The 72,089-nt window shown below is 36.4% G+C and overlaps 2 protein-coding genes across 2 annotated transcripts; both read left to right on the forward strand.

The window, feature by feature from the left end:
- Positions 1–7,303: 7,303 nt before the first annotated feature.
- Positions 7,304–8,477, forward strand: LOC108985243 (myb-related protein 308-like). The gene is made up of 3 exons (XM_018957456.2): positions 7,304–7,546; positions 7,857–7,986; positions 8,183–8,477. Exons 1-3 carry the CDS (start codon positions 7,417–7,419, stop codon positions 8,457–8,459), a joined length of 537 nt encoding a protein of 178 aa, XP_018813001.1. The 5' UTR covers positions 7,304–7,416; the 3' UTR covers positions 8,460–8,477.
- A 39,820-nt stretch (positions 8,478–48,297) lies between these two features.
- LOC108985242 (transcription repressor MYB6-like) lies at positions 48,298–49,620 on the forward strand. Its single transcript, XM_018957455.2, has 3 exons — positions 48,298–48,559; positions 48,717–48,846; positions 49,035–49,620. The coding sequence occupies exons 1-3, from the start codon at positions 48,424–48,426 to the stop codon at positions 49,423–49,425; spliced, it is 657 nt and encodes a 218-aa protein (XP_018813000.1). The 5' UTR covers positions 48,298–48,423; the 3' UTR covers positions 49,426–49,620.
- The last annotated feature ends 22,469 nt before the right edge of the window (positions 49,621–72,089 follow it).

The raw sequence follows: 72,089 nt of genomic DNA on the forward strand, positions 1-72,089 counted from the left end.
GCATGAATCAAACTCATGCCCTTGTCACCGAGAGTAGAGAAAGACCTCAAGGTAATGATAGAGGGAGAAGTGGAGGCAGAAACAGAGGGAAGCCTCAACCACGTGGAAGGTCCAGCAGTAGCAGGAACCAGCAGACGGGTAACATGAAATGTTACCACTGTGGCAAAGAAGGCCACATGAGGAAACACTGCCGCAAGTTTTTAAGGGAGCAAGGTCAAAGCAGTAAGCTGAAGAAAGAAGATGGTGAAACCCTTGTCACTCTTTCTGGAGATGTGGCAATACTCTCCACCAGTGACGAGACGTGTCTGCACGTTGCAAGCCATGATGTTGAGTGGGTGGTAGACACAGCAGCATCATACCACGCCACTTCCCACAGTGAATTTTTCACTACGTACAAAGCAGGAGACTTTGGTACGGTAAGGATGGGGAATGCCAGTTCCTCGAAGATCGTGGGAGTTGGCGAAGTGCAGATAAAAACCAACGTTGGTTGCACCATGGTGTTGAAAGATGTTCGACACATTCCTGACCTTCGGCTCAACCTGATTTCCGGGACAGCCCTTGATCGACAGGGCTATGACAGCTACTTCAGCAAAGGCACTTGGAAGCTGTCACAAGGTGCCATGGTTGTCGCCCGAGGACATATTTGCGGTACGTTGTACAAGACCCATGTGAAGATCGGTTCTGATAGCCTCAATGCAGTGGAAGACGAGGCATCACCGAATCTGTGGCACAAGAGACTCGGACACATGGGTGAGAAAGGGTTGGATACGCTTGCGAAGAAGGCACTCATCAAAGTTGCCAAAGGAACAGCGTTAAACCCTTGTGAGTACTGTTTGTTTGGCAAACAATGCAGAGTCTCGTTTAAATCCTCTACGAAGAGAAGATCAGAGTTGTTGAGTCTGGTACACTCTGATGTATGTGGTCCCATGGAAGAAGAGTCATTGGGAGGTAACAGATATTTCGTGACATTCATTGATGATGCTTCACGAAAGGTCTGGGTATATGTTTTGAAGTCAAAGGATCAGGTCTTCGAGCACTTCAAGAATTTCCACACCCTAGTGGAAAGAGAGACGGGAAAGAAGTTGAAGTGCCTGCGAACGGACAACGGAGGAGAATATGTCTCCAAAAGGTTCGCTGCATACTGCGCTGATCGCGGTATTCGACATGAGAAGACGGTCCCATATACCCCTCAGCACAATGGTGTAGCCGAAAGAATGAACCGGACCATCATTGAAAGAACAAGATGCATGCTCAGTATGGCCAAGTTACCAAAGCCATTCTGGGGTGAAGCTGTTCTAGCTGCCTGTTACCTGATCAACAGATCACCTTCTGCACCACTGGAATTTGAAATTCCTGAGAAGGTTTGGTCTGGAAAAGATGTCTCTTACTCTCACCTGAGAGTGTTTGGGTGCAAAGCCTTTGCACACGTATCCAAGGAGCTGAGACAGAAGCTCGATGTCAAGTCAACTCCATGTATCTTTGTTGGATATGGAGATGAAGAATTCGGATACAAGTTATGGGATCCAGTGACAAAGAAAATTGTCAGAAGTAGGGACGTTGTGTTCCATGAAAACCAGAACATAGGAACTGAAGCTTCATCAAGAGAGCTTAGTTTCGATACTCCAAATCCTGCACCATTACAGTCCGCCACAGATAATGAGGATATGCAGGATCGAAATCCAGAAGCAGAAGAAGAAGCTCAGGGTGTCGAGCAGGGGGAGCAAGAATCCTCTCCACCAGCAGCTGGTGTACCACCACAAGGGTTAGATGGTGATGAACCTCCTTTGGTTGATGAACCAAGAAGATCGGCAAGAGGCCGCCTACTGATTCCGTCGAGGAGATATCCGGAATCAGACTATATTCTGCTTACTGATGAGGGGGAGCTAGAGAGCTTCCAGGAAGTTCAAACTCATGCTGATAGAAGCCTATGGGTGCAGGCAATGCAAGAAGAGATGAGTTCTTTGCAGAAAAATCAAACCTATGAGTTGGTGAAACTTCCTGAAGGAAAGAAAGCCCTAAAGAACAAATGGGTGTTCAAGCTGAAGAAAGATGGCCAAGGAAAGCTGATGAAGCACAAGGCCAGATTGGTTGTCAAAGGATTCCAGCAGAAGAAGGGAATCGATTTTGACGAGATATTTTCTCCAGTGGTGAAAATGATGTCGATCCGAGTCATACTCGGATTGGTAGCCAGCTTGAATTTGGAACTCGAACAGATGGATTTGAAGACAGCCTTTCTCCATGGAGATTTGGAGGAGGAGATCTATATGGAGCAACCAGAAGGGTTTGCAGCTCCAGGGAAAGATCACTTAGTCTGCAGGCTGAAGAAGAGTCTCTATGGCCTCAAGCAAGCGCCGAGGCAATAGTACAAGAAGTTCGACTCATTCATGATGAGTCATGGTTACAAGAGACTTGTTGCAGATCAGTGTGTCTATGTTCGAAGGTTCCAGAATGACAAGTTTGTCATACTCCTTCTTTACGTTGATGATATGTTAATCGTTGGTGAGGATAGGTCCATGATTAACAAACTAAAGAAGGAACTATCTAAGTCCTTTGACATGAAGGACTTAGGCCCAGCACAACAAATTTTGGGCATGAAGATTGTTCGTGATAGGAAAGTCAAAAGGGTGTGGCTATCACAACAAAAATATGTTGAACAGGTCATTAGACGTTTCAACATGGGAGATGCTAAGCCAGTCAATACTCCACTTGCTAACCACTTCAAATTGAGCAAGAGCTCGTGTCCTTCTTCAAAGAAAGAGATTGAAGAAATGGAAGCAATCCCCTACTCTTCAGCAGTAGGAAGCCTGATGTATGCAATGGTTTGTACCAGACCAGATATTGCTCATGCTGTAGGCATGGTGAGCAGATTCCTTTCAAATCCAGGAAAGGATCATTGGGAAGCAGTCAAGTGGATTCTCAGGTACCTGAAAGGTACATCGAATATGTGCTTGTGTTTTGGGGGAGCTAAACCAGTTTTGGAAGGCTATACAGATTCAGATATGGCAGGAGATCTGGATAGCAGGAAATCTACTTCAGGATTTCTCTTCACCTTTGCAGGAGGAGCTGTCTCTTGGCAGTCCAAGCTGCAGAAGTGTGTTGCTTTATCCACAACAGAGGCAGAGTACATTGCCGCAGCGGAAGCTGGGAAAGAGATGTTGTGGATGAAGCGTTTTCTCCAAGAACTAGGAGTTAGTCAAGAAGACTACAAGGTACATTGTGATAGTCAAAGCGCTCTAGACTTGAGCAAGAATTCAATGTACCACTCCCGCACCAAGCATATTGACATCCGCTATCATTGGATACGCGAAGCGATGGAACAACAGCTGTTGAAACTTGTGAAGATCCATACGAAAGAGAATCCAGCGGACATGCTGACGAAGGTGGTTACAAGTGAGAAGCTTGAGCTATGCAGAGACATAGTTGGGATGGAGAGCATCTAGGTAAATGGGCATGGAGGGGGAGAATTGTTGAAATTCCTGCCCAAGCAAGCAGTCAACAATGACTGCTTGCTGCTTAACCCCTAACGCCCAACTCTCAACTGTCCATTGAATGCAACAATAAATGCATTCATACGTAAAACAATGCATCTATAAATTGAGGCTTCTGGCGAGAGTCTCATACACCCAAAGAAGAAAAGAAAAGAGAGAGAGCTGAGAGAGCTCTGAGAGAAAAGAAGAGAGTTGAGTTGAGTGGAGTGTGATCCTCCTCCTCTGTAATATTTTCTTGTGTTCCACTATTTATTAGTGAAGCTATTTTCTGTGGATGTAGGCAGTTGCCGAACCACGTTAAATTTTTGGTGTCACTGAGTGCATGAGTGTACTCTTTTATTACCACTTTTATCCCTTCCGCTGTGTTGATTTCCCCAACACCTAGTTCCTCAGATTCTTTGATTAAACTTTGATGGAGACCCTTCCTTCTTTTTTTTTTAATCAGACTGGCAATTTAGCCCTATTATCCAGGCCATCCACTTGCTCCCAAAAGTCATCCCAATTGGAACATCTCTTTTATATATATATATATATATATATATATATATGTTCCTCGTAGTGCAAGATCCAATGATAATGATCATGATCTGATAAAAAGTGATGATGCATGCATACTCCCTTCATATGGGAAGCTTTAATTTCCGTTTCTTCTCCCCTTTCATTCTCTCCTTGTTTCTACAGTGGAAAGGATCCCCCATTAATGTACCATCCTTTGATCCAAGCACTATTTGACTAGTTATTGTAATATTTATTTGTTTATATATATATATATATATATATAAGAGTAATGCTAATAGTTTTTTTTTTTTTTACACTTTTTAAAATGGGGTCTACTTTTTTACAAGGGCTTGCATGTGACTTGTCTATTTGGATTGGCTTGTACAAATCATTTCTTTATAAAAAAAAATAGTTTTCAATAAAAACATACATATATAATACTACAGCCATGACCAACATATATCCCATTTCAACTCAAATAAAAATATATCATTAAGGAAAAGCTCTGGTTCTTTGATATATAAATGATTAATTTTCTAATGATACAACTAGAAATTATTTTCATTTTCTAAAATTTGTTTGAGAACCCAAGCTATGAGATGCCAAAAAAATCTTCACTAGTACGTACTGGATCGAGTTGGTCATGAGGCCGCTAGGAGTACCACCTCCAAAATCTCACATAGCCAAACCCAAAAAATCATTGGCTGGCTAGCTACCATGCACCCAATTCAAATACTCGGCCCATATATGCATATACAATACCCATGCACAGTGCATCATGAAAAGCCATCCTCCTCGTCGGCCAGAGATGATATTTTTAAGGCTGGCATGATATGCATGGCTGATCATCTCTAATTGGAGTACCTCTATTTATATGCATGGCATGGCTTGGCCTGCGACTCGACTCATGTGTTCGAACTGATCATGATACCCGCACAATTCAATTGATGATCAGAAGAAGAACAAGTGTTTGGTGTAGACCTTCTTGGATCGATATTTGACCTAAGCGTAGCTAGCTTGCTTGTTGTGACAACGCTTATAAGCTTGCTTGCTATTTATCATGTGTCCTTATCAGGTTGTTCTAAGAGAAAGTACTAGTAATAGTACTAGATCAGTGAGTTTCCTAATTTTCTCCCTTTAATTTTTTTTTTTTAAATTATATATAGTGTAAGGCACTAAGGGGTAGAGAGTAGCCAGGGGTGTAACGGGTCCGGTTTTGAACAAATTTTGAAACCGAACCGATATACACCGGTTTTGAGTTTTGAAAAACTGATACGGTTATACCCTTAAACCAGTACTTTCAATTTTACCGATTCCGGTTCGGTTTGGTCCGGTTTTGATCATCTACCATAAAAAAATTAAAAAAATAAAATAAAACTGCCATAAAGAAACTGCATGCTGCCATATAAAAAATATGGTGCCATAAAAAATCTGCTATAAAAATATAAAATCCGCTATAACAAAAAATCTGATATAGAAAAATCTGTTATAAAAATATAAAATCTGTTATAACAAAAATCTGCTACAAATACTATACTATAATATTATACTAATACTAATATTATATACTATACTAATACTAATACTAATAATAATATAGTTATCTCCATTTATATAGTTATTTATATATAGTGGATTACTAATAGTGATCTACTAATACTAATAGATATTTAACTATTAATACGTTAGTGTCAAACTTATTTATAATTTATATATGTTAGTGATAATAACTAATATGCTAGTGGTTGGGTATATGCTAGTGATAATATATTATACGTTGGTTACATATACTTTTTATATGAGTGTATATGATAAAATGTTTAGAAATGTATTTATGAAAAATAATATATATTATAATTTATTATGCCATAAATTGTATTTATCCTTGAGATATATATAGTTTATATTAAGAATATGTGATCAAACAAATGTTCATGTTTAAGTTTAAAATTTTATGTTATATTAATTTGATGTTATAAAATTAAATTTTTTAATGTTATATCAAATATTATATTAAGGTTTATAACATTAATTTTATGTTATATCAAATGTTATATTAATTTTATGTTATTTGATTATTATGAGTAATAGGATTTTAGAACTTAGTCTTATATTAACTAGCAATTTAACATATAATATAAAATTATTTTATATAAAATATATATATATATATATATATGAACCGGTCTGGTTTAATTTGGTCCGATGCTAGAAGAGCAAAAATCATAATCAGACCAACTCTGACCGATTTTTCAAAAGATGAAACCGGTATTAGACCGAATCGATCTGATTCAGACTGGTTCACTGGTTTACGGGTTTTTATTTACTAGGGAGTTGTTTCTGCTTTTGGAAAGCATACAGATTTTTATAGGAAATTATATTATTAGGAATCATTTCCTTAATAGTTTTTTTTTTTTTCAGTTTTTGAGATATCAAGTTACAAAAAGAAAACACCTTACTTTCTTTTCTCCCAAAATTTCTTTGGGGGCCCACCTAACTATATTGGTTCTTGAATTTGATGATCATCTGACCTTCAATCGTTTTCAACTTTTGAAAATAGTTCTTCGCTCAGGTTGATTTTATTCCAAAACCCTATGAATATAGCTATGTAATTTGGTGGTAAATATGTTATGACCAAATCAGTGACATCATGTGACAGTACTGTTTACGAATTGAAGGAAAACAAGAGAATTAAACCCAAGCAAAAAGAAATATTATTTACAAAAAACTAGAAAAACTTTCTCCATTAATAATCAGTATTTTTTTTAAAATATGGTCCAAATTAAATCGGAAACTATATATAATATACATATATATATGGAAAGTAAATATATTTTTGACAATAAATATGGAAAATAGCTAAAATCAAAATTATATATTCTCTGAAAACTGTGCGCATGGAATTTTCTCAAGATCATCACGCAATTATATATATATATAGCTATACCCTAAAAAGTGAAGAAATGACAACGAGTAGATCAATTTGGAATATTATGTATTCCAGCTATATATATAAGAAGATATATATATATATATATATATTTATATATATGTATATCCAAAAAACAGAAAAAGAAAATTAGAGGAAGAAGATGAAGAAGAAGAAGGTATAAAAGGGTGGGTACGAGGGAGCTGGGAGCAACCAACGACACTCGCTTACCGCACATATATATATATATACACACCTAATACTTTACTCACTCACTCACCGGTACCAATCGAGCACAGGGAAAACCACCAGTCCAAGTCAAAAGTTAAAGTTGCACTTTACATATATCTAACCCTCAGGGGTAGTACTCAGGAGTAACCCCCGCCACTATTCGATTCTCCTCCTCGATCTTGGCTCCTTCTAATTTAGGGTTCTTCTCTTTCCGTGCACGCTTTCATCGTCTATGATTTTCTAGCTGTAGGGTACTCGACATAAATATCAATGAGGAAACCTTGCTGTGACAAGGGAGAGACTAACAAAGGAGCATGGTCCCGGGAGGAAGACCAGAAACTCATTGATTACATCCTAAAACATGGTGAAGGTTGCTGGCGTTCAATTCCTAAGGCTGCTGGTACCTCTCTCTCTCTCTCTCCTTTGAATTATCTTTTGGTAAATTTTCGAGCTATGCATTAATCCATGTGACAGCATGCTTTAAAGCTGGTCTTCTCTTCCGACGTTCTTATTATTGCTGTTATTAATGCTTTTCTCCTCCTCCTTTTGCTTCTGTTCTTGCTTTTGACAAATAAAATTATGGTTATCCCGTACGTACGTAGACGATGATGATGATCATACAAAGCCATAAGGATTTAAGCTAAAAAAAGGGGGGAAAAAGGAGCCTTTGGCTAATTGGTCTGATATTTTGTTTTTCTGTTGATCATTAGGGTTGCCTCGTTGTGGTAAGAGTTGCAGACTGAGATATATAAATTATCTAAAGCCAGGTCTTAAACGCGGCAACTTTGGTGAAGATGAGGAGGACTTGATCATCAGGCTTCATACACTTCTAGGGAACAGGTGGGATATATATATAGCATATTTTTTCTCCAAATCATTTCTAAAACTTGGATAATTTGTTCAAAATAAACCAGAAAAGATTGGGGGATTTCCTCTCGGTGATATTAATTACCGTTCAAACTTCTTATTCTGAAAAGATTATTGATAGTTTTCAAAACAAGTTATTTAAGAATAAGTAGATTGATAATTGATACAGATGGTCACTGATAGCCGGAAGATTGCCGGGAAGGACAGACAACGAGGTAAAGAACTACTGGAATTCTCATATAAGGAAAAAGTTAATACAAAAGGGAATTGATCCCAATAAACCACATAATTATCAGCTGGCAAGGATAGAAATTTCTTCTTGTAGTAGTACTACTGCAAAATCGAAGTTCCTGTCCTCCAAGAATCAGGCATCTAAGCTGCCAGACTTGAATCTTGATCTTACCCTAAGCACTCCAAGCACTCGTGTGGAAGAGAGCAAAGCATAGAAAACTTGAAAAAAAAAATTAACTGCAGTTCCTGGCCTCCATGGCCTTTTCTATCAAAACATTATATATATATATATATATATATATATATATATATGTATATTTTATATATGTGTGTATATATATGATCACTTGGTGCTAGACGTGATCAGGAGACTAGCTAGAAATAACATCCAGTTGCTTATCTCACGTATTTTGACAGTGGAGTTATAGCATCATGAGAAAGAACCTATATATGGCGAGAGATTGCATGTATTTTCTTAGTCTCTCTCTCTATATGTATTATACGTATTACCTACTAGTACTTAGTTTAAATATATGCAGCTTTGAACTGGAAAATATGTATTTGACTGCAGTTTCAAATGACTCGGCTTGTAAAGTAAAGTTTTCTTTGTTTCGATTATTACTTGCTCCAAAAGTGCAGTTCACTGTAATATTTTCTGTGAAGCGTATTTGACTAAAACGGTAAGTCGTTGACAATTGAGGACGTTCTTATTAGTTGATTTATTTATCTATTATGTCTGTCTTTTCAACTACCAACGATATCTATTACCGTACAATATTTAAGGTCCATTAATGGCTGCAAGCTTTTATCTAGGGTTTTGCGCGCAGTTAGAGATCAAACTCGCATGGGGATTCCAATTTGAAAGAAAGATCGATATTTAATATTGAAAAATTCTAAACATAACTCTCAATTTATTGATATTTATTTAAAATTATATTATTTTATTTTTTAATTAAGTAATAAATTATAAAAATATAGAATCATTCATTACTTAATTAAAAAAATAAAATAATATATTTTTAAGTGGATGTACAAGATTTGAAACATATGGATAACACTATTTTTATATATATATATATATATGAGCAGTTCTATTTATAAACTTCACACTCTGTAGATCTATTTAAAAATATATCATTTTATTTTTTTTATCCTATTTTAATTACAAATATATCTAAAATTATTTTTATTACGTGGTTAAAAAAATAAAATAAAATATTTTTAAGTGAGTGTACAAAATATAAAGTTTATGTCTAAAATTTATATATATATATATATATCTGTTAATTAAAATAGGAAGCACAACACAGAGAGAGCAGTAGTACGCACTCGATCTGCTGATCACTCCATATATAAATCTTTTCACAGTTCATGGATATTGTGACACGACATGGCATTTCTTTTGTGTGTTTGACTAAAATGCACATTATACTATACTCTGTCACGCACGGACCGGATTCCACATACATGCATGCATGGTGCATATATATTTGGCCATCCAAAAGTCACGTTTGGTGCTCATTTGATCAATGAGCGAAACTTGGCATGCATATTCCCCAAGCATGCGTGCATGCAGTAAAGGTGTAAAATCACCACTAGTCGAAGAAAAAGTTAACTGATGAGAAAAAATATATTTAATTATTTATATTATATTCTTAACACAGAATCTATCTAGCTGATCAACCACACATTCGTAAGCAACCACACGAAGGCACGCATGCTGGCAAGATTATCTTATCTCAAAAGGAATATTTGTATTGAGCTAAGTAGCAAATACAAATTAAAGGAAATTTATCAGTATAGTAACGGAAAAAAAGATGTGAATTAACATATAACCATTTCCTTGGTTCATAGTAGTAATTACATGGGGATATATATATATATATATATATTGATTTGAAACGAAAAAGCATTCATATTTGTTAAAAACTGATGAAGGAAGTATTGTGTGAATTAGCCTATCAAATTGACATCAACTTGGTGTGTTTTAACCGCGAGATGATGGCTATTTTATATGGTGTATACGTGTCTAGCTTGCCAATCAACATTCTGCATATCCTGGATTGGAATTCCCAATTAAATGGGAGATCAATTTTTTTCACCAAAATAATGACATATATATTATTTGGTCCCTTACCCTAGATTAATATCATGATATGACTCACAATAGATAGATGGCTTGTGAGATTAAAGCCATGCATGTTTGGAAAATGAGATGAAATGAAAATTCTGTAACTGGTAATGAAATGATTTGAGTTAAGATATTTTATTAGGTTTTGTGAAAGAAGTGAGGAAGATTTGAATAGAAATATTAAAAATTGCTTGAATGTATAATTTTTTTAATATTATTTTTACTTTGAAATTTTAAAAAAGTTGTATTGTTTTCTGTATTTTGTTTAGAAGTACTTTGGGAAATTGTAATTGACTAGGTTATGATTAGATAAAAAAAGTTAAAGATTTGAAATTGAAAAGTGTTTTATATTTGAGTGATATTTGGGAATGAAATTATAAAAAATTTTGAGATAAGATAAGACGATCTCAACTCCTACCTAAGTGTTTTCTACAATATTGTTGTGTCGGATTGGGTTTTTAGCACATGGAATTGGGATATATGTAGCCATCAATTATAATATATTAAATAAGTTGGGGTTTCTATAATATTTTTGACTAATATTTTTTGGCATAAAGTAGATATATATTGTGGTTAGCACTTAATTAATTAGGTCATAATAAGTGGTATTAGAGCTGATCATCTTAATTGGTAATGCTACGTAGTATATATTCAGTATGCATATACCAAAGAAAAATTATATTCATAAGCCTCACACACCACACACCATCATTTTTGTTATTTTTTTAATTTTTTCTCTTACCAAATGTGTGATATATGGATGATGAGTAGAATAATTCTATTATTTTAAGAAGAATAAAACCAAAAAAAAAAAAATTAAAAAAAATTTTAAAATAAAAAAATAAAAGAAATTGTGGTGTGTGGAGCTTATGAATAACAAAGCTCTGTGTAACATAATTAATCATAGGGCTAATTAGATTCTCTTTTTTCTCTTCTTTCCTTTTTGGAGGGGAGAATATTACACTTTTTTTTTTTTTAAAGGAAGAATATTACACTTTTCACCCAATCTATAAAAATTGACAACTTATACCTCAAAAGATAAAAAAAAAAAAAAATAATACTAGGTATAAACTCTAATTAAATAGATAAGTTTTGTGCAAGTATTTTATAAAAAAATGAGTCCGCGCACTAATAAAGAATAGTTTTTCTTACAATTCTTGAAGTAGCAGTGGCAGAACCACCAATTGTGTCAAGGGGGGCTAACTTTTCTACTATATGACACATTTATGGAAAGAATAATGCTAAATACTGTTTTAGGGTGTGCAAGCTCTATGCACTCCCTTTGAAACCAAAAGTGAGAGTCCACCATTAAAAAATATATTTTTTTTCATGTGGGTCATAGATTTACCTACATTTTTCAAATGAGAGGACAAAGTTTGCACATCCTAGGATTGCAAATATCATTTCTCTTATGTAAATTAAAAAGAGATTGAAAAATCATAAACACATAACTACAAACTATTTTTCATATAGATCATTGAATTTAACTAATTTTTCATGTATTTTCACTTTGGATTCCATATTAAGAAACTCAATATTATATAACAAAAAAATTTGGGATCCATATTGAAAAGTCTATTATTTCTCCTAGACTTAAGTTAGGTTTGGATAGTGAGTTGATATAAAAGTTGAAAGTTGAATAAAATATTGTTAAAATATTATTTTTTAATATTATTATTATTTTGAGATTTGAAAATTTTGAATTCTTTATTATATTTTATGTGGAAATTTACGACGATAATGACTATTTGCCACAAAAACAGACTCAGTTTGGCAAGAAATAATCATTTTCGCAAGAAATAACTGGTCACAAATAAGCAGTTCTTTTATAGTTTGGGTTGAGAGCCCCTTTCAATCCAAACCGAGCCTTAGTTTTATTTTTAATTTTGGAGAAGCCACATCGACCTTGAAAATAGATAATATATAGGAATTAAACAAAATTTTGGGACTATAAAAAAAAATTGGAGGGAGACATTATAGAGCATATAGAGCATATAGAGATTATTAATTTTTTTAGGGGGCAATTTTCTATATTTGTAGAATTATGTATAAAATATAGGGGGTATTTTATGATTTCAAAATGTTATTTTTTTTTGGGTGGGGGGGCATGGGTCTGCCACTGAAGTTAGGGTCTATATTTTTATAAAAATTTATGGGAGACTTGTCTATTTGAGATTTGTACAAATCATTTCTCTTTTCACATATTTTTTTCTATCTATATATTGTAATAATAGGATGTTATTGGTCAGTTTTTTGTAGATTGAGGCTGCACAAATCGTAGACTAAATTAAGATGACATACTATATATGTTTTGTATCTTATTTTAAACACTGAAAAACAGATGAACTTTTTGTGAGATATCGTTGGAATGGACAAAACTATACAAACATGTACGAGGAAATGTTATATTTTACTTATAGAAAGAACATCATGAGGCGGGATCAGGAAATTAAACCCAATTCTGAATGTTATGCAAAAGTAAATAAATAATTAATTAATTATATCCGGAGTAGTACTAGCTAGTACTCCAAACTTGTAATACTATTTTTTTTAAATGATCACCAAGTATATTAATTAAATAAGAAGAATTATATATAGAAGCCTTACATGATATATTCGTGTTGGGTTTACGGATAGTGTCACATATTGTCATACCTTACGCCATATATATACCTCTACTTAACTAACATGTGATTTGTTATTTTTATTCGATCTTCGACCTTAATGCTTAAATATGTGTGCATGCGTTTAAATAAAATGATAAAAATAAAAAATCACATGTTGGTTAAATAGATGTGTGTGGTGTAAGACTTCCAGCTTATAGCATTTATCATTAAACAAATTAATTAGCTAATTAATTTACGATCTCAAAAGTATTCGTATATTTAAGTATAAATTGGTGTGCTGTGACATCCAGTAGTCGTTTAATTGTGATCACAAAAATATTAGTGGCCGGATAACGTAATTCAAAAGTTTGTTGACTCTTAATGCTTGTGACGATCGACCAAACATTCAAAGGAAACTCACGTACTTCCATATAAAACGGTGCATCTAATTCCAATGTTTCGTCTGGAAAAGAGTTAGTTGCATGCAGCACATGTTCCGAGCTTTATAACTAACGCTCTGTCCGGACCAGTTAACTGTCAAGATCATCAATTTTACCTAGAAAACAAATTAAAAACTGACAACAAGTTTATATATTTATATATATATTTCAACAAAGATTCCAGGCATCAGCTAGCAACCTAATGTTCAAGATCATGACTGTTTTGAAATCCTAGTATGTAATAATGCCTTTCAATGAGGCCCACCTATATTCTAATATGGTACAGTTTGGATTTAGAGATAGTTTCATCTCATCATTATAATTTTTTTAAATTTTAACACAAAATATAATAAACAATTCAACTTTTTCAAATTCCAAAACAATAATAATATTAAAAAATAATATTCTAACAATATTTTATTCAATTCATATAAAACCATCTCATCTCATTTGACTATTCAAACCAACACTAAAAGGACTAGTCAATGATACAATTGAAATTTTATTAGAACATTATAAAGAGTAAAAACTTCTCATTCCCAAATAATGTGGGATCGATCCCATACACCATCTACATTTACACATCATATGGAAGGCTCAATCAGCCACAATATACTACATTCTAAAAAGACTAGTTAATGATATAAGTGGAGACTTATTAAGACATTATAAAGAATAAGAACTTTTTAATTCTTATTTTCAAACAATATGAAATTTCATACGACATAACTACCTACCCTTACACATTATATGAGATATCACATCGTACGTACTACCATCGATCGATGTTAGAAAATAATCCCAATATTGTTTGCTCGATCATCAATCAACTTGTTTTTTCTGAATCGTCCAAATTTTGGCATTTAGTGTACATGAATGAATGTTGGGGGGCAGCATGATTTTGAGGAAGCAACTGTTGGAAATATGAGTTGGCCCATAAAAGGGGAGGAAAACAATATTAATGTTGGACTGATTTGCTAGCTCCAAAGATCAATGGCTTGAAATTGAGTAACATATAAAAGATGGGGATGAAATTAAGGTCACGCAAGGCGAAATCTTCCATCCAGGACATGATCAAGTACTGATCATACGTACATTGGAGACTTTTTCTGATCGAAAGTGGGTGAAGATCAAATTTTACAGCCGCCCCACTAGAGGAGAAAGTAGAGAAAAGGAGCCTCACGTACAAATTAATTAAGGACCCGTGGTTTGGATACAAAAGTCTTCTAAATTCATTTCAATTCATTTTATCTAATCATTATAAATTTTTTAAATTTTCATATAAAATATAATAAATAATTCAACATTTTCAAATCTCGAAATAATAATAATATTAAAAAATAATATTCTAACAACATTTTATTCAATTTTCAACTTTAATCTCAATTTACTATCCAAATCTCCCCTAAAGGTTACTCTAATTAGAAGAGGGTCAGAGAAAAAAAATTCACTTTCTATATATATATATATATATATATATATATATATATATGTAATTTTTTAAGCAAGATTGGAATCAATGAAAATCAAAGAGAGACAAAATTAGAGAAATATTTTATTTATATAATGAATTACAAAAACCTACATTTACATTCAAGTATGATTTTGTTTATTAGATTGTAAAACTCTTTTTATTATAAAGAAATGCTTAATATAGTTTTCAGATGTGTAAGTCTTGCGTATACTATCTAAAAAATGGGAATCACAACATAAAAAAGTGATTTTTTTTTTTTTTAATGTGGGTCTTAGACTTATCCACTAATATTTTTAAAGTGAGTGCGCAATAGTTGCACACTTTAGGAGTGTATAAGTCATTTTTTATTAAATAATGGATAATTTGACGTATCACATCAAGTTATATAAGTTTATAGGTTTTCTTCCTCTTTGTTAAGATAAATATAAAATGATTAAATATACTCCTTTCCATCAGTTTAATCTTTTAAGACAAGTGGTGATTTTATATATTATCAAAGCAGAGGTCCTTAGTTCGAACACTGACTCCACACTTTACTCCATTTACTTAAATATTATACATGTTGGACCCACTCATTAAGAGAGAATCTGATCAACACGAGGGAGAGTGTTAACACAAAAGCTAAAACTTAAATTGATGATATGAGGTAGATTTAATCATTTAATAACTCTAGTGGCTAAACTTGTCTTAATCACATCAATTACTGTGATGCCCTTGGGCTTGCTAGTGATTTGGCAAAAGTCGTGACGTCAAGATATTGGCCGCACGGGTCATACACCCCTTTCATATTGTGATAACAAGGTGTGTGCTCACATACTCAAATGAAATTGTACAATTTAATTGTAGTGGAAAAATAAAAAAAAGGGTTGTAAATAATTCTAAATAACAATATCAAATAAATTTAATAACATCACAACTACAATATCAGTAAGCCACATGTCTCCAAACTATAAGCTAAATAAATTTTTTTACAGTCAACCAGTTGATCAAGAAATTTAAACGCAAAGACATAACAAGCGGGGAAAGGACCCGATCCTCAATCTTCATATTGTGCTGGATCATCATGTCCATAACTACCACCAAAATCTCCACCATCATCAAATTTACAGTTCCAAAGAGCGGGACCATTGTGGAACTACCAATGTGAGATTTCAAAAGATCGCAATAAACGAAACTAAGACCAACACTCAAATATGCATGCAATAGAAAAGATAATATGCAAGTAGTTAATGCAAGGAAAGATTGTATCTAACTTACAAACTTAACCAAATCAAGATATCTGAGCAACAATCAACTTCACACAAAGGTTTACTGCATAATAAAACTCAAAACACTTGACACTTTTTCGATGCCGGGATGTTGGCCACTCGGGTCATATACCCTTAGTGCATTGTGAAAGCAAATGTGTGTATACATGGAATATAATAGAGTGCATTTAATTTGCAATGAAAAAATAAAAAGGACAATCAATAATTCTAATAGTACCAGAATTAAAGCTACATCACCAAGGGATTACCCATAAGCCACAAATCCTCAAAACTCCCATGAAAGACTATTACAACCATCAAACAAAATTAAAAAAATTCAAATATTAATAACTCTTATCACAAAAGGCTAGGGGAGAACCCCAATCCTCACTCTCTGGACGGAGCCGGACCTCCCTGCTTGTAATCTCCTTTTGCATCAAAGTCTACAATTTTGCAGCTAGGGACTTCTCAGTGATATTTCACAAAATCTCAATAAGTAAAACTAAAACTAACAATCAACATACAATCAGGTGGAGAAATATGAAAATCATACCAAGTAGATATTTAAGAGGATGATAACATTGTAATTTTCCAAATACTAGTATATACACATTTCTCACACAAGACCTCACACACTCGAAAATCACGTTTTAGTTTTGAAAGTATTGATTTGATTAAGGTATGTACCATGGTCTCCCTTATGGACCATCTGCACATTCTGGCTCCCATTATCACACAACGGGTAACGACCGTGCATGTGACTTCGTAACGAGCGATACCTATCTCCTGCCTTGCGTATATGTGACCAGACATCCTCTAGCCTCTGCTAGCAAGAGGCAACGAAGTTGACTCAAGAGCATTACTACCTTGCCCGAGCCCGTTGTCACCTGACGACAACAGAGGGGACGCCACTCAGTTTTATACACTTCCAAGTGACCTGAGGAACTCCATCGAGATAATGCCTCATCTCAGCTTGGGGTTGTGGTACGCATGCACTCAAAAAGTTCCCATTTGACAGGAAAAATCACAAACTTTCATATTTCAGCATATACAACAATAGAGCACAATTATGAAAATATTAATGGCAGGGAACAGTTATAATGTAGACAAGCAACGATTAATAAATGAATGATATAATAACATCATTAATTATGAATTTAAACAAAAAAAAAATTTAATAACAAGTCAAACAACAACATCACAGCAGCTTCAAGTTTTGTTCCCAACGCTTCATAGGGCCCTTGGCCGCAGATTCACAATCACTACAATTTATTCCCAACGCTTCACTGCCCACGACTACATATCAACAATTTCCAACCAAACTGCACAACACAAATTCACAAATTTTCCAACTACGAGTAATTTGAAATTTAGTTTGAGAACCACTTACAATGCAAAAGGGAAATTTTCTGGATTATCACAGGGTTGAGTCCCAAACCATGGGTTATGGTGGTTACTCTCAAATTTAGAGAGCATCTGTGCATGTGTGTGTACGTGTCAATGCACAGATTGACAAAGTAAAAACATCAAATTTTGAACAGGTGATAGGAAAAAAAAGGCAACTCGAGAGGTGGAGGAGATTACTGTATTAGCGTCTGGAGGGGAGGAGCATGACTAAGGAGGCAGCGGCTAGCACCGTGTATAATGGCGGTCTGGGCTGAGGTAGAGAGGTGTTACAGTAAGGAACAAGGCGAAGATAAATCTAGTGAAAATAGAGGATCAGGAAAGATAGGAGCCCATGGTGGTTGGTGGTAGCGAAAACCCTAAGAGAGAGAAAATCTAAATGAAAGAGAGCGAGAATCTGAGAGGGAGAGAGAGCTAGATCTCGGTGTGGAGGTTGAGATCGAGAAGGAGATGAGAGGTTGAGGTTGTGCTGGAGGTGGTAGAGGCTCGACCTATTTATAGGCTGTGAGGCTCGATCTCGACAAAAGCAGCCCTCACCCTGGTTGGGGAAACCAAAACGGTGCACATGCCATGGTGGAGGGGCTAGTGGTCGATCTACGTGTGTGCGAGTGAGATTGGTGTGTAGAATGGTGGTTGCAAGGTCGAGAGAGGTCATTCTTGCTCATGTTCGGCTTCAACTGGGGGACACGGACAGTGGTCAGGTGGTAGGAAATGAGAAGGGAGTAGCATCGACACGTGGAGGTGAGATGGTGGCGGGTGAGGATGGCGCTACAGTGTGATGCCCCCAAACCTCTACTTGGGATGTAACGAAGACTTAGAGCATTGGGACATGCAATACAAGATTACATACCCCCGTACCTAATAGTTAATATGCAATGCATCATAAAAATGCAAATAACAACATGTAATAATCGCAATGGAAAATAAGGGTGATAATGAACTTATACCAGAATAATTAAATCATCCCAATAATATAGAATGAACTATAAGTTTCAAGACATCAGGTAGCTTAATCTTAATACAAAATATCTAGTTCCCCAAAACGATCTAAACCAGTTGATTCATGCATTCTATAGCACGAAAGGTTAGGCCTAGAAATATCATAATAAGATCAAGTCACCTATCAACGTTTGGTTTCTCCTCAATCCTCTTGATCCACTGGTCCATTGAGTCCATCTGCATCTACAACTTCTATCATTTCGAATGAAATGATAGTGGGTCCACAAGAGATGAGATTCACTTGAAATCTTAGTAAGTTAAACAACCAACTTGCACAAAGATAGACTATGCATGAAGAATGATAAACATAAAATCTATGCAAAAGCTATAAAAAAGTGTATTTGTCTCCCATTCAAATTTTTCAAGGAAATAGATTTTTTATGCACGTTTCTTACAGAGAACATAATTTCATTTTCATCATAAAACTTGACCTTTCATTATAAAATTGTGGAATTAACGTAACATGTGGTATCGTCATAGTTCCCCATATGCACTATGAGTACCTGCCGGTGACCGTAGTACAACTCATGTTGAAATTACGTTGTCTATAGATTCGTTTTCAATGCATTGGTAATAGAACAAAACATCGTAAAAATCAAAACATGTACACCCACCAGCATTAGGTGCCGTAATGTATGATTTCGCTTTGGCGTTCTTTAAAAAAGAACTCATTCAAAGTCTATTGACTGTTCTTCGTCAACCCAGGGGCTACCACTCCATATTTAATCATTCATGAGTGGACAGAGGATTTCTACTAGGATACTTCCCCATCCTAGCCTTTGGGGTTGTGACAAAATAGTTTCCATGCAAAGGTTTTCGAAAAAGAATGATTTTCATGAAATGCATATGAGTGGCACAAAATGATGTTCGAATGCAAACAAATTATATGACAGTTCATGATAAAATGACAGTTATAAAAATGACAGTTAAAAAAATGACATTTATTAATAATTCATAAATAATCGATCAAGGTCTAAGTTAGAGGCGAACTTACAGACTACTGGAGCTGTAAGCGAAGTACTGGCTGTGAAATAAATTATGCTAAGTTAGAATCTAACTAAGTTAAGGGAAAATAAATAGTGACATGAAAAGAGAAATTACGAAAAAGCCCTTAGATGTCTAAATGATGCATGCTATCTAAACTTTTGAAACTTCGATAACCTATCTCAAGAAATGCATGGTATGCACTCTAGTCGTTGCCTAAATAAACTCACTAATGATCCCTATGAATGCATGTGAAGCAAAAATCCTTAAAGGAACATGCTCACTAAAATCCTCCCGGACATACTTTAATCCTAAGTTTGAGCAAGTTGATCCAAACACTTAATCATGCCTAAATGAAATCCTCAAATGCTTACTAAACCTAAATATTGATGCATGATATGATCCTATCTCCAATGACATGCTAAATTATGCATTCTTCTTATCACAATCAGAAGGCTTTCTAATTGGTCACATTTCAACCCTAGGTAAAATAAACTAATTTCCTCAAATTAAGCATGATAAAAGTTGAACCATTCATGCTTTGGTGATCAAAACAAGATAGAACTTAAAACTAGTCATGACATGTTTTTCATCTTAATCTAAGCCTCCGTAAATAATCCTATGATCAAACTATACCATAATTAATCATGCCATAGCTAATTTCCTAAAAAATGCATTTAATCTTAACCCTATCCTAAATATGCAACTCGACTACTAAGGGTCCTCATGCTTAAAAATAACTACTAACACCTTAAACATAAAAATAATAAGGAAACTCACAAAGATTGGAGCCCTTGAAGCTTCCCACTCAAACTCTAAGAACACTTAAGAACACTCAAGAACACTTAGAGATAAGAGAGGAAGTGAAGTGAAGTGAGGTGAAGAGGGCTTTATATAGCCCAAGAAGTGAAGGTGGCACTGGGCATGGGTGCTTCCTCATTGGGTAGTTTGGGTGGTGGCTCATGATGCCTCTCAAGCTTAGCTTCTCCATGTAGGTTAGCATAATGGTGTCTAGGTTGTAAGAGAATCAACCAAAGGGGAAGAGAGAGAGAGAGAGTTGCCATGTGGGTGGTGGAGAGAGAAAATGTGGTGTAATTAATACTAGGGCTTAAGCCCTTAATGACCGGTGGTTAGGGTTTGGGCAAGGGTTAGCAATTTTGTCTTATTCTAGTCTTTCTCCCTTGGTTTCTAGTGCCTAGGCAAAGTGTAATCAAGTGCCCTTTATGGTGGCTCAAACGGTGGTAATTGGGCAGTTGAGAGGTGGCCTAAATAGAAATAAAATAAAATAAACTAAATAAGGGTTGGCTGAAATTCCCAAGGGCAAAATTGACATTTTGAAAATATTTAGGGTTTCGGCTAGGGTTTTCCAAAATCAACTTTAAGGATTTTTCACAGAAATATTCATAGAACTAAAGACAAAATCATCATTGAAAATAGTATGGGCTAAGGGTTTTTTGGTCCATTGTACAGAAAGTACACATGGTTGCCAAATGAAACTGTTTTAAGGTTTGACTTGTCATCACACAAAATGACATGTACTAAGGCTCAATAAAAATGCAAGTATGGCTAATGAATACTAGAAATGAATGATCAAAGAAGGAAAATTTGAATCAAAGTTCGAAGAAAGAATTTGAACTATGCTTGCCTAACGAAAGTCAGCATCCGTCTAAGTAAGCGAGCTATCCTTCAAAGATCTAGGATTAACCTAAGAGTTAACCTAATGGGGTAAGAAAGTGGGGGTGTTACACATGGTCACAGGTGCAGAGGAGAAAAGAGAAAGAGAGGGAGGTTGGGGTGGTGCGGCGCACGGGAGAGATGGGTTGAAGAAGAGAAGAAAGCATTTGGGGTTTTTGACCCCCTTAGTGCATAAAATGGTGTCGCATAGAACATTGTGGCTGGGCCTTATATTATTTTCTCTGTTGTTTCAGAAATAGAGCTCCACATGGGCAGCCCATAGTAAGAAAAGGTTAAAACCGGACTCTACACGGGCCAAAACACAACTAAAGAACAAAATAAAGAAGGAAAATGGGCTTCTACAAAACAAACTTAAAACCCTTGACTCTCTTTGCTACAAAAAACATATTTAAAACATATAGTTTATTAATGTGTGGACCACGGTCTTATCTAGATGAACCATCCACACACCTTGACTCTCTTTGCTACACTATGGGTAATGACTGTGCTTTTGACTTGTTCTAAGAGATGACTGGTTTTGCGTCCCCATCTTAGACCACAACGTCCTCTGGCATTCTCCATCAGAAAGACCACAACTTTGACCCGAGAGTGTTACCGTCTCACTCGAGACCATTGTCTCCCAACTACAACTCAGGAGACATCAATTAGTAGTATGCGCTCTCAACTGATTATAAGAGCTCCACCAAGATAATGCCCAATCTTGGCTTGGGATCATGATACTCACACACACACACGTTAAACTTATTTGTTTGCAACATTTACATGCACACTGCTTGGACCTAAAATAATCCATTTTAACCCTTAAACCCAGCAACATTTCATAATAAATTTACATGCTATATTATAATCCGATGGTAAGAAATTTGGCAAATAGTCACATGTGATAAAATAGTTTAATGATAAAAACCCAATAAAGAATTACATGTTATAAACACCCCAAACGTAAGAAATTCTATCAAGCATTTACATACTTAAAAATAGTGAAGCGTGGGAAATTCCAAAAAGCATTTACAAGTTGTAAATCAATGCAAATGGGAGAAATTCCAACAACTATTTAAGGGCTGAAAAATAGTGCGAATGAGGAAAAGCCCCCAGCAAGCATAACTCGGCAATAACAAGAATAAAACATGAAATTTATAACACCATTTACATCCAAGAGCAACCATACCATCACAAACCCAATCGGCACAAGGCAAAGCACCCACAACTTAACTTCGCACTCCCATAACATCATCTTGTTGACTACAACTACCAACCAACATTTCCTCAACCAGTTACAACTCCCAGCCTACAGCAAGCCCCTTGCAAAACTACAACCTATACTTCAATGGCTCAACCTAAAACCCAAACCAAACACCAACCATGATAACTACACAATACACGCAACAGAGGCATGGGGCCATACTAGAGACCAACAACAACAAATCTCTCAATCCAAGTAACATGGGAAATTAAATGGACAACAAGCAAAAATTTATTAGATCCGATTTTCAACAAACCAAAGACCAACAACAAAGATCTCACAACCCATGTAATATAGACCCAAGAATGAAAATATAAACAATAAACTAGTACAATCATATGATTTTTAGCATCGCAGAAGCGTGTAAAATAGTGATCAACAATACACAAAAATTTTCAATCTCAACAACAACATTTTTGGACTTTGATACTGAGCATCATTTACGTCTATGTGGTGGTTGATCGGACTCGAGAGCAAGATGGTGTTGTCTAGAGATGTTTAAGGTGCTCTTGGCAGTGTGAGTTGCACATTGACTCTGGCGGCCTTTGTCAGTCGCAATGTAAAACCTAGGAAGGGCATTGTAACAACCCGACCCAAATTTTTTTTTCGAGATTAAATGCGAATATTTTAATATTTCAATTTCTCATATTATTGTATAATCCTATTATTATTATTATTATTATTATTGTTGTTGTTGTTGTTGTTGTTGTTGTTATTAATGTTTTATTTATTGATTATTATTTTTTTAACCCAAAATCTTTATTAATGTTTTATCAAATGTAAACACCAGACCGTCTCTAGTGATTTACCAGACTCTCTCTACATGTGCAAAACATGTCTAAGTCAATTCTATCTACATGTTCATGTTAAACAGAGTAATGTTGTGAAAATAATTCTTTCACATCATCCTTCTCCAAGTTAGAAGGCAATATATAGATACAAGTATATCCTCCAAGAAAGGAAACAACCTATTCTAAGGTAAACTAAATATTCCTATACTTAAATACAAGACTGGTGAGCACTACCAGATTTCTAGGAATAATTACAGATTACATTATCAGTCTAATATATTACACCTCACATATAGCTCACGCAAACACTCCCCCTCAAGTTGGAGCATAGATATCTATCATGACCAACTTGTCGATTATACCATGAAACACCCTTCCTGAAACTGCTTATGTGAGCATATCGGCTAACTGACTTTCAGAATTGACAAATGAAAAATGTATGGTCTTGTGATCGAGGTTCTCCTTGATGAAATGACGATCAACTTCAACATGTTTGGTGTGATCGTGTTGTACAGGATTCTATGCAATCTGAATGGCTACCTTGTTATCACAATGAAGAGTCATAGCTTGTTTATATTCAATTCCCAAGTTTTAATACACCTCTGATCCATAACAACTCACATATACCATGAGTCATACCACGAAATTCAATTTCTGCACTTGATCTCGCCACAACTTTATGCTTTTTGCTCCTCCAGGTTACAAGGTTACCTTCAACAAAAGTAAAGTACCCATATGTGGATCTTCTATCAGTTTGATTCCCTACCCAATCAGAGTCCGTGTATCCTTCAATGTTCGAAACATCATTTTTTGAGAATAGCAGTCCTTTTCCTGGAGCATTCTTCAGGCATCTTAAGATCCGATATGCTACATTCATATGTTCCTCACTTGGTGCATGCATGAACTAGCTTACCACGTTCACGGCATAAGCTATATCTGGCCTCGTGTGTGACAAATATATTAATCTTCCAACTAACCTCTGATAACGACCTTTGTCTGTTGGAGCTTGATCTGGAAATATTCCAAGCTTATGATTCATCTCTATGGCATTTCTATTGGTTTGCAAGCAAGCATTCCAGTTTTAGTTAAAAGAACTCGCACATATTTCCGTTGTGAAAGGAAAATTCCACGTTTCGATCTAGCAACCTCAATTCCCAAAAAATATCTGAGTTGTCTGAGATCCTTCACTTCGAGTTTAGTAGCCAAATACTCTTGTAATGCTTTCATTTGGCATGAGTCATCTCTTATTACAGTCATATCATCAACATACACAATTAAAGCTGTTACCTTCCCTTCTTTGTGTTTATAAACAAAGTATGGTTTGAATTGATTTGCTTATAACCGAATGCCTTCATGGTAGAAGAAAACCTCCCAAACCAAGCTCTTGGTGATTGTTTCAATCCATACAATGATTCTTCAATTTACAAACTTCAATTCTACATGAAGAACTATGTTTAACTCAAGGTGGCAAATCCATGTAGACCTCTTCCTCTAAATCTCCATTGAGAAATGCATTTTTCACATCAAATTGTTGTAGAGGCCAATCCCGATTAGTTGCTATGGATATGAGAATGCGAATTGTGTTGATCTTGGCCATTGGGGCAAAAGTCTCTTGATAATCCAAACCAAATCTTTGTGTATACCCTTTCGCAACTAACCTCGCTTTATACCTACCAATACTATCATTTGCGGTAAGTTTCACTGTGAACACCCATCTACATCCAATTGTTTTCTTTCATTCGTGCGAAGGGGCAAGTTCCTAAGTGGCATTCTTCTGTAGGGCCTCCATTTCCTCATTCATTGCCTTTGTCCATTTTGGATCAGCTAATGCATCCTGCACACTACTAGGAATAGATATAGCGGATAGTTGATTAATAGTAAATGCATACGATTGAGACAATCTATGGGAAGACACATGGTTGCTAATTGGGTACTTGGTCTTAGCTTTTGGATTAGGTTCATAATGTTTCTTGGGAACTCCCTTATTTGATCTCTGTGAATACTTGGGAGCAATACATTTTTCAAAATCATGTATTTCGTTAGACTCATCAATAATGGGATTCGAAGTTACCTGAGGAAGAACATTCTGGGTTGATTCTTCAGTTGATGGTGTAGACATAGGCAACTCTAAAGGCATTGATGACTGCCATATCGGGTGCATCCGCAGTCATTTATGGGTGCACTAACACATCACTCTCAATTTCAGGAATACTCCTATGGCCTTGCTGACCACCATTTTCAAGCCATTCATTCACTTCTTCTAACTCTATAAATTCATCTCCTCCTCCACCTCCTTATAACACATTCTCTTCAGTATAGCTGTCCCCCTGAAGAGAAGGTCCAGAAAGCCCCCTATAGTAATAAGGTTCTGGTTCACGAAAAGAGGCATCCAAAGTGACTTGTAGTTTTTGGGTTTGAGGATCATAACACCTATATCCATTTTGAAACTCAGAATAGCCAACAAACACACATCGTTTTGTACATGGATCAAGTTTAGTTCATAGGCTCTTTGGAATGTGAACATAGACAGTACAACCAAAGACTTGTGGTTCAAGATTTGGAAAGTGAGGAATTGAAAGTAAGGATTGCATTTTTTTATAGGGGTCTGAAAGTTGATTACTCAAGAGGGTGTTTGATTAATTAGATAAGCAGTGGATTTCATAGCCTCTCCCCAATAAAACCGAGGCATATTCATGCCAAAAAGAGAGGCACGAACCACTTGCAGCAATTGTCTATTTTTCCTCTCCGCCAATCCATTTTGCTACGGAGTATAGGTGCAAGAGGTTTAATGATGAATGCCAAGATGACTCAGAAATTTGCCAAAAGATGTATTGACATATTCAGTACTATTGTCGGATTGTAGAACACAAATCTGTTTTTGGTATTGGGTGCTAACCATATTATGAAATTCCTAAAATGCTGTGTATACATCACCCTTTTTGTTAAGCAAAGACACCCAAGTCATTCTAGTGCATTCATAAATAAATGTAACAAAGTAACAGGCTTTAGAAATAGAAGGGATTTTTGTAGGACCCCAAACATTAGAGTGAATAACTGCAAAAGGGACTAAACTTTTATTCAAAATTGGTAAATATGGAATACAATGGCTCTTGGCCAATTCACAAGTATCACACTTGAAATCTAAATCATTCACAGCTGAAAAAAAAATGTGGTTTTAACTTCCTTAGATAACCAAAAAAAAGGTGCCCGAGTCTCTGGTGCCACAACCATATGGTTGCTCGAGTTGTCTCTTTGCTACTAGTTTGATTTGCCTGACTGAATTTTGGCCCCCCATTTTCTGTCAACTCCAAGTAGTAGAGTTTACCTCGTCTAACACCATAACCAAGAATCTTCCGAGTCAGAATGTCCGAAAAACACAAAATGAGGGCCAAAAAGTTACAGTGCAAGCAAGAGTGGAGGTGATTTGGCCAACAGATAACATATTATATTCAAGGGAAGGAATAACAAGAACCGTATCTAAAGTGAGAGTATTGGATAAGATGATAGAACCCTCTCCAGTAATGGGAGAGGTACTACCATCTGCTGTGGAGATAACAGATTGAGGAGAAGGGAAAAAAGATTGTAATTGACTGGAGTCCCTAGTCATATGATCAGATGCACCTATATCAATAATCCAAGTACTATTCTTAGAAATTGTAGAGAATACAGAAGCCTTACTAACACCTCCTGGGTGAGCAACATTTGTTGTGGGTGGTGATTGACCTTCCTTGGTAGAGGTCACCATAGCTTTTCCTGCAATCTTCTTTCGAGGTTTCTTCGTGACGTCCCACCACTCAAGATAGCCAATTATTTCATAGCATTGCTGTTTAGAATGACCTGTTTCACCACAATGAGAACACACCAATCCGCTAGATTTACCAGGTGGTTGATTGTTACGAGTCTTTGAAGAGCCCAAAGATGGTCCTTGTCGAGTTTGATTAGCCAACATAGCCGAGCTTTCAGGGATTGGATGAGTGCCTCCCACTGTTTGTTTCTGTTGGTGTTCTCTCCTAACATATGCATACGTACTCTCTAAATCGAGTTTAGATCTTTTCATAAGATTTCTCCACAGACCTGATCAAATTCTGAGTCAAGTCTACAAAAATATGAACTTGAAGCCGAGCCATTGCAAAATGCAGCTGGACCAACCCTTCAACCGTTCCTTCTTGAGAGATAGTCCTGTGATCAATTTCTTAGAAAATAGCAACAAGTTCATTATAGTAGGTTGATAATGGTCGACCATTTTGCATGGTATGAAAGGACCTTTGATTCAATTCAAAAATACAGGTTTCATCTGATCCATCATAGAAGGTTTTTGATACAGCCTCTCATATTTCCTTGGCTATGGGGAGATGAATAAATCGCTGCATCAGTGATGGACTCATTGAGTCAATAAACCAACTTTTTTTTAGTAATCCACGTCCTAAGATCTGGATCTCCAGGTATTGGTTTTTTCGTTTCGCCCGTGAGGTAACTAGCTTTGTTGCGAGCGCCAATACGCATCTTCATAAGTTGGGACCATATTGAGTAATTGGTCTCATCCAGTGTAATACCAGCAGGAAACGTAGAGTTGTCTTGATGGACAATGATCTAAGGTTCTGGTGTTGGGACTGGTTCAGATGATTCGTCTGTAGTGATGGCCATTGGACTCACAACAGATTTACGTTGGTGATATTCGAACTTTTGAAAAAAAAACTCTCAATATCATAATTGTGGCTCTGATGCCATGTGAAACAGACTAATGTTGTGAAAATAATTCTTTCATATCATCCTTCTCCAAGTTAGAAGGCAATATATAGATACAATTATATCCTCCAAGAAAGGAAACAACCTATTCTAAGGTAAACTAAATATCCCTATACTTAAATACAAGATTGGTGATCACTACCAGATTTCTAGGAATAATTACAGAGTATAGAATCAGTATAATATATTACACCTCACATATAGTTCATGCAGACAGTTCAAGACAGTTTCACATATTTATCCCTTCCCCTCGTCTGTAAATTCAATCTCAGGAAAACCTCAAGCAAACAACACAAACCAAGTATAGAAACTGACTTCCTCTTCCTATTTTCTCCATCGTTTTACTCAACCAAACAGTGACTAAAATTGAGCCATGTTCTAGTAGAAGTTGCCGCCTTTTGATCTCAGTTTGGTCACTCAGAATCATCGTTGCACGTCGTCCCTCTTTCGGTTAGCTCTTTGTCTCTAATCTTCTTCGTTGCTGACATATGCCTCTGTTATGGTTTTTTTCTTAACTTGCTATTTCCTCGATTTAAATACCATAAACTAGTGCTAGAGGACACACAGTGTTAACCATTCCCAAGAAAGTTACCTCTTGTAGTCTGCTACATCCCCTCTGCACACTCTTAGTCTCTCAAGGTTGAGAGGAACTTTTAAGTTACCCTACAATAGATATGTTTTTTGAAATGATATTACGTTAAACTTTTTTCCGTCACTGGCCCTTTTCTTTTTGTTCATGTAATGCCTTGTTAAGTTGAGATTTGCTTTTTACTTTTCAGCCAGCATACAAAGATTCAACCTTCTTACAAATTTGCTCTTATATTTCCCCTTCACTTGAAAGTCACATTTATGTTTTTGGTTAAGCATGTGTAGATCATTAAAAAAATGCTATTTCTTAATGTGTTGTAAATCTAATACTAGAAGTAGACTTTTAAGTACTATTATTACGTTATTGCCCTTACTTTTTGTATCTATGACATATTGTAATCGATCTGAAATATTTATCTTACTACGGACTTATCTCTTATTTTATTGAACACCTTAAATTGTTTAAGCCTATTAAATGAAATTTTCCACCGTTTACCTTAATAATTTTAATATGATTTCCTACTAAGCTATAATTTGAAAGTGTAGATATGTTATTAGAATTTAAATAATATTAATATTTATTAAGTTTAGATAAAACTGATTAATTATTAATGTTATCTCCCTTAGTAGGTATTTGTTTTATTAAATAAAACACTATCACACGTCTTTCTAGGAAGTTAGTGACTTATGATACTTTGTATAGATAACGATCTTCGAGGCGAGACCTTGGATTAGCGATTCGTGGTAAGTAATTTGATCACAAATTAGCATCATCATAGTTTAGCTTATATAGATTACTATTAGCGCCAGTTCCTTGACAGCCATTTTTATCTACCACTCATGTCATATGCAAACATGTCATCCAACAAAACATACGATCATCTCATTCCGCATCATGTTCAAATTCAGAAATTATAATTATGTATGTATTATGTCATGCATCACATGTGCATAAGGCGCGTAAGCTATCTTAAGTTGAAGTTCAAGATAAGATCAGATTAGTTAATTAGATAGTCATTCAGATGTATGGTAGTAATGCAGTTCAGTTTCAGGGTGGATGTGCAAGCTATAGACTCAAGCGTGGTCCACTATAGGATGCCATAATACTATCAACGACTCCCCTCGTGGCTGCGGAACGTGGGGCCGATGCACAAACTCACACACAGGGTTAAGTGTGTTGGCCAGTTAGATCAATCAGTGAATTCAGATAAATCAGTCATGCATAACATAATCATTAGTAGGAACAATCATGAATTTAAGCTCTTAGCATGAAAACTTTTATGAAAATCTTATGTTTATTATGTTTACATTGTGATGGATTTCTTGTTGAGTTTTCGACTCATTTTAGTTTATTTCTTATTTTTAACCACTTAGGTGAGGATGATGAATACGAGCAGGCAGGTCCGGATTAGGAGGAGTAGTTGATTTAGTTTCAGACATTTTAGAATAAAATTGCTTTTATGAAAAAACATTTATTCAGTTTATTCATTTAATATTTTTGGAAGACATTTTATTAGACAAATCGTTTTATGAAATAAATGTTAATTTTGTGTTATTAAATATGATATCTACTGCTGGATTTATTTTATGAAAAACACGTGACACTCCTAACCTACGGGAAGGGGGTGTTACAGGCATCTACTGGGGGAAGAGACAGAGGAGTTAGAGAGAGAGAGAGAAAGAGGGGGCATGGTGTAGAGAGACAAAAGAGAGGGAACATGAGAGGGACAAGATGAGTACTTATCACTGCTAGACCACGGGTGGGAGGTTGCAATTATGGGTAACTCACATGGTGCACAAAATATATGAGAGAAAATAGGGACTGTCGGAAAGGAGAGAAGTGAGAAAGTGCGAGAGAGAGGAGAGATAGTATGGAGTACTAGGAGGTCTTGGAAGAATGGATCTTTTGAGGGTTATCATCAAACACCAAGGTTGAATGTGAATAAACCTAGTTCATCTAGTTCTATCTTGGGTACTCCTAAGGTACAACCCATTTCAAAGATGCCTTACCAAAGGGTGTCTGAAGCTTAGATGCAAGAACGTAGAAGAAATGCCCTTTGTTATTTATGTGAAGAAAGGTGGTATCAAGGCCATAGGTGTGTTAGACCCAAGCTATATGTGATGTAAGGCATGGATTTTATTGGTGGTGATAACAGTGATGCAGAGCTAGAAATGGAATAAGTTCTAGAAAGGGCTAAAAGTGCAATAGCTGAATTTGCTCAGATTACTTCAATTTCGATTCAGGCATTGATGGGGACACCAAGCCCTAGAACTATGAGGGTTGTTGGGCAACATAAGAAAAGAAGGGTAGTGATACTTATAGACATGAGTAGTACCTACAACTTTGTGGATACTACAGTGGATATTAAGTCTGGATTAGTATTGCAGAAGTCTACCCCTGTGCAAGTTAAGATTGCTAATGGTCATATAGTGAGCAGTGAAGGGATGTGTAGTGCAGTGAGTATTCAAATTCAATGAACAACATTTGTGTCAGATTTATTTACACTGGAGTTAGGAGGATGTGACATTATGTTGGGGGTGCAGTGGTTATTGTCCTTAGGTCCTATCCTTTGGGATTTTGGGAAATTACATATGCAATTTGAATTTAAAGGGAAGTCTATTTCCTTTCAAGGCTGTCATCAACATGCAGTAGTTTGATTGAAGATGGAAAGATTTCTAAGCTGTCTAGGTCGGAACACAGAAGTCTAATTTTACAGATGATTTCAGTGCAGTCTCAAGAGGTCTCTAGTAAGGGATCTATGGGTATTTCTGACCTGTTGAACATGTTTAACAAGGCCTTCGATGAGTCAAGTGGTCTACCTCCTTAGAGATCATATGATCATCAGATCAACTTGAAATAAGAGGCAGTACCTGTGAGTGTTAAACCATACCGCTACCCTTACTATCAAAAGATAGAGATAGAAAAGATAGTTAAAGAACTGCTACAATCTGGTGTTATAAGACCAACTCAGTCACCTTTCTCATCTCCTGTGCTGTTGGTGAAGAAGGGGGATGGATCGTGGAGGATGTGTATTGATTACATGGAGTTAACTAAAGCTACAGTTAAAGATACGTATCCAATCCATATAGTAGATGAATTAATTGATGAGTTATTTGGTGTAGCAGTCTTTTCTAAGCTTGATCTTAGATCAAAGCTATCACCAAATTAGGATGAGAAATGAAGATATTCCTAAGACTACATTTAGAACACAGGAAGGGTATTATGAGTTTCTTGTAATGCCCTTTGGACTCACAAATGTACCTTCTATATTTCAAGGTCTCGTGAATGATGTGTTCAGGCATTTCTTGAAGAAATTTGTTATTAATTTTTTTTGATAATATCCTTGTTTTACAACAAGGACTTGGAGTCTCATTGTGTCCATTTAGCTACTATATTTGATACTTTGGAGAAGAATCAACTATATGCTAAAAGATCAAAGTGTCACTTTGCTTTTGGAGAAGTAGAGTGCTTGGGGCATTTGATCTTGAGGGATGGTGTTAAGGTAGATCCAAAGAAGTTGGATGCCATGGTTAACTAGCCTGTACCAAAGAATGTGAAGGGATTGAGGGGTTTTTTGGGTTTAATAGGCTATTACAGAAAATTTATTCGAAGCTATGGAGTTATAGTTGTGCCATTGATAGCTTTATTAAAGAAGGATGCTTTTATGTGGAATTGGGATGCAACCCAAGCATTTGAGTACTTCAAGTCAGTTGTATCTAGCCCACCAGTGTTGTCATTGCTTGATTTTACAAATATGTTTATCATAGAGCGTGATGCTTGTGCAAATCGTATAGGTGTAGTACGAATGCAAGATCAGAGGCCCTTGGCTTTCTTGAGCCAAGCTTTGAAGGGTAAGAATTTATTGCTGTCATCTTATGAGAATGAGTTTTTGGCTCTAGTCATTGCAGTCAAGAAGTGGAGGTCTTATCTTCTTGGGAGTGAGAACTGATCATCACAACTTGAAGTATTTACCAGAGCAAAAAGTAGGCACATTAGCTCAGTGGAGATGGTTTTTATTTTGTTGGGGTATGAGTTCAATATTGAATATAAAAAAGGGGTGGATAACAAGGTAGCAGATGCTTTATCAAGGAGAAATGGAGTTGAGGAGTCTGCAGCTTTAAATACCATCAATGTTCCTGATCCAACATGGATTGAAGAAATTCAAAATCCTTATGATAGAGATCCAGTAGCAAGGCAATAGTTGGTAGCCTTACAGCTGGATCCTTCTTTTTCCTCAACATTTGCCCTTAAACAAGGGATTTTGTTTAGAAAAGGGAGGATCTACATTCCTAACTATGTAGGGCTGAAGCTGAAAATTCTGCATTTTGTTCTTGCCAGTCCCTCAGCTAGTCATTAAGGATTTCATAAGTCCTTACATAGGGATTGAATACATTTCTACTGGCTTAACTTAAAATATGAAGTGAAGAATTTTATTAGAGAATGCGAGGTATGCTAGAAGAATAAGGTTGAGAATGTACATCCAGCGAGCTATTACAACCATTACATATTCCTCAACAAGTATGGACTCATGTTTCAATGGATTTTGTGGAAGGGCTATCTGTATCAAAGGGTTTTTCTGTAGTTATGGTGGTAGTTGATAGGCTATCGAAGTATGCACATTTTTTTTGCCTTAAAACCAATGTTTTGAATACCGTTTCGGTGGCCATTTCAGTCAAGACATTGAAACAAGATATTTCAGTATCAGTATGGTTTTGGAATAGTTTATATATGAATAAATAATATATAAATTATAAATATTTTGGTCTGAATTGGGAGTCCAAAAATGAGCCTGTAGTTTGAAGAAATGAAAAAAAAAAGTAAAGGCTGAAATATGATTTATCGGCCAAAATCTGATATCTCAGCCGGTATCAGCCGATACGTTCGAAATTCTGCCTGGTATAAAACAAGGGTCTTCTATGTACCAGCTACCCTGCCGATATGGCATATTTTAGCCGTACCGGCTGGTACGTAACGAAATTCAAAACACTGCTTAAGACACCCTTTCACATAAGCTACAATAGCTTCATTATTTATGAGTAATATCTTTAAGCTACATGGAATGCCTACGAGCATTGTCTCTGATAGAGGGCCTACGTTCACAAGTTCTTTTTGGAGAGAAATTTTCAAGCTACAAGGTGTGAACCTGTTTTACTCCTCAGCTTACCATCCTCAAACTGATGGTCAAATTGAGGCAATGAAAAAATGCTTGGAGCATTTCTTGAGGTGTTTCTCAGGCGATAAGCCAAGGAGATGGTTTGATTGGTTGTCATTAGCAGAATAGTGGTATAATACCACCTTTCATGCCTCCACCAAGTTGACACCATATGAGGCAGTTTATGGTGTTCGTCCTATTAAATTGCAGCACTATATTCCTAGGTTTTTTCTTAAGTAGGAAGTGGAGGATTTGCTCAAGACTAGAGAGGAGATTATGGGGATTCTGAAGAACAATTTGGTGTTAGCAAAAGAAAGGATGAAATTGCAGTTTGATAAGCATCACACTGAGAGAGAGTTTATGGTGGGGGATTGGGTCTATTTAAGGGTTCAACCTTATAGACAAAGCTCATTAGCAGTTAGAAGAAATATGAAGTTGTCACCAAGAGTTTTTTGGCCCCTTTCTAGAATTTCGGTTAGTACCTCAATGGGTAATGAAGACCCTGGTAGAAATGGAATTGAAACTCAGAATCTTAAAGGCGTTGGAGAAGTTCATCATAGGAAAACTATTGATAGAGGTTTTCCCAAGGGCATAAAGTTAGAATCTCCAGAGTTAATCAGTATTTTCTCTATCACTGGGTTCCACCAGGTCTAAGGATATTCATAGCTTCTTTCCATATGGATGATGAAGCCTTAATTTGGTTTCAAGATGTAAGTGATGCAGGTGTTTTTAATTCTTGGGAGGAGTTCGTGTCGGCTATGCAAGTGAGGTTTGGATAATCTTCATATGATGACCCAAAGGAAGCATTAACAAGATTGAAGTAGGTGAGTACTGTCAATGCTTATAAAACTGAGTTTGAATTGATTTCCAATAGAATATGGGGCATTTCTAAAAAAAAAAAAAAAAACCGAAGTTGTTTTCTTAGTGGTTTAAAAGATGAAATATGAGTATCTGTTAGAATGTTAAAGCCTACCAATTTGAATGATGCTTTCGGATTGGCAAAGATCCAAGAACAATATATATGGAGTACTAGGAGGTCTTGGATTAGGATGAACTTACTGATATCTCGTGATTACATATGGTATCAAGATTACTGATATCTTCCTCCAATATTACTAATTGTATTAGTAATTATTTGAATAATCTGATATGCCATCAAATGTCTGATTATAGATAGTATCAATATGTCTTTCTTTCAAGAGTTATGCTTAGGGAAGATAGTCAGAAACTCTATTGGAAAGAAAAGTTCATTGATGAATTACCTCATTTATTTGCATCCAAAGTTAAGGATGAATTTACTAATATCTCGAGACTTCTTAATTATGATAATTAAACCTATGGTGATATCATAAGTATAATTAAGAAGCTTGGTATTAGTATGTGCAATAATCAAAAGATGTTTCGTCAACAGATGAAGAGTAGTAAGAAAGCCAAATAAGAAATGAGAACTTCTGTGAATAATTTGGCCTTCCTTCTATTGCTCATTCTAGACAGAAGCACAAGCATTTTGACAAGTCTAATAAAACTCACACCAAGAAAAGATTTAGTAAGCGTGATGATTTTTATAAAATCCTTCTGATTTTTATAACAAAAGATCTTCTCATAAGAAAAATACTTTTCAGAATCCTGCAAAAGGAAAATGTTTTAACTGTGGTAAGTATGATCATTTCTCTAAAGAATGCACCAAAAAACCCAACAAATTTCAAAACGCGTGTGAGCACTTGCGAAGCAATGCTTTATTAGATAGCAAATAATAGGCTATTACATTTTTCATAATTATTTCTAAACTAGTTCATTGAAAATAATAATGCTTTTCAAAGACGCCACCAAAACGACAACGAAGAAATGTGCCTCCTTCGCCAAGTCCCGAACCGGTTGAAAACTCTCCAGCTGAGGACTCCGATCCTTATCAAGTTATTACATAAGAGGCAGACGGCCAATCCACAACTACTAGTAAGTAAATTCTTATTGATAATTAATTATATTTGAATACTTGGGGAGAAACTAGTTTTAATAGTTTTAAATCTATTAGGTGATGCCTTGTTGGGTCACAGTCATGGCTTAACACGTGGCCTGATTCTGGAAAAAAATAGAAGGTACGGGAAAATCAAGGTCAACTTCCCCAATAAATCCACTGGGGGTGTGGATGATAGTGTGACATCACTTTCCTCCTTTGTCGAAACACTAGTCCGAACTTATGCACCATTTTATGTGCGGTCTTGGCGAGATGTTCCAAATGAGGCTAAAGATTACATTCGGATTCGTGTACTGGTGAGTTTATATACCTTAGTTTTTTTTAGAGATGTTTTAATTTCATATATTTGACACAATTCACTTCTTAGGAAAAATTTGACCTAAATTTTGGCTGTAGCGAGGAAGTACAAACTATGAATCAGTTGATGGCTACATTATTTCGGGGTCACAAGGGGCGATGTCATGACCACTTTCAAAAATTTGAGACGTTGGAAGAGGTTGCTCTGTCCCCTTTCCAAAAAATGAAGTTAGTCAATTGGAGTAAGTGTTGTGATCTTTTCGCAAGTCCAGATTATCAGGTATTCTAGGTTTTTCCTCTATAACATATTTACATCTATATTGGTTTCATAGATTACATTTAACATTTTTAATTTCTCCTGTAGCACTTAAGTTTTATAAATGCACAGAATAGAATGTCTTTGACAATCCACCATTGCGCTAGTTCAAGGTCATTCTAACGTCATGCCGATAAAATGGTAATTACTTATCAAAATTCAATCATTGTTATCATATTCTTTATTTAATTACTAACATGATTTTTGAAAATTACTACTGTGGCTTTGTTATAAACTCGATGATCCTGAAAATTTCTCCTTCGTCCATGTCTATGCTGCTACTCACACCAATGCGCACAACGAGTGGATTGATCCTGTCACCAAAGATAATTATGTAAATGGGGTCATTTTGTGTGAATAAATTATGCCAACATGTAAATGGATATTATGTTTTCGTACTATTTCTTTTAATATGTTACTTATTGTGTGATTTTCTTCCTAATTATTGTAGGAAAAATGATTGAGATGTAGTCAGCCTCTGAGAAATCTTCTCCTAGTGACATTCACATATTTACGTATGTCCTCGGGACCAAATCTAGTTTGGTAAGAGACTTGGGATGTTCTTTGAGGCTTGTCGGTTCATCTTCCATGGACTTGACTTAGAAGTTAATAATCTTACGAAAGATTTAGACGCCATATGCGAAGAAATTGAGCAAATGAAGTTGAGACAACAGGACTTGGAGGCTCTCTTATCGCGACAGTCTTATTTAGAGATGCATTTGCAAGTGCGACAAAGAGACCAGGAGGAAAGAATATGCATTGAAGTTCAAGAACAAGTAAAGAGGGAAATGCTGGTCCAGATGGAACGTGTTATGTCACTGCAGCAGGATCGCAATGGGCGAGTAAAGAAGAAGAAATAAACCCTATCATTGTTCAAAACTTTTGTCGCCTAATTTTGTAAATCTCTAAAACATTTTCATGAGATGATATTATTTGTATTGTAATATGGTACAATTTGTGTGCTTTTAAATTTTATGAAATTATTAGTTCTGATCAGTATGTTCTAATGTAAACAAAGAATGTTCGAACATGCCTTTATGTTCAAATTAATGTTCAAACATATTACACAGGCGTGCAAAGTATACGTTCGAACATATATACTCCACAAACATTCAAACTTTTTCTATTACGATAGAACAAATATTTCTTAATGTTCGAATGATTAAAAAGATACGTTTGAATATATTTATTAACCATCCGAATGTTTAATCTTTGACGTTATTTGCCCAATAACGTGTGAATGCAAAGTTCAAATGTCATATCACGAATGTGTGTAGGTTTGAATGTAAAAATCAAACATGCGAATGAAAGATATCGAACGTTAAATAATTATCATTCGAATGCTAATTGGTTGGGTAAACATTTGTACATTATTTGATAAGTTCGAACGTACTTTCTATGACAGAATTCAACTGTCACAAAATCACTTCACATTTGAATGTTGCATCTCACGGTAGACTTCCAATTTGTGATGCCTTTTTGGTGATGGTTGTGGGGACGGTTTCAAACCGTCACCAAAAAGTTTCTATGATGGTTTTCTTATTTTTGTGACAGTTTCGTCCATCATAATAAATGAAATCTGTTGTAGTGTCATGAGTTGGTGGCAGTTTTCTTATTTCGATTGTCTACGATACCGTTCGAATGCCTCTTATGACCATTCGAACGAGTTACAATTCCGTTCAAACATAAATGTATCGTTTGAACGCTATTGCAGCCATCCTCACCAGATTTATTTATAATTTTCTACCAAAAACTTCATACGAATGATTAAATATAGCGTTTGAACGGGTTCTAACTTTTTTCGGCACAATTGTGTATACGTTCCCGTCATGACTATTATTCGAACAATTATGTAAGCATTTGAACGTGAATTAAATTACTGTTCGAACATGTATGGGAACGTTCTAACAATATAGTAACCATCATTGCCCGATTTTTTTATAACTTCCCACCAAAAACTTCATTCGAATGATTAAATATCTCATTCAAATTGTTTCGACCTTTCCCTGGCACAATTGTCTATGCTTTTCTGCCACATCTATTATTTGAATAGTTATGTAACCATTCAAACGTGTTTGTGAACGCTCGAACTCTTTTTTTATACGCTATATTTCGTCCCATAAAGTGTAGTTCAAACATATATTTGTCTATTCGAATGAAGCTAAAACTGCTTCCATGTTTTGAGAAGAAATTAAATTTCTATCCCAGAAATTAAACGTAACCTCTATTTTTTTTTTCAATCCGCCACTATGGCTTCACCTTCCTCCAACGATATCTCTCCCGTAAACATCAAAGCCTTGTTACTGTCAAGCTCACAAAGGATAATTATCTCCTCTGGAAAACACAAATCGTCCCCTACCTACATGGTCAACGTCTATTTGGCTTTGTTGATGGAACAATATCCAGGTCTTGCCTAACTATCCCCAACCTCGAAGCAGCCACCTCTCAATCAGCACCCCCTGAAATTTCCAATCCAAAATATATTTCTTGGTATGATCAAGATCAGATTTTCCTCTCCATACTGGTGTCTTCCTTGTCCGAAAACATCCTGGCTCAAATGGTTGGGCTCTCTACTTCAAGAGAAGTCTAGATTGCCCTTGAGAAGATGTTTGCCTCTCATTCCTATGCTCGAGCTATACAGACTCGGCAATTTCTGGCTTACACCAAGAAAGGAAACATGTCAATTTCTAATTATTTTTAGAAAATGAAGTCCTTCTTGGACAACTTGGCTGCAATTGGACAACCTCTTGAAAACCATGAATTCAGAGCTAGCATACCTCCTTGGTGGTCTTGATACTTCTTATGATACGATCGTCACGTCCATTTCCACTCAAATTGACAAAATGTCCTCTGAAGATATGTTCAATTAGCTTCTTGCTTTTGAGTTAAAGACTTGAGCATCAACAAACTGCTCTAGACACCTCAGTTGGCTCGGTGAACGTGGCTACTCACAATGACTCTCGGTCTCGTGGTGGCAAAAATCCACAGCAGTAGTGTTCCTCCTAGAATTAATTTTCTTATGGTTCCATCTCCAACTACAGACGACGAGGTCGTGGTAATCACGAGCAAGGTGGTCAGCCTTAAAACTCCTCACTAATCCGAGACCTCTATGTCAATTTTGTGGCAAAAATGGCCACACAGCCATACAATGCTATCACCGTTTTGATCATGCCTACCAAGGCACCCCCCTAATATGGTAGCTTATTTGACATTGCCCTCTTCACCACCGGATGCTAACTGGTACGCTGATTCTGATTCCACAAATCACCTCACTAGTGATTTTCGCAACATGACACTGCAATTAGAACCTTATAATGGTAATGATCAAACTCATGTCGACGACGGGGCAGGTTTGCCTAACAAAAATATTGGTTCTACTACTCTCTCAACACTGACTCATTCATTTTATTTAAATTAGTTGCTGCATGTACCATAGACTAAAAAGAATTAATTTATGTGAGTCAATTTACAAGTGATAATAATGTGTATCTTGAGTTTCACTCATCTTCCTTTTTGGTGAAGGATGAGGTAATGGGAAAGTACTGTTGTGTGGCAAATCTAAGGACGGTCTCTACACATTTCCTTCATCTGTGTCTCCCACAAGCTCTCTTCAGTCTTACCTGTCTCAACGGGCTCCTCTCGATGTGTGGCATTGCCAGCTGGGACACCCGTCTCATTAGACAATCCGCCATCTAATCTCTAAGTTTTCTTTACCTGTTTCGTCCAATAAAATCTCGGGTGTTTGCTATGCATGTCAGCAAGGAAAGAGCCATCGCCTTCCTTTTTCAAATTCTCCTCTTGAATTAATTTTCTCTGATGTTTTGGGTCTATCTCCTATTATGTCAACAAATGGAAGTAAATACTATGTGTCCTTTGTGGATCATTTTAGTAAATTTACTTGCCTATTTCCAATCCCTAACATATCAGATGTCATGAAAATATTTTGTTCTTTTCAAAAATTTGTTGAACGTCAATTTAATTGCAAAATAAAAGCTGTGCAAACTGATTGGGGTGGGGAGTATCAGTCTCTTCACACATACTTTGCAAACATTGGTATCCAACACCGGGTTACTTGTCCACATACATCCCAACAAAATGGGTCCATCGAACGTAAACACCGTCACATCGTTGAGATAGGACTTTCACTATTGTCTCATAGCAGTGTTCCCCATGCCTATTGGGATGATGCTTTCCTCATGGCCATATATCTAATTAATTGCCTACCCACTACTCCTCTTGGCATTTCACATTTTGAAAAACTTGATAAATACGCTCCGAATTTTTCATCCTTAAAAATATTCGGGTGTGCATGTTTTCCATATCTTTGTCCTTTTAATCGTCTCAAACTTGACTTTAGATCAAAACAGTGTGTTTTTATTGGCTTCAACAACTTACACCATGGCTTTAAATGCCTTGATCTTTCAAATGGCAAAATCTTTGTCTCACGGCATATAATATTTGATGAAAATTTCTTTCCATTCGCAAGCCCAAACACAATTTCAAACTCGGCTCAATCCAAGTCCAGTCCATTTACTCCAACTTCCACTCCTACAAAACGACATCCTCAAACTTCCTCAATATCATCACCCTCACAAAACAACATGTCCCCTTCCTCAAGTTCAATAAACCCAACAACACTGTTTGATTACACCTTCCCAATAAATCCAGAGTCATCTTCTTCCCCACGCAATCATCATAAACTTGATTTTAGATCAAAACAGTGTGTTTTTATTGGCTTTAACAACTTACACCGTGGCTTCAAATGCCTTGATCTTTCAAATGGCAAAATTTTTGTCTCAAGGCATGTAATATTTGATGAAAAACCTTTCCATTCGCAAGCCCAAACACAATTTCAAACTCGGCTCAATCCAAGTCCAATCCATTTACTCAACTTCCGCTCCTACGAAATGACATCCCCAAACTTCCTCAATATCATCACCCTCACAAAAGAACATGTCCCCTTCCTCAAGTCCAATAAACCCAATGACACCGTTTGATCCCACCTTCCTAATAAATCCAGAGTCATCTTCTTCCCCAAGTACTACACCACTCTCTTCTCCTTAAGATCTTTTTCCCACCAATAATCCATTACCAACCCAACCGTCTCAAGAACCTATTGTTGCCGCAGGACCCCCTGACCTTCAGTCTCATCAAATGATAACAATCTCAGAACAACATCGTGAAATCCAAGCACTTCACAGATGGAACCATTCGGTATCCGTTGCCACAAACTTTTCTTACTACATAGAAGCTTGCAAGTATAGTGAATGGCATCGTGCAACCATGGATGGAGAGTTCATTGCCTTGATGAAAAATGAAACTTGGTCCTTAATTCTTGCACAAACTGGTTTCAATGTTGTCGGTTGCATGTGGATCTTCAAATCCAAACGTAAGTCCGACGGCTCTCTTGAATGGCAAAAGGCACGTATGGTTGCCAAAGGATACCACCAACAACAAGGAATCGACTTCGATGATACATTCAGTCCAGTGGTTAAGCTTACCACCATTTGGCTCGTGTTAAGTTATGTTGTCTCCAACCAATGGCCAATCCATCAAATGGACATCCAAAACGCATTTCTTCATGGGAACTTATCTAAAGAGGTCTATATGCATCAACCTCTTGGTTGTGTGCATCCCGACTTCCCAAATCACATCTGCCGACTGCACAAGGCACTTTACAGATTGAATCAAGCCCTAAGGGCTTGGTACCATCGGCTATAAGAGCATCTCGTCACTCTCGGTTTTGTAAATTCAAGATTAGACACCTCCCTCTTCAATTGCAGACAAGGTTCGAGTTCATCGAGTTCATTGTTCCTCTTCGTGTATGTCAACAACATTTTAATCATTGGGTCAAGTTCGTGGCTATTTCACAGCTGATTACCAATCTTAGTCATGATTTTGCAATCAAGGAGTTGGGGGGACTAAGCTATTTTCTGGGCATTGAAGCAAATATAGTTGCCGAAGGACTATTTCTCTCACAAAGCTAGTATGTCTACAACGTCCTGCGATGTACAAACATGCTTGAAGCTAAACCCGTGCATGTCTTCACCAATGTCGTCCTCCCAAAAGCTTTCTCTGTTTTCGGGTGCTTCTTACTCATGCCCCTCCACTTACCGAAGTGTTGTTGGCGCCTTGTAGTACCTTTCACTGACTCGCCCGACATTTCATTTGCAGTCAAAAAGGTCTGCCAATTCATGCACATGCCCACTGAGGAACACTGGACAACGGTGAAATGGATCCTTCGGTACCTCAAATTTTCAATCAACTTTGGACTTCTCATTCGGCCAAGCAAATCTACACAGCTATCAATCTACTCCGATGCCGACTAGGTGAGATGCTTGGATGATCACAAGTCCACCTCTGGTTTTTGTCTTTATTTTGGTGACAACTTAATCTCATGGAGCTCCAAGAAACAACCAACTGTAGCTCGCTCGAGCACTGAAGCCGAGTACTGCACGGTTGCCCATGCCACAGTTGTAACGCCCCGGTCCCTATGGTCTGGAGAGTTAACTCATGTCACCTAACAATCATTTTCCATCCACATAGTACATACTTTAATTTTTCTTTATCGCACAAAATACTCAATAATTCACATCAAATACTCCAGTATAACTATTCTAAGACAATACAAAGTCTTAATATAAACATCAACCTCCCAACAAATCAGATCATTAGAGTACAACAAGCTTACTGAATGAAAATCTTCAATACTCATATAAACCTTCTATACTTAAACCATCATTCTTAACTCCTCTCACCCATGCTCCATATTCTTGATTCTCAATTGAAACATTCAAATCGTCTGAAAAATATTGTGGAGATAATGGGTGAGTTATCAAAAACTCAGTAAGCAGAGAACATATACTAGTATGTAAACATGAGCCTTTTTTTTTTAAGTTTGGTATGCAGAAACAAAACATTTCATTTTCATATGCACATCTCAAAACCTATTATCAGAAAAATTAGAGCGACTTTTCATTCTCTTCATATAAAAAAAAAAACATTTTCATATCCAAAAGCCATTTTCATGTTCAAAAACCATTTTCATGTTCAAAAACGCTTTGGCATAACATAACTGAGTAGCGTCATCTTATCATATCGTATCGTATCACATCATGTCATATCATATACCATGTTTAACTCCAGTGGTAGGGTTGTGCTATCCCCGGTGGCTAAACCAGGCAGTATCATATTGTGAAACTTTCCCTTTTTCAATCTCGGAGTCCTGAGTGTGCACACAGGAAAGACCACATAAAAGACCACTTTGTTTCCAAACTGGGTGCACTCATATCATATCATGTCATGTTGGTACCAACCATATCACGTGAACCAATATCATCATATCAGAACCATATTTCAGAATCAGAATCAGAATAGATAAGCATGTAAAGATTTTTCATATCCATATTATATCAAACCACGTGTTGAACAAATTCATATCATTTCCATTTGATCATAAACAAACCCAAATCATTGTCATATCATATGTATAAAAATTCACAGATATCGTATTTGCTCTTTTGCACATTTCAGAAACATGTCAAATATTGCTCATGTCTACACATTTCATGTCAAAAATATTTCTTTTCTCTTTCATACGTATCTCATGAGTGAATGCAAAACATATACTGAGGTTGTTTTTCACCTTTTCTTTTTAAAATAACATGAACATTTTTACAAATCAATCTCAGTTCATTTCTTTTTATGCAAATCTAGCATAGGAACCCTGCTTACCTGGACTTTTTAGCTTTTCAAAAATTTTCTCAACAATGCCGAACAAAATTAATCGTCACCTATACGATAATCACGTAAATTTTCAATTAATCTCGTATTTCGATATTCAAGCCTAAACTTCTAAAATAATCTATTTTTAATACCTCAAAATCCGAAATTCTCATTATTCCTAATATACAAACATCACTTTCTAAACTCATTAATGTCCAACTTACTAACTCCGACTAAAACATTAAATTCTAACTTATTTATGATTGAGATCTTACTATAATTTATAAAACCAAATAACATAGCTATATTGAAATCATCATAAGTAGAAAATCATACTTTTGTTTAAATAAAAAACATTCTTTTAAAAGGATTCAAAATAAGATTTTGCACTTACCGATTACTTCAAAAATTCATTAGTATTTACATAACAAATATTCCGTTAAAATATCAGTCTCTTACAAAACCAACTTAAGAGTATAAATCCACATGTCTACTCCCAAATAAAAAAACATACTTTGCAACCCATGTAATATACTCATGATTTCAAACCCAAAGAACATAATATAAACTCATTAAACTAAACACCCGAAACAATAAATCTGGAGGCATACTATAAAGGGTAAAAAAGTAATAGTACTTCCTACTATTTGGTTAACGTAAGTTACATATATATATATATATATATATAACTTATAAGAATAAAGCCAAAGGAACAAAACACAAGGACTAGAACTCAATGTGCAGCGGCAGGGAGTTACCCCAGGGAGACCGAGGCAAGCGTGGAGGGGTACGGCGCTACAGGGCTGGCTGGCGAGACAGTGGTGGCGTGGCTGAAGAGCAAAAGTGCGGTGGAGATGCCGTAAAACTAGGCTGAGCACGAGAGAAAAAGAGAGGGCGAGGTGAGCAAGCGAGAGGGCGGGGAGAAAGGAGTAAACCGAGAGAGATACTCATTGAGAGGGGTTGCTTCGGGCTGAGGTGGCCTGAGGGTGTTCGGCGCCCTTTTTCGTGTGGGTGGCGATGGCTTGGAGTGGTTGGTGCGATGCAGTGGTGCAGCGGGTGGGTCTTTATTTCGGGTGGCTAAAAACAGGGGAGTTTCGTGGCTTGCAACAGAGGTTACGGGAGGCGTTGGGCAGTGGCTGGGGGTGACGGGACGATGGCTGGCAGTGTGGGTTGGCAGGTTGATGGCACATAGTGGAGGAAACACTCTTCTCTTTCTTGGTGTAAAAACAGGGGTGGTGGTTTTTATTGGATGCAAACCGAGCCATTCGGTTTGGTGTTTTACGAAGAAGCGATGGCTGGTTGCGTGAAGAGAGGGTAGCAGAAATGAATCTAGGGTTGAGAAATGCTTAACATATATATAGACTATAAGTAGGAAACAGATGAAACCTAAATAAAAGGGAAGGGGAAACGTGCATGAAAATGGCAAAAATGGCGTGAACCCGTGCGACGTGGATTCTGGAAACGTTTCCCACGGGCTTGGGCCTGGCAGTGGGCTGGGTGTTACAACAGCTGAGTCACTCTGGCTACAATCCTTGATGCATGAAATTGGAATTCTTATTTCTCAGCGACCGGTGTGACAACATCGGAGCAACATATCTCACAACCAACCCAATCTTTCGTGAGTGTACCAAACACATTGAAATAGATTATCACTTTATCCGGGAAAAAGTCCAACAAAAATCATTGGAGGTTCACTTCATTTTAAGTAAGGATCAGCTAGCTGATGGCCTCACAAAACTATTAGTCTCAACCAGATTTGCTCTTCTTTGGACCAAGTTCAACGTGCATCCCTCCCCGATGAGCTTGCATGGCCGCATTAAGGAAATAATAAACACAAACGTTGACAGCCCAGATTGATTATAACTGTAGCATGATTTGCGGATGTCAATATCATTTTGAAAATATTTTCATTCGTTGTGTAATGCCTCAATTAATTCTTTCCTTTTAACTTTCCTGTAAATCTGCTATGGCAGGATTCTAGCATTGTATACTTGGAATTTTGACTGATATATAAACATAGATCTCTCGCTGTAAAACGCACGTACGAGAGTTTCCCAGCATTATCGTGTTCTTTCAAGAAGAATAGAGTCTACATTAAGGCAATGCTGAATTGCAATACTAGTCTATATCATTTGAGCGTTTCGGCTTTAGATATTTGTTTGATTGGGAATCGACAAAAGTTTATATGTGGAATTCAAATTCCTGGATAACAGGCTAGAGATCATGATCAATAATATACAAAAGTAATTTAATTGATCATTATCCCGATGGAACTAAGCTAGGCTTGGCCATTAATTGTATATATGCTTTTTCTTGTTCTTGGAGTACTTGACTAGGTGAGAGACTGAGAGTCAATTAGCATCGAACCTACAATATTTGCCCTTGAGGCCCTACAGATACAAATGGTGGACCACAAAAGTTGTTGACTCATATATTCAAACTATGACGAAGAAAATGGGAAAATCTTTGGAAAAAGCAGAAAAACAAAGGAAAAATGGAGATGAGATGTATGGGGGGGCTAGAGGGGTGGCGGGGAAAGAGAGGATCATCATGTTGGAGAGACCGCCGGGAAAAAAGAAAAGGAACCTCTCAAATTAAAGAGGCCGGTGGGTGAATCGAGATATATATATATATATATATATATATATATATATATATATATATATATAAACTAAGAAAGAGACTTGCATTGAGGGGAGATGAAAGCAAGCAGGTATTTGCAAGTAAAAAGGGAGCTGCTTGAAAAGAGTGAACGTACGTACTTATGCCTTGGGGAGGAGACCCCAAGTAGTGGGGCAACGTTTGACGAAGAAAACTACAAAGCAGATACAGACAAACCATTTATATTTTAAACAACTAAAGACTAGTTTTCAAACTTTCCATTTATAAAATTAGTGAGCCAACGGAATTTAAATAATCGATCGTTTCCATGCTTCATGTCATCTTTCTACGGGAATCATCGTACGTAGTTTCACATTTATCGTGAAATCCCTATATATATAAGAGGGAGAATCTAACTTGTACTAAGCTGCTGCTACCTATGTTTCCGAGGAAGAAAAAAGAAATATACTGTTGTTACTATGTTTTTACTGATGATCTGTTTATTCTTTCTGTATGATATATATATATAAATATATATATATATGTATATATATATATACATAAAGTAGAAAGAAAGCAGGAATGGCTGTGAACACAGATGCAGAAAAAAGAAGGCTCCAAGCAGGACATACGAAAGAAAATCTAAGACCTATGTATGCAGTTTGATTCCTTGTCATTATATATAAGAGAGAGTCAGAGATCAGATGTATAGAATCCTATGTAGATAGATCCGATTAGAGATCATACTTCTATCCTAAAATCATCTCGATCGTCACTGTAAAAAATAATGACCTGCATGCAGTTTGCAACCTATGTTTGCATATTCATTTCCTTTTTAAGCACTAAAAGATAAAATTATTATAAAAAATTGAAGAAAAAGAAAAGGTGGAAAGTAGCTAGCAAGATGATCAGTTGCTGATTGGTTGTGGTTCTTGTTACAGGTGGGACAAGTACTAGGTCTCTTGCCGGTGGGAGCAGCACTTTCCTTGTGCATGAATCTAACAGTCAATGGGAAAAACACGTGAATGCATGAGCCTAACCACAGAATTACCAAATATCAACAAAGCATGACTTTGAAAGAGAAGAAAAGAACAAGATAAAAGAAAGAATTATCACATATATATATATATAAACGGAGATCAAAGACTTTTCTCCCCATGCATTTAATTATAAGATTCTTTGAATTTCCACATATATTCTTAATATCAATCTGTTTTAAAATTCATTTTCTTATATATAACTACTAGCTAGCTAGAGGTATCAAAATAATTAAATATGAGAAGTGTCATATCTACGCGCGTAGAGATTTTACAAAAAATAAATTTATAAAACGACACAGTTTATCATCATGATATATGTTAAAGATAAAATAAAAAAGTATTTTATAATGTCACATACCACATTAAATTATGTTAATTTATAAGTTTGTTTTTATAAAATTTATGTACAGACTAATTATTTCTCATATAATACTACTTGCAATGCTACTGCCATTTGAACTTTGAATGGCAAGAGAGAGCAATTGGCAGGCACGGTCACACCAACCTCAGCAGAATGTGATTTATGGTTTACGGCTACCGGTAAGTCAAAACCCAGCTGGACAACTCTTTTATATTTCCCCATCTCCTTTATTCATTTAATTTGCTCCTTGCTTTCAGAAACTCTCTCTCTCTCTCTCTCTCTTTCTCCCTGTATAGCGCGTTTGTCAGCTTCTCGCGGCCTCTACAATCCACAACTCTGTGATTGCAGCTTGATAGGGTTACAATGAGGAAACCTAGCTGTGATCAGAAGAAAGACATGAAGAACAGAGGAGCGTGGTCGAAGCAAGAAGACCAGAAGCTCATTGATTACATCCAAAAACATGGAGAAGGTTGCTGGAGTTCGCTTCCTGAGGCTGCAGGTATATATGCATCTAAGACAATATCATGTGTAGGCATACACAAATATTACGTCTGCATGCTTCTTCTTCTCCTTCCTCCAGTCTTTCCTTCTTTGAAGACTTCAAATAAAGTAGTAATGGTGCTTTGCGAATAATATTGTTTGTAACTCATGACCAGGCTTGCTTCGTTGTGGTAAAAGTTGTCGATTAAGATGGGTAAACTATCTAAGGCCTGACCTTAAACGTGGCAACATTGGTGAAGATGAAGAGGAACTCATTATCAAGCTCCATGCACTTCTTGGAAACAGGTGCAACCTCTCGTGAATCATGATTTCTATATAAATGCATATATATATATATATATATATATATATATAATATGTGTGTGTGTGTGTGTAAGTAGATACATATGCAAGTTCTCGTAGTTGACTAATGAAATCATAAAAATATGAAACACATATGACTTATTTATTATGTACAAATTAAATTGGTTTAGGTGGTCTTTGATAGCTGGAAGACTGCCGGGGCGTACAGACAATGAAGTGAAGAATCACTGGAACACACATCTCAAAAGAAAACTAGATCAGATGGGCATTGCTTCCAACAACCATCGCTTGGGTGTACTCCCACGCCCTAGCATATCCTTGGTCTCAAATTATTATAACCCTACAGATAAAGTAGCAGAATCGAGCTCCCAAGCAAATGATGACGACGACTATGGAGTCATGAATTCTGCAAGTGGTACGGATATCAGCCACACAAACAGCTTACCTGAACTGAACCTTGATCTCACCATTGGACTTCCTGATCATGATCTTATGGAGTCGAATTATGAGCAAGTGGCTGGTACTCGAGCAATGCATCCGTCCTCCAGCATTGAGAAGTAAGCGCGCGGGACAGTACATTTTACATCTATCTGTGATTTCAATATTCCCATTAGCGCTAATACGTACGTACGGGATCGGAGCACATTGCTCCCTGAAAACCTGTACTAAAATCTTGTTGTTTGTCTGATCGATGATCAATGGGAATCAGTTCATTTCTTTGTGCTAGTCTGGAGGAATATACATGTTTGCATGGAACAAATATGAAAACTGAGTACTACTTCAAAACGGCTCAATTAACCCAATATAATTAGATTTTGATAACATCTGTTCCATAAAATCTTTTATAGGAATAGTTTAGCTGAAATATTTATTTAAATATGGGGCATTATAAAATCAAGGTTTGATCTCAGAACGGCTTCTACTATGATATCATGTAAAATCACTAATTCTCTAAAAAAAAAAATTAAATTGATGGGAAGATATATACTTAATTATTTATATTATATCTTTAACATTCTTTCACCATAAACTATTTAGAAAAAGCTTTGAAGATCAACTTTGATAAAGTATGTGTTGGGTTATTTGGAGCTTGGTTTGAGCTGAGAAGATGTCAAGCTAAGAGTTTGCTCGACTCTCACTCGACATGGTGCTCGAGCGAAATTCAGGCATAGAGTTTGCTTGAGGTGCGCTTGATAGTTGGCTCGAGCAAACATTGGACAGAAAGTTCACTCGAGGCTCACTCAATAGGTCACTCGAGCGAATGTTGGATAGAGAGTTCACGCTAGGTGTGCTTGACACTCCGCTTAAGCAAATAACCTAGAAAGTTGTCGCCTTAAGGTTTCTAGCACTGTGCTATATAAGCACTAGAGAGAGAGTTGAGAGTTAGTGAGGAGAGAGAAGCTCATGTAACTCATTGCATTGTAAATCTCCACTGAAAAATAGAGCTCCAAGGTTGGGGGTTCGGGGCTAAAAGGAGAATGATGGTTGGAGAAGAAATTAATGAATGTTGGAATTAATAAGCTCAACGACATAGATTTTGGGTATTAGAGGATGCAAACTGAGGATTATTTCTACGGGAAGAAACTCTATCTTCCACTGTTGGGACAGAAGCCATACAACATGGATGATGTTGATTGGAACCTGTTAGACTCATAGGTCTTGGTGATTATTCAATTGATCCTATCAAGATCGGTTGCACACATTATTATAGGAGATAACCACAATGGATCTCATGGCGGCTTTGTTAGGTATGTATAAGAAACCATCGACGAAAAACAAGATGTATCTGATGAAGAAACCATTTAATCTGAGAATGGTAGAAGGTACATTTGTTGCCCAACATTTGAATGATTTCAATACTATCACAAATCAATTGTCGTTGGTTGAGATTTAGTTTGATGATGAGATTCGAGCATTGATAATGTTGGTATCATTGCTGAATAGTTGGGAGGTCGTGAGTAATTTTGCCAATAAGACGAAGTTGAAATATGACGACATTCGAGATATGATTCTTGTTGAGCAGGTGCGCAGAATAGATTCTAGCGATTTTTAGAGTTAGGGTTCTATCCAAAACATTGACACTAGGGGCATGGAATATGATAGGTCAAGTTCTAGGAATAAAGGCAGAAGCAAGTTAAAATCTGGGCAGCAGGTCTCTTGCTGAAATTGTGGTAAGAGGGGCCACATCAAAAGAGACTGCTGAAACCAGACGAAAACTGACGATAACTCTATGAATGCGGTGGCTGAGGAAACACAGGATGCTATATTTCTTGTAGTAAACAGTCTTGCTAATGATTGGGTGTTGGATTTAAGGATTTCGTTACATACCAGGTCACTTCAAGAGATCAAGCATAACTATATTACTAGTAATTTTGGTAAGAAGTAAATGACTGTGAGAAGCACTGGATGCAATGGGAGTGTGAGATGTGCACATCATACTCCCAAGCAGGAACATGTGGACTTTGCAGCAAATCAGACACGTCCTAGAGCTAAAGAAAAACCTGACCTTTCTGGGATAGCCTGACATTAGAGGTCATTCAGTAGTGTTTTCTAGAGGAGCGTGGAAGGTCAGGAATGGTGTGTTGGTCTTGGCGCGTGGTAAGAGAATAAATACTTTGTATTTAACATCAAGGTCCAATGATATGTAGGAAAATACAAAGTTGCAACAATGCAGGTTTGGTCACGTGAATCAGAAAGGGAAGACACTTCTGAATGTGAGGATATGGAAGTAAGAGGGAGTCAATTTTGCAAGTCCTCATGTATCTGCAAGCCTGGAAAAGGTTCCTGAGACCACGGTGCGGAGCAAAGGTATGCCAGATGGGGCAACGCGTTTGGTTATCAAGGATCGTCTACACCTATAGTTGCTGCTCGTAGGGGAGCCAGGACAACAAGACCTCCACAATGGTATTCACCTACAAATTGAAGGTGGTGAACCATGGAGCTATAGGAAAATCTTGCGAGCTGGGAGATTGAGCAAGTGGGAGTTAGTGAGAAGAAACTGACTAGGCTTCTAGGGAGGAAGCATAAACTACACAAAAGATGGGCACATCGACTGAAGATAGAACAAGTTGGTAGCAGAAGGTGCGATCAATCGCCCACATCAGAGAAGGGGACCTAAGCAATAGGTTCTCTAATGTGTGCCGGGGTCAGTGTGAGACCAAATATTCTTAATGTAATGGGAGTTGTGAATTGTCCTGCAGATGTGTTGTCTAAGGGCGCTGTATGTGATGAACTTCAGTTGGTCTTCTCGCTTGAAGACAGAAGCTATGAGCTACATATGTGATAGAGCTTTTGCTAAAAACAGTAGCTAGCATGTGAGTTAACCAGCCTCGGTGGGAGATTGTTGGGTTATTTGGAGCCTGGTTTGAGTTGAGAAGACATCAAGCTGACAGTTCGCTCTACTCTTGCTTGAGCGAAGCTTAGGTAGAGAGTTCGCTCGAAGTACTCTTGATAATTGGCTCGAATGAATGTTGGACAAAGAGTTCGCTCGAGACTCGTTCGATTGGCTCGAGCAAATAATCCAAAAAGTTTCCGCCTTAGGGTTTCTAGTGTTGTGCTATATATAAGCAGTGTTTTATTTGTTGAAATGTATCAAATTGAGAATAAGAGGGAGAGAATGGTGTTTTGAGCACTAGAGAAAGAGTTTAGAGATAGTGAGGAGAGAGAAGCTCTTGTAACGCACTATGTGTTGTAAATCTCATTTGAATAAAATCCATTGCATCTCCGTGGACGTAGGCATGTTGTCAAACCACATAAATCATGTGTCGTGTGATTGTGTGTGATTGATTCTTGTGTTTCCTCATTTATCGTTTCACTGTCTTTCTCATTATCGTTGTTTGTGTACGGATGTTTTTCACAACACTACGGGCTATATAATTGTAAATTATTTCCAAATACAAGTGAGAAATGAAATGGAAAATGTCTTGAACACGTCTAATGGGTATGGTTGTGCAACGTGCAAAGTATATTTGTCACTACGGACACAAAAAAATGAGTAAATACCAATATGTTTCGGAAACTATAAGTAAACTCTATTGTAATTCTAATCATTCAAAGCAAAACTCCTAGTCATTAAGTGTAATTAGGAGCAAAGTAGAATTCCAAACCTACGAAGGTTTATAAATGAAATAGAAACGAGGACATTCGTTGGACTGAGATATCTACCCTGCGTCTAGCAAATTCAAATCGTCAGCTTCACTTGACTGAGTCTTGATGGAGGGTCAAGCAACCTTTGTATATGATTCTCGCTCAACCAAAATTCGAGTGATCAACTCTTTTGTAAACATCCACTCAAGCCTTGTGTGTTGCTCTTTGCTTGACCAAATTACTTCAAGCAAAAATCGAGCGAATTCTTAGCCTTTCGTCTTCCTTCCTTTCTTGTGCGCTTTTCTTCTTCCTCTAACTGTTCTTGCCACTTTTTAACTCCTGATCCATGTCTAGGTAATCTACATAAGATGAACACTTATTTTAATAAACACACAACGACACTCGATCAACAGATCTAAATGTATAGAAAACGTATGATATCAAATCTAAATTTAGAAAATTAGTAAAAATCAATAAAACAATGAAAACAAAGAGTTGATAAAGAAGAAAAACTTTTTGAAGACCCCTTCAAAAGAAAAACCAAATATTGTAGCTGCTCAACCCCTTATAAGTTCAGTACTATAGAAGAGTGATCCACTTAATTTATAATTTATGTTTGTAATAATTCAAAAACTTCAAAAATTCTTGGTCTACATCTTTTCCCACGAACGAATTGAGAGACTAATCATGATGAACCCATGACCATCATATATTAATCGGTGAACTGATCACCGCCGGCTCAAAAGACCAACCTAAACGATAGATATATAGTTTGTGTATAAGCTGGAAACAAAATATTTGGCTTTATGGTCAATATCTCACAACAATATTTTCTCTCATAAGGAATAAAATATAGATTTATGAAAGCAATTCCCAAGACACTCCAAAATTCATTAGTCATTAAGGCTAAATAGGAAGGGCAAAACAGGTTCAATAAATAATTAGATTAAAAAACTTGTTAAAATTCAGATTTTGCCTAGTACTTCACTCGATCGTGGGTCTCTTTAGCTTGCATCTAGTGAATTGGTCCATATATAGTAGTTGGCTCAAGTGGATGTCACAAGCGGGTTCGTTGAAATTTTTATGCAAGGAATTGATTGAATGCATGTTGAGCGAACTCTCTATTTAAGCCTTGGTCAACTATTACCCTCAAAGGAGTCTAGCGAACTCTCTATGCCTCGTATGTTAGATGATCAATTTCGAAACAAACTCAACCCAAGATAAATTAGTCATGACCAGAATATGCTATTAAGTACACTATTTTTGAACTAACAATATCCCCTAATTTGGATACATAATATTCGAGATAAAGGTAAGTAATTAAGGAGATTTCTATATATATGAGAGTGCAAGAAAAGATTTAATCGAGAGAAGTCCATATCTATATGGTTTTGATTACTAGCTAGTTTTAATGCATTCAGTTTTAATCATTTAAAAAAAGGACGCGATTTATGCAAAACGAAATTCTATGCTCTCAATATATATGCTACACAAATAACACAATATATAAGGTATCAACATATATATAATTAAGTGTTTTTGAGTGTTATGAAACTCGACTCAATCAAGAGGCTTAATACCTTAACTTTATGAGGGAGGTATATATGATTTTAATGTGAAACCTTACCCCGTTTGGATACAAAAACACTCTCAATCTATCTCATCTTATCATTACAACTTTCTCAAATTTCCATACAAAATATAATAAACAATTCAATTTTTTCAAATCTCAAAACAATAATAATATTAAAAAATAATATTATAACAATATTTTATTCAACTCATCTAAAACTATCTCATCTTATCTCACTATCCAAACGAGCCATAATTTGTGTAAAAGATATCATACTCAAAATTTATGCTATTTTCATGATAAAAATCATTAATGAAAAATTCTGATCCATTATCAGACCTTACTATTTTGACAAATGTGTTAAATTGAGTGTTTATCATGTTGCAAAAATTCTTTAGTGTAAAAGAAACTTCAGACTTGGTTTTAAGCATATAAACCCAAGTACATCTTGTAAAATCATCAACAATTGTTAAGAAGAATTTAAAACCCGAGTAAGAAATTGTAGCAAATGGACCCCATATATCACAATGTATCAAATCAAAACTTTTATTAGAATTGGTATGAGATACAGTAAATGGTAACTTTCTTTGTTTTGCTAATGGTCATACATCACAAACATTTTGAGAAGTGATAGAGATTGAAGGGCCTAATTGCTTGAGGAGAAGCAATCTAGAAGAGGATGCATGGCCAAATCTATAATGCCAAATATCTAGAGAATTTTGTGAGACAACAGAAGCAAAAGGGGCTGAGTTAGACTTAAATGTGTTGCAGGGAGAAACCATAGGATTAGCTTGTTGTAAAATGTAGAGCCCGTGTTTCTCAAATATAATCCCAATCATCTTCTTCAGGAATTGATCCTGTAAAAGGCAGTGAGAATGAGAATTAAAGGATAAGCAAAGATTAGAACATTTAGTGAGCTTAGAAACATATAAAAGATTGACAGAAAAAGAAAGTACACATAATACATTTGATAAGAATATTTGATTGGAGAGACAGATTGTGCCAATATGAGTGGCTGGAACTTTTTGACCATTAGGTCGGTTTACTGAAGTATCAATATTTTTTAGGCTATACTCCAACAGAGGTGTATGACTTTAATACATGAAAACCGCATACGCAATGTAAATGAAAAATAATATTTGCATTAGGATGCATAATCAAGCATGAAAAACACTTCTAAACATGTGGTATATATCTCCTATATATTAACGTCGTAATGGTCTCCCCTAGTATTATTGTCAACTATATATATATACACACTGACATAAATAAATATTGTATTTAATGCATATACATAGTTTCTAGCTAATATTGTTCAAAATCCTTGGGGGGCCAGCCGGGAGCCCCGGGCCTGGATTCACCCATGAAAATTAACCAATAAAGATATATATATATATATATATACACATGAGTGATATAATATATTGTTAGAAATAATAGATCAAAATATACAGCGGAAGCGATATTACCACACAAGAAATATCTCGGATCTAGTGCGGTTGTTCCACAAATTCTCCAGTATTGTTGTTCATCCACGATCTTCACATCGATGGTAGAGTGTGCTACGTGGTAATACTAGAGCAACACTCACACGTTCTACAGCCTAGATGCCGTGACTAGAGAGAACCATTTGAGAGAGAGTTTGTTTGTTCAAGTGTATCCTCTAAAGAGGGGGAGAGACTATTTAAATAGTCTCTCTAGTGTAACCCCCTGGCTGGCCATTAAGGGCCAGCCATCAAGCCTCATAAAGTGGCTTAAGAGCCACTTCATAACCCCCAAGAGGAGGTGAAGGGGTGCCCACTATGGGTGCCTCTTTCTTACATCTCCCACTCACACATAGTGGGCAAGACCCCAGGTCTGCATCTCTCAATATATTCTCAATCTTATTCATACTGGCAAATAGGCCGTGCGACCATCGAGCACAGCTGTAAAAGAAAAATAGGAGCACTATACCAAATCTCTCCTAGAAAAGACCAGCATAGCAACATCCCTAAAAGTGTCTCGTTATGCCCTGACTCATTTGGTCACATCAGACTAAGCATCCCTAATCCCTCTCGAGTCCAAATGACTCAGAGCAATGCTCAATCTCCATAAAACATGATGTACTCACAGCTATATTACAACTCCCAAGAAGTAACATAACTTGCTGGCAATGAGTATACACCATTATCGATGTGTTACCAAATAGTCTTCCCTTCGTGGTCATGTCATTTAGTTTCAGTCCAGTCGCTTTCCCAGCAATGCCTCTTTAGACCGCATCATTCATGGTCATAGATAACATGCCAAAGTAGCAGACACTAAAACATCAACCTCGTGACATAGTCAAAGGTCTCCTAAGGGCATAAATAAATTAAGGTCATCAATTATAACCTACAAGACTCACACGGTGAGGAAGCAGGGAACCATTCACTCACCTCTACTGTTGGTCGTAAAAGCACATGTAGTATGAAATACATGTTACGGTGGAGTTCTCTTTCCAAAGAAAGAGCGTATATCTAATCTCAATTCACCGTACAGATCTTGGTCTAGTCGCTATCTCAGCGCCTAACCCGAGTTCCTCCATTTGCTCGCTATCCAAAGCGCCAAAGAGGCTCTCGCATCTGGCTAAAACACAGGCTACATGGATTGTGGGTAACCATGCACAGTCATTAGACCTCATCTTAGCTCCCACTAAGGCGACATATCTTTTTGTGTCTTACAACTTATCTCTCTCTAGACAAGTACTGAGTGACACATTGTCTCATCTTTGCTCGCTACCTCTTTGTAGCGCCAAAGGCGATCGCTCGTGTGAGTGAGCCTATCTAAGCCTATCAATATACATTTTTCACCATAACTCCTAAATTTATGGTGAATGTGTGTGCATACCAAAGAATGCTTCCAATCACGCCACATGATCATAGAACACATCAGTATCATGTGCATGACGAGCAATACCGTGAGGTACAGAGAAATCACATGGTCAACAACAAATTATTAAACCACAACTCTCAAGTGGTGTTTAATGACCATTTCTCTCCATGCGCATTCTAATATGTAGTAACTTTCCTAAACATGCTCCTACCAAGAGACTCAATTTTTAAATATAAAAGTCCTTTGCACAATCATGAAGTCAGCGATGACTCATTGCGAATCTCATTTAGGTCAAACTCACAATATAAGCCGTAGATTCTAGTCAGCGAGTCTAACTGCGATTTTTAAGAATCTACAAATTGACCACAAATGTTATTCAGCAAACTTAATTTGCGACTTCAATGTTTCATTTAAATCTCTTGTACTCAACAAAAGCATGTGAGATAACCATTATATATTTTTCATTAAGGGTAAAGCGATTAGGGCCTTTGCCCCCAAAGACAATCATAATAGTCTAGTCGTTACTATTAACGACAATCGCATCACAAACTCACTTAATCAAGTAAGCCATATTTACCCACTAACAAAAAACTTAACCTCTAACTCCCATGAGCAAACCATAATGGAAACATCAAACAATATAGGCAAAACTAGATTCTTTAGTATTTTCCATCTCATTAATTGTTTATGGATTTTGAACAAGAGCTCCTAGAAACTGTTTTCTTAAAAAACAGTCTCACAAGACATGAAATCTGAACTTCTTTTCACAAACCCATGTCCATCACCTCATAGTATGGAAAACCTCTTATTAAGCGACAATTAATTATCTAAGATAACCAGTTCGCAATATCTCTTATTATGCCACTTTTCTAATATTGTCGACAGCGTTCAAAGAATCCCATTTTATTCAATAGGTCGTTTGAATAGATAGTTTGTTTAGGCCGCATGTAAACAGCACTAGCAGCATTCATTCACTTTCTGTACCAAAATAGTACTAGCAACAATCATGCGTACCATCTAATTCTCCTATGAGAATCAGCTTTTTAACACCTTCAAGAAAAGTTTCAATAAATATGCGATCAATAGCTATCTAAATGCAACTCAATTAGTGCCAAGAGATGGATCTATACCTCTATCAACTCCACTTTTCCTTTGTCAATTAGATCAACAACCCCAGGTTGGATCATATAAGTGAAGCGAATCTAAGATTCTATGTTGGGATTCTTACTATGTGAATTCAATACCTTTAGCGGAGCCATATTATAAATACTCTCTTCTAGTCTCTAAATGACGAAAGAATATTGATATAAAGCTACCACGCTATTTATGAGGATCCTTATAGTCTATAACTTTTGGGAGTCACTATCACTAATGGTACACCTTAAGTCAAACTCAAAGGTATACTCCCACTAGTTGTTGAATTACTCTCACTATTTTCGGCGATCTTATAAATATAGAATTTTGAAAAAATAAGGTTAAGGTAATGTGGAATGAAATGTGATGAAAACGTTCTTTCCAAAAATAAGTGTTACAAAAATCCACAATTCCCCACCCTCGCCGAAAATACGAGTAATTTTCTTGACTCAACCAAAAAAAATGATCAAGTTTAGTTCCTCTCGACTTTTAATAGAATTCACGTTTGCACAAAATAGTCACTCAGCCTTTCTCAAAAGCGAATGAACTCGATCTAAGGACAACAAATCAGAATTAAGGCTGCAACCCATATTACATCAACCCAAGTGTGATGTAATAACTGCTTTGCGCCATAATTCATTTATAACACCATTCTCAGCAAGTCAATAAATTGCGAGATAATTGTTTTCATCATATAACTCATACGATTGCGATTTCGAAAAAATTTTAACTGAAAAATATATTTTCAAAAAAAAATTTGGATCGTATTTATATGATGAAACAACATATTTATTATCAAAGTCCTTAGTGTGCATGTTTAGGAACTTTCACATAGAAAAATGTTCATATTGCCTTTTCTCTTTAACTCTACTAAACCAAGGAGAGGGATCTCATTAGCGAGAAAATTTTTAATTTCTCAAGCTTCACACCCATCATCCTATGCCTCTATGGCATATTTTAGTATATCATTTCCCCACCCGAGAAATAATACCACCGAGTCAATGAGTGACCATCCAACTTCCAAACATCTAGGAATTCTCACTAACACCACTACTTTCAATAAGTCTTAAATCAAATTAGGTATAAACTTCACAAATATCGCATTAAAAGCACTAATAAAAACATCGTTTTGTGCAACAAATGCAGTATGCGACGTTTTAGCTGCTAACTAGCGATATATCTTTATTTCTTGCATACTTAATATTTTTTATTTTCTTCAATCCACTATAAGAGAGAAAAAGAAAAAACTTTGCGTGAAATTATCTTAACCTAAAACCTATCTTGCATCAGTGCCATCATGAGCAAAATTTTTAGTTTAGGTTTAGATAAGTCATACCTAATTATTCAGACTTTTGCCATAGTTGCCATGCAAACCTCCAAGGTGCTTGGTATTACTCTCAAGGGGTGCTCCAAAGTTTATATATCTGCAAGAACCTATCTGTTCTCGCTAAGAGAAATAAAACTTGAGCAAGATTACCAATACTAATACCACATAAAGGTGCACTGATAAAATCTTTAAAAAAATGAATGTGCCAATCAAGAATGTCCTCAACACGCTTGCACACTCAGATTTTAATATCCTTACTCGCCAGACCTACTAGCAAGTTTTAGAGAGTATGTTCTTATCTGTGAGTAATCTAAATTGCTTTAAGATTATAATACTCAACCTCAAAATATAGGAGCAATTAATCTTTACGTTACAAAAACAACGCGCAATTTCTTCTATTACCCACAAGATTTTTAAAGGCAAAATAGTGATTTAGCTCTATATGATAGTTGATCCCATCAACTTCTATAAAAATTGTAGTGCATGCGTCCCACACGCACTTTCAATTTTATTCTAGACATTTTAGAGGTTTTTCAATAATGATGATCTAAGACTATCTGACTCTCAAAATAATCTTTATTTGTTTCCAACTACTGCTCATGGAGGAGATTAATGCGACGATTAAGTCGTATAAATAATCTCTAGGCTTTATTCTTGGTTATCTCAAAGTTATTAAACTATGCGCATCACACACATCTAGAAATTTGCCACGTTAATCTAAGTTAGAAGAAAAATAATTAATACACGTCGCAAGATCGAAAAATCGCTAAGCTTCCTAATCATCTCTTGCGCCTCAATGTCTAATTATTAATTTCTAACTTAATTTTCGCGCAAATTTATATTGTATAGGAGATTAATTCCAAATCAATCTCAACCATACTCCCACTAGGATAAGTAATCTACCGAGTTAGTCTCATGTAAAAATAATTTCTTCTTAGATCGAAGAAATCAATTTAAGCCAATCATAAGTATGGACAAATCAAACTCGGGCTACTTAATCCTCTAGTTTATCACATCCAAAAAAAATTGAAGACAGTTCTAAAAAATAGTCTAACAATACAAGTGATAAAATAAGCTCATACATTTACATGTAATCACAATACATGTACAAAAATGATCACATCACATTTGATCCAAATAATTATTATTCACAAAAAATAATAATCATGGCAATTTATAATGTAAAATAAAATGCCAAACAAATGTGACAAAAAAAATATCATGGCAAGCATGTATTTAATAACCATAATCACATGCAAAAATATTTCAAAAAACATTTATGCCACAATAATTTGCTGAATTACTAAATAAAATTAACAGCAAATACACTAACAATAATCTCTACCCCAATGGTTGAGCTTATAGTTCTTGTGTGTGAGGTTTTTGTGTTTAAAAAAAACAAAGACCTTTTTTTTTTTTTTTTTTAATTTTTTAATGACAAAAACAATTGGATCAAGAGGATGGGCTGGGATGTCCGTCCAGGCCTCTTTTCTTTTATAACAAAAAAAAAGTTATATAGGCCTGTCCAAGAAAAATTGAATTTAAAAACAAATTGGCCTAAATAAAATACAGGCCGAAGATGTTCTGAAGCCCAAGCCCGTAAATGAAAATCCATCCAAACCCAAAAAATCAGTCCATCACAAATGGACTGTTCATCTTCTTCCTCAGCCGAAGGTTAAAGAACAATATATCATAAAACAAAACTTTGAAACCGACGCCACATCTTGTAACCGCCTACTGCCGCTTCACGTTGGCACGAATATACTCGTTCGGCCACTGCTTCTCAACGGCCGTAGCACCGTGGGCAGCGAAGCACCGTGGGCTACACTGCACACGTACGTTCGCAGCACGCAGCTCTGCGGGAGGCAGAGACTGTCGCACCATCCGTGCGCAGCTCTTCCCGTAGCAGAGCTTTTCGTGCTCCTCTGCGCGCAGCAGAGCTCACAGCACCACCATGGTGCGCGCTGCTCTGCATGCAGCAAAGGACTGTGCGACACGGACTGGTAAGCCATGGTGTAGCGCAGAGCATGGCGGGCTGCGCCATGGCTGGTGTGCGCAACTGCATGGGCGGCGCAACACCCAGCTGGTGCGCCCACACTGTAGTGCTCGATGCACTTCGTAGCCATGGCAGAGACGCCCATCCATGGAAGCGCCGCCCCTACCCTGCACTGTGTGCAACGCTGCACAACGGCAGCATTCCTGAGGCGCTGGACTGCCTCACTCACTAAGGCGACATACCACAACTCTCAGAGCTCGCAGCACCACCATGGTGCGCGTTGCTCTGCGCGCATCAGAGGACAGCACCTCCGTGGAGGCACACGCAGCTCTGTATGTAGTAGAGGCGGCCATGCCGCTCCCAGGTGCTTCTCGCACCTCCAGGTGCTCTGCACCCCGTGGCAAATTGTCACGTGCTGCAGCCCTTCGTGTGTGCTGCGGTGGTGGCACCCTGTTGGTGCGTGCCATTTTGTTCGCTGCACCACGACGGTGCCCACAGCTCTGCGCACAGCAGAGCACATTGCGAGGCATAGTCGCACGCTCATGGGTGCTCACAGGTATATATGGTCAGAATCACTTCATGCATTCGGGAAAAAAAATTTGTCGTCACGAAAAAAATATTTCCCTGAAAGAAATCACTGCGAGCACGACAAATATAAATCGAGAACAACCGATTCAATGGCTCTGATACCAATGTTAGAAATAATAGATCAAAATATACAGCGGAAGCGATATTACCACACAACAAATATCTCGGATCTAGTGCGGTTGTTCCACAGATTCTCCAGTATTGTTGTTCATCCACGATCTTCACATCGATGGTGGAGTGTGCTACATGGTAATACTAGAACAACACTCACACGTTCTACAGCCTAGATGCCGTGACTAGAGAGAACCATTTGAGAGAGAGTTTGTTTGTTCAAGTGTATCCTCTAAAGAGGGGGAGAGACTATTTAAATAGTCTCTCTAGTGTAACCCCCTGGCCGGCCATTGCCTGCCATCAAGCCTCATAAAGTGGCTTAAGAGCCACTTCATAACCCCCAAGAGGAGGTGAAGGGGTGCCCACTATGGGTGCCCCTTTCTTACATATATAAATAGATAGAAAAATTCTTTTTATTAGTCTCTATTTACCACTTCACATCTCACACCATATGAAAAATATCTCTACACCTTATGAAAAAATTATAAGTATGAAGTATGAGGGTGAATAGTAACTGATGCATAACATTTCTCGATCAGATAGTACTCCACAGGATATAAAGTAGTTCTGGTAATCACCAAACATTCAATGGAAGTTAATTCATCATGAAATCTAGATATGTCTAATATATATATGTTGTTTGCTAGCTGTCGAGATATATTTTGATCATAATAATATTTCTGAATACTCGAATTTTGAGAAACTACTGTGATTGGAAATTAGCTAGGCTGGCCGGCAAGCTAGCTCATCCACCCAACAATATTCAAGACAGATTAGCAAGGTCATGAAACATATACTGATCTAGCTTTCAGATGAGATTTCGATTTCGATTTCTAACCATGTTTCTTTTTTTTCTTTTTTTTCTTTTTTTATGATCATGACTTGTTACGAGGATTATTAATTCCTCGCATGCATTTACTATTATACTTAACCATGGAGGCCGGGCCGGGATGGGTTGATGAAAACCGTTGAAATTAATGTCATCAGTAGCTAGGTAGGTCGTCATGTTCATTTCATTACAACTGCTCAAACTACGCACCTAACTAGAAGCTACTAACCAACTTCCCAACATTAATACGTATATACGTACGTACATTTTTCGTCGGTGGACTCTGATCTATTCATGCATTGATATGTTTCCTCCTTAGTTTGCATTGATTATTTAGTTTATTGTATAGGTTTTTTTTTTTTATTATTTAATTGGTTTTGATGTCGGGATGGTTTTATTGAATATTTATAAATCTCAAGTGGGCCGGCTTGTTATTACCACGGTATTCCTCTGTCATATGGGTTTTGAGATTGACAAATATTCTTCCAATAATTTCACTTCTAATTAATTAATTTGTCTAAAACAGAACATCATGAACTAATTAGTAGATAATTATACAGGCAATATATGACAGATTAATTAAGCTCCCATTACCATGTCTCAGCAAAGAATTAAATGTTAAGTACTTTCTTTAATTTAGGAGAAAAAAGGAAATACATTGTATCATCAACCTTTTTGATTTGAAGTTTTTTTTACTCTTACGTTGTTTAATTGGACACCTTGTACGTACGTACGTACGATGATCAACCTATATATATAGCAAGCACGTAAAGCGATCTTCAAATTAATGACTGCCGATCGAGAAAATTTACTCTTAACTCATGTTATTCTTTTTTATTTTAATTATTAATTTTTAAACTTCGAAGATATGAAGTAGTTGGCTTAATTGCTAGCTAGTCATGTAGTTATAGATTTTGCCATATATAAAAGTTGTGAAGATTTTTTTCTTTTCTACCAAACAACAAATGGACAAGAAATTGCTTAATTAATTGTCCTAATGGTTATGTATACTTGCCATAATTCATTAATCACCTAAGAACAGAAAATCCACCTAAGAACCGGCTTTTATTTTTGTACTGGCCGTGGCTAGCTCGGTCCGGTGAATCGGATTAATTAGGATATACATATATATAAACCCTAACTTTATACGTACACCCATTCAGCTTTAACGTACAATAATGCATGTACCTTTCATGGCGTGTTTTGAAATTCGCCACTTAATTTTTGTTGTATCCAGACGTTGGCGCAGCGAATTTATTTTGGTCGGTAAATGGCTTTCTCGGCAAAATACGATACTTTTTGCTGCGATTTCGATCGTCAGAAAAAACCGTATTTCTTGTAATGACGTATTTATGTGTCTATCTTTTGAATAAGAACTTATTCGGCTCATGTCGTGGGCTTCACTTAATTATGAACATTTTCAGGAAATATAGAGGTTTATGATCATAGGCTGGGTTGGACAATATTATTACTTTTGGTCCACATGCTGATCAGATTGACCTTTCAACCTTTATGTTTATGTCTGCATCGTATATTCGTATATATGTTTTGTCGCTCAACATTCATATTCGTGAAGAAAGTTTTTAATCCCTAGCTCGAAGGATCTACACTGACAGTAATAAATGTTGTAAGATCTACTTCAAGTTAGAGATAGAGAAATTTCTCTTCCATTTTTACTCTCAATTCGAATAAGAAACTAATTCAAAGGATCTATTTTCATACAAACATGAACCGAGGTCACTCAATACATAATTGAATTAATAAATTAAGAGAAATTATAGTTGTAGTTGTGAATGCGTAAGTGCCTTATAATCACTTTGAAAAAAATAAATAAATATTAAACCTACATGAAAAAAATTAATTTTTTAATAGTGAAATATGCAAGAGCCATGCATTTTCAAAACGACTGCATGGCTCTTGCGTATTCCACGATATATGTAACATTACTCATAAATTAATATAGGTTGAGAGCAACAGTAAATTTTCTACTAAAAATGCATGAATAATGTTTCCATAAGCATGCAATTTTCATAGTAACATTTTATTAATGCTTCCTATGCGTGTGTGTATGTATATAAATATATATATATATATATATATATATATATATATATACTAGAGAACTGCCCCGCATACGTTAGCCCCAAGGTGCACCTGACATAATGATTTAAATAAAAAAAATAAAACAGTCAATAGCTTATTTTTCTAGGAAAAGAAAATACAAGGTTAAAGAAAGAGAAAAAATTAAGATTAAAAAAAATCTAAACTTCATCAAAGTATGAGCATTGGTCTACATCTATATTAGATTATCTATTTACTCTCTATATAATAATAAAATATTAGTAATTTAATAATTTTTTAATTTTAATTTTTATCACATTTTATAGTTCTGCTAATTAAAATATTAATAATAATTATATTCGAATTAAATTAATAATTAATATTATATATTGAGTGTTTTAAATCTTTTATTAGTTAAATTTACTTAAAGTTGAATTTTACAATGAGAATGCTCTAAAGCGTTAATGTTCTAAAGAATAAAGTCATTTTAATTTTTTTTATTTAAAAAATATTGAAACAAAAAGAAAAGAAAATGAGTACATTGTCAAAATAGAAAGGACATGAAAAAAGAGACGTCGATTCATGTGTATCGCGAGGCTATTAAGGGTCTTTTGGTAAAACATGATCCTTCATTAAATTTTACAATGAAGCTACAGGTCAAATGGTCAAGGGTCTTAAGAACCTTTTGGTAAAATATGATCATTCATTAAATTTTACAATGAAGCTACAGGTCAAATGGTCAAGGGTCTTAAGGACCTTTTGATAAAACAGGATCCTTCATTAAATTCTACAATGGAGCTACACGTCAAATTATCAAGAATTTTAATGACCTTTTGATAAAACAGGACTTAACAGACTTAACGAAAAAATAAGAAAAGTTAACTTAAAAACAACAAAAGTTATTATTCACAGATAGATAGCCGCTTATTATAATAGAGTAGATAAGCATATCCACTCCTTTTTTGCTACTCAAAGATTGCACTATTTCTCCTGCTTTTTGGACGCCAACAAGACTAGTAAGAAGATTTATATCCCACTCATCATTCAGCCTGCACTCCTTCAGCTTTAGACCAAGACTACCATTGATTGGTAAAGTCTCACTAAAACTCTCCTCTCCCAACTACTTGTCAAACCAAAAGGATACCAAACCTTCTCTCGGTCTCCACTTTGATTTTTCTAGGATGGATGGGACACTTCTTAATTCCATTTTCCAAAACCGACTAACTTTATTCGGATTTATTAAGGAAACATGATCATTTTTTACATATTTTGCCTTAAAAAATCTTGACCATAGAGAGCTAGTAGCCTCCATGCGAAATTCATATGTAGAGCTTTTTTACTGTCCTGGAGGATCCGTACCCCAATACCCCTTCCTCAACTGGCTTACATATTTTTTTCCAAACTCTCTAATGTCTTTTTGGTTCCCCATCCTTATTGACCCAGAAAAAATTACTAAAGCACTTATTGATGTGTGCTATGATAGAGCTTGGTATTTGTAGGATGCAAAGGAGATGAATAGGGATACTACTCAGCACATGCCTGATAAGGAGTAATCTAGCTCCATGAGACAATAGACGGGCGGACTAACCTCCAATTTTCTCCTGAATTTTCCCCACCAACTCCTGAAAATGAGAAGCCTTTAATCTTCCCTCTATGATAGGTATTCCCAGATACTTGAAAGGAAATGATCCGTCTGAAAAACCCGTGAGTTCCGAAAGCTCTCATCGTCTTGTTGTGGATATGTATTTAGAGAAGAACATAGAAGTTTTCTCTTTACTCACCACTTGTCCCGACCAAACTTCATATACCGCAAGCGTCTCAGAAATATTGCAGAGAGATTCTTTACTACCATTAGCAAAAATCATGATGTCATCCGCGTGCAATAGATGAGAGATAATGAGAGCCTCTCTAGGATGATAAAATGGCCTTATTTTTCCTTCTAGAAATTTTTTATTTAGCAACCTTGAGAGAATCTCTTCCACAACGATAAAGAGATAAGGGGAAATAGGATCCCCTCGCTAAACAACTTTAGCTTATGTACGTCAACTTCTCATGCATATTGTGGTCCTAAATTAAAAGCTGAAAGCTGCTGTTTGTACATGCATGCAAGTTTCTACAAAATATATACCAAGTACTGACTGATCTTGATCATCTGAGTTTGTCTGTTTCGTTTTTTTACTCTAGTGTTTAATTCCAGACTGCCTTTGTAAAGTGGTGAGAGTGATGTGTTGGTTGGGAAACGTGTGATGATCTGCTTGCCATTTAATTGATTTGTCGATAATTTGAACACGAATATATATCAGAAGAGTTTGAGAAAGAGAGGACATTGATTATCTGTTAAATCTGGTTCCTCGATCCACAAACAAAAAAAGTATATTGGCTAACACTTCATGTCATGAGCATAATTGGGAAAACACATGCAAAGGAATCTTCTTCATTGCTTGTCTCATGCATGGCACCAATCATGATCTCGCCGGAGAGCTCTTGGCCACTCACCTTTCCAGGGTCCAAGATTTTTCTATAATTCAGTACGTACTTGTCATGATTTTTGTGGTAAGAACTATTTTGCGAATAAAACAATCCAACCTAAATTATTAGTCAGTAAACCCTCAATTCATGGCCGCCGCCATGCACATCATTATCTACGATGCCTCACCATGATCACCAGCTGCATGCAGAGATCAGCTGAACCGAGCTGGAAAATCATGACAAATTTCTTGGGGGTGTTGATGTATGGCAACGTACGTACGTATAGCTGAAACTATTTCTTCTAATGAGAGATAGGGCTTGATGAGTGGGTGAGATTCTAAGTTGTCTATGGAAAAACACAAATTTCTTATTTAAAATAACCCGCGAAACAAAGAGGCCATAAAAGGAAGAAAACCACAAAATATTGTTTACAAAAAAGCACGAGGATCCAAAAACTTGAGGCCGATTGTGATTCCAACTTATCGTCACGCTTTTTGAGGTTGTTGGAATCCAAAAACTTGAGGCCGATTGTGATTCCAACTTATCGTCACGCTTTTTGAGGTTGTTGGAATCCAAAAACTTGAGATCGATCAGTTGGATCCAAAAACTTGAGGCCGATTGCTTTTTGTGATTCCAACCGATTGTGATTCCAACAAATCGGCCTGAAGAGATCATATCATGAGTAGTGGCGGATTGTGATTCCAACCGATAAGCACAAATCGACCACTACTCAGGAGCTGATAGAGATCAATATTGTCATGACACAATAACTAAAAATTGATTTTGGGACGATTTTTGTTTGCGAAAAAATAAAACTCGTCCCAAAAAATAAGATCTAAGAACGAAATTCAAATTTTGTTTTTAAAAAACGACGGAAGGTGTGTACCGTTCCAAAGATATATATATATATATATATATATATGTAGGGATGAAAATTTTCATCTCTAATAAAATAAACGTTCAAACATCCAGAAAAAACATTCAAACAAAGTATAATAAACATTCGAACGGAAATTATATATGGTCGAACAAAAATTTGGCTTGTTAAGTGATAAAATTTAGCGAAACATTGACTTACCATTTGAACATCATAAAACAACGTTCAAGTGTCAAGGTTAATCAATGTTCGAATAGATATTATATATGATCGAACGGGAAATCGGCGGTTTAAGTCAATAAATTTAACGGGACATTGACTTACCGTTCAAACATATTTCTATACCGTTCAACCTAGTAAGTTATCAATGTTTGAACGTATAATAAAGTATTTGAATGGAAACTAGAAATGTTCGAACTTGAAATATTCCATTCGAATGGTTACAAAATTTTTACAATTATTGATGGCAACAAAATACCTTACTTAATTATCGATAAATATTTAATTTATATAAAATTTAGCAATTAAATAATAGAAATCAATAATTAATTTAGAGAATATAAAAAAGATTTAATTCATACTTAAATTAAATTTACAAAACATCAAATATATTTCATACCAAAAACAAAAAGAAAATGTAAATAAAAAATAGAAACTACTAAGATCTCAACTCTCTGCACACATACTCAACTGCAGCTAGGCGAGTCCCTAGCTGTGTTAGTCAAGTATTGATCATGACCTGAGTCGCAAACATGACATCAATCTCTGTACATAACTCAGAAATACTAGCATTAATCTCTGTACATAAGTTAGACATGGCAGTACGGATCTTCGTACGCACTGTATCGATCACCGCTGATATTTGTCCATTGATCTCTACACGCAGTATATCAGCCATCTTCTCACGAGTAGATGTGTGTGATGCCACGACCTGCGTGGATGTCTCACCGGCCGATACTCCATGATCTCCCGGATATCCATCTCTCTGAGTATCGACTAGGTCTACAATAGGACCACGAAGATGAAGTCTCGAGTGTCCAGTGCTTCGTGACATGGTCGAGTTGTTGATCAGTCTCATTGGCTCTCGGACACGCTCGGCAATATCTGGCTGGACCCTAACATGTAGCAGAAATCGGGTAATCAGGACACCGAATAACAATCCATCGTAATGTACGAGGCCTCTAATAGAATCTTATCGAGTATATAACCCGCCAGGTTGATAGGAACACCACGAACGATGCGTATCATAAACTTCACCTGATCCATGCCAACCTCTGTTTTGTGTTGTCGAGGATCTATATCGTTGGCGATGATCAAGTTTATAATCTTGAAGAAAGCAGATAGATCTACCGGCTTGATGCTCTTCGTCCCATCATACAGAGGAGCATTTGGACCAACAACCAACTCCCTCACCTCAGGATCAGCTAGGGTATCGAGCTCATCTGAAGAGGTTCAGTTATGTTATACCAAAGCGTTTTTTAATATAAAACGGATCTTTAAATATGAATAGTTAATTTTGAGTATAAAAAAAGGGAAAAGTCCCTCTGATTTTCTGATAACATGTTTTTCTGAGATCTATATATAAAAATAAAAGGTTTTGTTTCTGCATACTGAACTTTATGAAAATGGCTCATGTTTACATACTAGTATATGTTCTCTGCTTACTGAGTTGTGGATAACTCAACCCCTTATCTTCATATATTTTCAGATGGCATTGATTTCCCAGCTGGGGTTCCGGATTAGAAATTGGAGCTTGACTAGATATGGATAGAAGGTCGAGTCCCATTGTTAGTAGAAGGGTATAACTTGAGTATTTGAAGTACTTTGAGTTGTTTGGACATATTGAGATTTTAAGATGTATCATTTTATTTCGTGGAGATTTTTGGAAAACTGTGAACCTCTTTGGTTTATGCTATTTTGTAATGATGATTTATGGAATTTGTATTATGGTTATTTGGAAATATGAGATTGTGTTATTTATGAAATCTTTGGAGTTTAGGTGCTTGTGAGACTGGTTTGTAAGTGACATGTAGTAATTCTCCAACCCTTCCGAGTACGGGGCATTACAGTTGATATCAGAGCCAGGTTTAAGGTTCTGCAGACTATAGAGTGTAAGATTTTGGAGTATAGATTGGTTTTAAAAAATCATTTTCAGATTGGATGCGATAGTGGAGCGGACTATAAGGAAGAATATCATAGGACGGAATTTATTTTTTAGGGGGGGGAGGATGTAAGACCCAGCCCACTGTCAGGCCCAAGCCCGTGAAACAACTCCAGATTTAACGTCGCGCAGTGTTCACATCTACCTTCCATTTTCATGCATGCAGTTCATCCATCTTTCCTCTAGGTTTTTACCTTTTACCTCTTATAGCTTATATATATATGATATGCATCCTTGACCTAGTTTTTGTGCTACTCATTCTCCTCTTCACAGAAAATCAACCGAGAGCTCCACTTCACTGAGCAAGCAAGGGAACATAATCGTTAACCACGATCTCCATCACCGAAGCAAAGCCTCACCTGCAGCCACCCTAACCCCTCAGTGCCACCTGTTGCGGTTCACTGCGTCCTTCGGAGTGCACCGACCAGCCCCTGCGCATCCCCACAAAACCAAACGCCCCATCTCATGGAAAGCTCTGTTTCCGCACCAAGAAACATAGGAGTTTTCCTCCATCCCGTGTGCTACCAACCCACGCCGCAAGCCGTTGTCGCACCACCCTCAGTCCATCGCGTGCCACCTCTATCCCTCAGTAAGCCATCAATCTCCCTCGCCGTATCTCCCCCTTTCGGTTTTGCTCTCCCCCTTTGTCTCTTCTCTCACTTTTGCTCTCTCTCTCTCTCTCTCTCTCTCTCTCTCTCTCTCTCTCTCTCTCTCGGTTTCAACTCTCTCTCCCTCTCTTCCCGTGCAACGCCGTCGAAGACATCACCACCACCTCAGCCCAGCTTCCGTCGCACTTCCACGATGCCACTGCCTCAGTCCTTCGTTGGTGAGCTTCTGTCACCACTCCCATTTGAGCCTCTATTTTTATTTTTGTTAGTTGTTGTTAGTGGTTTAAATAAAAAACAGATGGTATATATATATATATATATATATATATATATCGGTGAACCCAGTAGGATGAAGAGGGTGTTTTCGTTTTTATTGTTTTACCCCTTAAAGTTTGGCTCCAGATTTATTTGTTCGGGTATTTAGTTTAAAGAGTTTATATTATGTACTTTGGGTTTGAAATCATGAGTTTATTACGTGGTTGGCAGAGCATGTATTTATTTAAACGTAGGCGTGTGTATTTATATTGTTAAGTTAGTTTTTGTAAGAGACTGATA

This window comes from Juglans regia, chromosome 6 (genome assembly GCF_001411555.2).
Source record: "Juglans regia cultivar Chandler chromosome 6, Walnut 2.0, whole genome shotgun sequence".
In the NCBI taxonomy this organism is placed as follows: domain Eukaryota; kingdom Viridiplantae; phylum Streptophyta; class Magnoliopsida; order Fagales; family Juglandaceae; genus Juglans; species Juglans regia.

Coding starts and splice junctions, on each gene's coding strand:
- LOC108985243 (XM_018957456.2), top strand. CDS start 7,417: ATGAGGAAACCTTGCTGTGACAAGGGAGAGACTAACAAAGGAGCATGG. Junction 7,547..7,856: donor TTCAATTCCTAAGGCTGCTG/GTACCTCTCTCT, acceptor GTTGATCATTAG/GGTTGCCTCGTTGTGGTAAG. Junction 7,987..8,182: donor CATACACTTCTAGGGAACAG/GTGGGATATATA, acceptor TAATTGATACAG/ATGGTCACTGATAGCCGGAA.
- LOC108985242 (XM_018957455.2), top strand. CDS start 48,424: ATGAGGAAACCTAGCTGTGATCAGAAGAAAGACATGAAGAACAGAGGA. Junction 48,560..48,716: donor TTCGCTTCCTGAGGCTGCAG/GTATATATGCAT, acceptor ACTCATGACCAG/GCTTGCTTCGTTGTGGTAAA. Junction 48,847..49,034: donor CATGCACTTCTTGGAAACAG/GTGCAACCTCTC, acceptor AAATTGGTTTAG/GTGGTCTTTGATAGCTGGAA.